This window comes from Tyto alba, unplaced genomic scaffold (genome assembly GCF_018691265.1).
Source record: "Tyto alba isolate M040663 unplaced genomic scaffold, T.alba_DEE_v4.0 Super-Scaffold_40, whole genome shotgun sequence".
NCBI classification, from domain to species: Eukaryota; Metazoa; Chordata; class Aves; order Strigiformes; family Tytonidae; genus Tyto; species Tyto alba.
In genome coordinates, this window is record NW_024881316.1 from 43,861,325 (window position 1) to 43,922,761 (window position 61,437).

At 38.6% G+C, this 61,437-nt stretch overlaps 1 protein-coding gene across 1 annotated transcript; it reads right to left on the reverse strand.

The window, feature by feature from the left end:
- Positions 1–10,737: 10,737 nt before the first annotated feature.
- On the reverse strand, positions 10,738–32,664 carry OPN5 (opsin 5). Its single transcript, XM_033005031.1, has 7 exons — positions 32,613–32,664; positions 28,033–28,185; positions 20,647–20,766; positions 17,831–18,001; positions 15,520–15,854; positions 12,229–12,473; positions 10,738–10,953 (listed from the first exon to the last, which is right to left on the reverse strand). The coding sequence occupies exons 2-7, from the start codon at positions 28,169–28,171 to the stop codon at positions 10,890–10,892; spliced, it is 1,074 nt and encodes a 357-aa protein (XP_032860922.1). The 5' UTR covers positions 28,172–28,185; positions 32,613–32,664; the 3' UTR covers positions 10,738–10,889.
- Positions 32,665–61,437: the final 28,773 nt, after the last annotated feature.

A 61,437-nucleotide genomic window follows, 5' to 3' on the forward strand; every position in this document is an offset into this window, starting at 1 on the left:
AGAAATTCTGAAAAGTTATGTATAGCCAGCATAGCTGGAATCAAAATTTATCCCTATTTATTAGCACAAAATCAAAATTAGAAGAGTCAAGTTATAAAAAATAAAATTCCAGAGGAATAAGATCAGTGAGCAACCAAACTTTGTCCAGTTGAATAATCTCCCCTTCTGAATTTTGTTATTGCTCTATTTAGCAGAAGTAAATAGAAGAAATTGGGGCAAACAATCTAAACCAAAATTTAAATTGTGGTGACCCTGAAATATCCTAAAAGAGGACTGACTTCTGCAATGTGAATATACCTCTTTTTTAAACATTAGATACATAAAAGATGACTTGCTTTCACCACTACACCATCCGTTCTACCTACTGATCTCCTGGAGAAATGTCAGTAAAACTAAAGATGGGTTCACACAAACCTGCTTTCTTGTTACACAGCAATTTTATGAGCCCATTTCTGACCTGACCAGATTCCCAGGTACTGCAGCCCTGCATCCTCAGGGACTGCAACTACTGCCAAGCAGGAAGAGTTCACCCATGGAGAGGGTTTCAAAAACTCAGGGTTGGCCCAAAACACCAACTCTGTGAGATCTAGGGTTGCTCCAGCATCGCATCATAGAAGTCTTCATGGCTCACAGTATTTTATTCATGAAAATCAAACTCAGATAAAGAGCAAGTCTTAGCTTAATACAACTATGAAACCAATATTTTATATTGAGACCTAAACTTCTGTTTGATTGTTAGCTGCAAACGCCGGTTGTTTTAACATCCACACCTAAGTTTTACATGCACCAGAACCTCTTCTTTTCTGAAATCCTGATTAAATTCTTCTTTTATTTTCAGCTCCCACTGCAGAAAAAAGCTTACCATGAGCAGAAAGCTCCTCATTAATCTCCAAATCTCCATGGAGAGTGCATCTGTTATGGTGTTCTCTCTGATCTAAAAATAACTTTTTTGCTCTTATGTTTTTTTTTACAAAACGTGGTTTCTTTTTCAGTATATCAGAGTAACAGCTATGAAATAAAGACCAAAAAAAAAAAAAAAAAAAAAAAAAAACCCAAACTGTTCTTTTATTCTGGCTCTGAAGAAAGGTAATAGAAATAACCTCTGATTCACTCAGAGAACTATTTTTATGCCATTTATAAGCATGACCTTCAAAGAAAAACACCTTCTTCAATACTTTGAAATACCTGTCTTAGGATCTAAGCTTGCATCAATGAAATCAAAGTGCAATGTTCTGTTTCAGTAGACCCATACAATGTAGGGAGAAGCAGCCCACCCCAGAACCATTAATGCAAGTCTGTACAAACATCCTTGAATGCTTTGTCAGGTAACATGTTTTATGTTACTTCTGTGGGACCAGACCCTGCCAGGAAGAGTTCCTGTGGCTCCTACAGAAAATTCACTTTATACTTTTGCCTTTGTATGATCATGGAGTGCCTCTGTGCATTTGGCCGGTGGCCCAAATTCTGCTGCAGGATGAGTACCCCCGCCACTTAATGATGTGCTGCCAGGACAATGCATGACCTTTCCTTTGCCACAAGCCTGCTGTTTTACATTGGGATATTTCATTTGGTGTCTTCCAACTTCTGTCTCATGGAAAAAATTGTAAATCTGTTCTTTTCACCCTTTCTGTGCTGTTATCCATGCTATACACCATCAGACTTCCCCTTCTCCCAAGGTGAAGTCATTTAACCTGTCATTGTACAGAAACTGTTCCATGTCTTGTAAGTGGGCTTCGTTGTCCTTCCCCAGATTTTTCCATCTTCCACCATTTCCTCTGAGACTGGGCACTGGATCTGCACATGTTCAATGCAGACATGGCATGCCAGGAGTGCAGGCAGCAGCTTGGCATTATTTTCCAGCTCAATCCCTATGCTTACAGTTCATCCTGTTGTGTTTTTTACTGTAGTTGAGCTCATTGTGAGGGCAGAGCAAAATGAAACTAAAACATTTCCATGTCCAGTCAATACCACCTGGCATTCAGCTTTGTGCTGGTGTAATTTCCTGCAGTTCCTGAGTCTTGGCTGGCTGTATTTATGGACAGATTACTGCTGAAGGGGAGAGGATGAGTCTGGGAGGAAAATCTCCTGAGTTTTATGCAGCCACCACCTGCCCATATCACTTTACCTGCTGCCAGCAGCGCCTGGCAAGGTCTTCCACTGTGCACCTCTTGTCAGATGAACAGAAAAAGGAAGATGACTCCCTCACCCCAGTTTTCAACTCTCCTCAGTCATCTCAAAAAATAAAGGGTCAAAACTACTAGTAAGGAGAGCATCTCACTTTCACATCCCCTGCAGATCATATTAAAAACCTGCCCAGGAAACACTCCACTGGACCAGGATGCCCAAACCATGGTACCTCCTGAATCTTGGTTGGTAGGATCCCTTGGTCAGAGCTGTCAGTTGTCTTTTGGGGTCATGGAGACAGAGGAGAAAAGAGGTGGAGAAAATATTTTGGGGTTTGTGTAGACAATTAATCAGGGTGGCAGACAGATCACTTTTTAACCTCAGGCTTTGTGTGCTTCTCATTCCACTGAAATGGATCCAACCCTTTTCCTGAAGCCACTCAATTCATGGGAAAGAATTTGGCTACAGACACATGCAGGTTACAGCTTGCACTGAAGTGTCACCAAAAGCAGCCTTGATGTGGAAATATACAACTTTGTAATCAAAACCCAGAGACAAAACAAGTAACAACATTGATCCATTCTCTTGCTTTATTTGAAAGCACATTCAGATAACAGAGTGTGGAAAATAAAGTCTGCCCATGATGCCATCAGTCTGCCTGTATGTTTAAAGGAATAAAAAAAGACAGAGAGAAATTAAAATAACCAAACTGTTGTACCAATACAGTGACAGCAAAATGTCCACTGGTATTAAATGCAGCCAGTATGTTAGGTTCTTTACTGCTTCATAACACAGTGTTATATATTAACAATATATTAACTCAGCAACACCACTTGAGAATTTACACAGTTATTTACAGGTTCACTCCATAAATTTTCTCCTACATTGTTGATTGCAGTTCCAGGACATTACACTGACACACAACACGTTGGAAACATTTATGGACACTAACAATTGAATTTCGTACTGTGAGTTACAAGGCTGTAGCAGTTTATGAACTTTTCCCTTGCTCTGGCTTCTGAGACTCATTAATAACCATGCTCAGATCATCCATGACACTTTGAGCTCCAGTACAGTGAAAAAATGCAGTAATAAGTATTCTAGACAGTCCCGTATTCATTTCTTACAGTTGTATACAGCTTTGAATGTTGCTTGCAACACCAACATGCTATTACCGACACTTCAGTTGTGTAGTCCAGCAGGCCATTGGGAAGGCTAAGTGCATTTTAGAAATAACGTAATGAAGCAGAATATGGAGGAAGCTGAAATCATTCAGCAACCAAAACAATGTGGCCTTCAGCCTTTCTCACCGTTATGCAACTGGCCAAGTTAAATCCTTACTGCAGTCAGTACATCTTCCCAGTGAGAGGCACCCTCTTACCTCAGGGTCTAGTTATCCAAGTCAGAGCTGGAGAATTGACCTCTAGAAAGTGGTCAATATGTCTGGCATTTCTTGGGTCCAGCATGTTCCCATAAAGCTGAAAAGACACTTTCTCCTCTTATTTCAGTCGCAGTTTCAAAGCATGACTAGTCTCCTGATTTCAGTGGGGTCGCTCCTGGTTTGTCTCATCTTTAATTGAGAGAGAAATGGAGCCCCTGCCTGCTTTCTGTCCTCCCTATGGCCTCAGACCCTCTTTTGTAGGTGTTGTAAACCAGGTGCAACTCCAGTGAGGCTGATAAGGCTGCTGTGGTCAAAAACATGCAAGATAAATAGGAAATGCAAAATCCTTTTTTTACATTAGAAACTGGACATAGATATAGACCATGGACTTATAAGGAGATATATACCTATTTTCAGCAGGAAGGAATCTGATCCCCTAAACAGAGGAAGTTAGTTAAAATGTGCCTGTGATTTCTTGCTCTACAATACTAAGCATAGATCAATATCAGGACATTAAATATGAATACAATTCTACTGGTAAAAAACTGAAACAATAAATATAACAGATACACTAAAAACTATACTTGAAATAATTTCTTAATAGGACACACCTTCAGTAGTAAGAATGTCTTTCTATATAGTGAATATACCTAAGCTTTGAGATGACAATCATATTTCAGTTATTTTGGGTCACTATCACTAAAAGTCTATTGATATCTTTGTAAATTTAACTCTATTAGAAATACAGTTCCTAGGAATGAAGATGCAGATCACAAACTACTAACAAATGTTTTCTGAAGGTAAATTTCTCATGTAAATTCCCTGAGGTTATTTGGTATATTTTAATTTAATTGCTTTGAGATTCCAGATTTATTATCATATTCTCAAAAGCTCAATGGCATAACTGAAAATATTTTATTCTAAGAAATTGTCTATGGCAGAAATTACAGCACTTTATTTCAGCTTGAACTGCAAGTGTTGCAAAATAATACCTCTCTGAAAAGCTCATCTAATAACAGAAAACAAAGCTACTTATTTCATAACAAAGTTTAACTTGGCATCTATACATGCCACTGCATTGCACCAGCTTTGGATTTTGAAACTACTTCATTAGAAGTGGAGTTTCACTCTATGACAGGATTTCTGAAGCTGGTTTCAGTGCATACATTCTAGTCATCAGCACAATGAGGTCAACATTCATTTCCCCAGCAATGTATATAGGTCCTAAGTTGAGATACTACCCACATTTAAATTTGGAAATTTTTCAGAAAATCAGATTTCATGACTAAGAATGACCAGATAAAAGTATTTCCAGTTAGAAATTATTTCTACTAGTGGATTAGCTAGTCTGTTCTTGACTATCTAATAAATCATGCCCTAACTTCTTCCCTTGAGATCTCTTCCAAAGCCTGATTGTTCCTCTAGTTCAGAAAGTCTCATCTCAGCTTTTAGTCCTTTAACTTCCAGCTTTGATTTTCCATTCTATCACCTTCTGAGACTGAATAATTCCCTTCCTTCATTTACATTATTATTGCCTTAAAACTATTTATAGAGTGATATAATTTACTATCAGACCTTTCCTCTTCTAGGCTACTTAATTTAACCCTGTCATCCTCTCCTCCTAGCTTCCATTTCTTATATATTACTACTTTTTTCTCCCTGTTACACTTTCCCTTAGTTTCTCTAAAGCTTTCCTTAGCTTTAAGGTCCAGAACTCTCTGCAGGCAGGCAGGTTCTCCACACACTGATCAATCTAATATCGTGATTTGTGATTCCAGATAAAGGATGTTCAGGTGCTTCAGAGGAACACTTTCAGGTGTTGCAAATTGACTCCATGAATGCAAAACCCTACAGTAAAATCCCCCTTCTTGATATGTTTTGCAAAATTGGTGCTGAAAGTGCAAGACTCTCACACCAGCCTCTGCTTTGAGGATGCTAATCTTCTGCGTGGCACCTTTTACAGATTGAAAAGACCTTCATGTTCTATTTTCATATCTGTTTTCTACACATACCTGTTTTCTAGATGTTTAATATTTTAACTGATGTAGAATTAAGCTTGATATAATGTGAACACTGTTCATCCTTTAAAATGTGTGGTATATCACATGTTTTGTCCACTGTCTATGACTAAAATATGTTCTGCGCAACCATCAGGTTTTGGTCAGTGCAATGTTTACTTGATATTTCACAAATTTCTTTGCCATCTTTACACAAAGATCAAGAAATCTACTCCCAAAATTCCCTTTAGGTGCTAGGTTGAAAATACAGACCAATAGTCTGTCTTACTAACTCAGAGAACCTACTAAACCTTTACTATTTATTACTATCTCTCATCCAGATGTTACAGTTACCTGATCTGATACTGAATGTCTCTCTTAGAACAGATCTCTAACAAACTGGGTGGCAATTTTCTAGGGTTTTCTTCTCTACCCACTTGAGACACAAAACCACAGTCAGTGACTGATGAAGGCTCATTATACATAATTAGTGAAGAATCCTTTAAGTTCAGAAATAATGAAAGCATGAAACCCTGGAACTAAGCCTTGTATTCCAAAAGATTTTGTTCTGACCTATAGGTCCAAGACCTGATCCACCAGCTACAAAGTGAAATAGAGACATAGCTGGGGAAGTGAAGATCATGTTGGGCAGTTACCAAAACAACCCTATCACTGTATGCACTGTGTGGCAAGTAGAGGGGAATATTAATCATCCTGAAAACCAAGGCGTGTAAGAGAAAGGTCAGTATGGGATGCATAATGGCTCAAGAACATATGTAAACATGGTCATGATAATAAAGGCTTCTTCCTTTCATTGCTCAGTGACAGCTCTGCAGAATTTCTAGTTTCAGGTGGCTAAATGTTTTTCCTTGGGGCTGGAGAACTACAAGAACTTGTGAAACTTGAAAAGATGCAGATGTGGAGAACACCAAACAAACATCCATCTGTCTTGGGAGAAAGGAAGGAGAGAAATGGGTGTTGTGATGAACATTATTTGTTAAGAATTTTTTACCCAGGGCAAGACTCATCTAGGAACATCCTGAGCTGGGAAATGTAACTACAAAGATGTCAAAGCAGCTTTCCTGAGGGATGCAGACTGATGTGTCTGAAAGTTCCCTGGTGGGAAGAAGAGGTAGAAACACAATCATAAAATGAATAATATAGAATTACAGAATAATTAAGTGCCTGGCCAGTTAAGAGAAATTCAGATTTATTCTCATGACCAAGATCGCCCTACACACTGGAAGCGGGACATCCTCCAGAAGACATTGTTCATACACAGTCAGACAAAAGAAAAGTTCCACCAAACAATGTGATTCACTAGTGCTGTGCCTGTCAATTCATTAATCATACTCTCTTCATATGAAGATGCATCAATTTCTCTTTCTCTTTGCATGCCACAAAGCCAAAAATTTTCTGCTGGCTGCAATCTTGCACAGTAGGCCATAAATATTTTTAACAAACCACTTGCTGGGTTAGGGTTTTTTTATTATTTTACAGGTGTAGAAATAAATTTTGCTACAACTGCATTCAGCCGCATGGACAAACGCTCCCTACTCTCTTCCAAAAACTCACAATCATAACTTTTGTTTTTAATGCTTTACTTTTTTCAACTTTTTCTGTCATAAAAGTTTTGTTTAATCTCCTATTTCAAGTGTCTATTCAAACACTCTAAATCTTATTAGTTCCACATTGTCAACAGATTTCCATGTCTGTAGAAGGTTTATAGGCATTCTTTGTCTATGACTGAAAATGACCAAATTAAAAGTCTCCATACCCAAGTGTTTTGTATAATTTTACCATTTATAACCTTGAAATACAGTGTAGAGCCTTACTGACACTGGGACACAATCTTACTGTCTGGTTCAGCTCATTATTTAAATGGAGTCTTGACCTGTGTCAATGATTTCCCTCAAGCCTCTAACAGTGAATTCAGATACTATTTTGCTTCTTGGCAGCTCAGTCTGAATGTACACATAGGATATATAACAAAAGATTCTCATTTATAGCTATTATTCTTGATGACACTATTTTCATTGAAAAACATTTGGTTTAATGCTAATACATAAAACAAGGAACTTTCTTAATGTAACAAGAAGGCTGACATATTGAAAATGTAATAAAGAGATTTTCCTTCAGAGTCGTATTCCTTATTCATCATACTGAGTAGGTTTCACTTTGTTTGTGCTTTACCTAAGCTCATATCACAGAACAACATAAGTTTGAATCTTGCAAAACATTTAGATTCCTTGAACAGAAAATGAGAGATTCACTGTCTTTTGATGACCTCATTTAATCACCAATTACCAGCCTCAGCAGATGGACAGGACAAAACTCTGTCCTAAGCATTAATGGCAAATGATTACCTTTTGATCTAGCAGGCTACAGCCTTCAAATAATTTCAAAGTTGACTTTAAAAATTCAAATCTATAATAAGGCCCCTTATTCCTCTACCACTGTGACGCCAAACAGAGCACAAACTAATTGTTCTGATCTGCTTTATACAGGTGGACAAAGAAGGTGCTCCAATTCTCTTTTATCATTGAATTGAATGAGGTCCATGAGCTTTTATGTTCATATTCTGCACTTCAATTATAGTACTGCATGCTTGAATGTTTATGCCTTGCTTGATTCAGGAAAACATCTTTCACTTGAGTACATGCTCAGTATAAATATATCTCTAACTCCTGCTCAAATTGGAGTCTCAGTGTTTCTTACAGAGCAAGACATTATTCAGTAGTGGTAAAACTGTGTCTTCAAACAAATATAATTATGGTAATGAATAAAAAATAAATATCTTTAAATAAATCACATGAAACATGCTTATTAAGATTCTGGAAGTTTGTATTTAGAGTTTACTAAATGTCTGAACTATTTAGATAGCACATGTTACATACCTGTACTAGACATACATTCCCTACAGTAGAATGCAAAAATATTTTACAATCTTTAAGAATGTAAAATTTAGCCCTACCTCAAGTATGTATCCATTTCTGGGATGACCCAGCAGCAATTCCAAAGAGAGTACATAATTCTAAAAAATAAAAAGAAAAGCTTCCCCAATTGAAACCACAAGAAAGGTTCATGAACAAACAGTGGATTGATCTACCCTGAAATCTGGCCAGACTGGTGGGTGCTGACTGACTTACCAGCAGCTCCATTCCAACTAATCTGTGTTTATAGGGCCACATGATGTCTGCCTTACATCAGACCTTAGTTACAATAAACATCTATAGATACCAACCAAAATTTGCCTTGATGAAGAAAAAAAGCTGCAGGAAAATGGTGGGAAGATTGTTAATGGCTTCATAACCAAATCTAGAAATAGGAAAAAAGATGCCTTATGCTCTGGATCAATACTTGGGCAGAATTTACAACCGTAGTCAAGAAATAAATTTGCCTTATACTGAAAGGTCTGTAAAGAGAAAACACTCAACTTCTTGGGAAAAATTAGCATAAAACATTGTATAGGCAAAAGACTGTACCTCTTGTACCTCTGTGAGTTCTCCTAGTATTTATTCAAACTTCTTTTGCTAAAATATTTCAGAAGAGGAAACAATACTTTCTTCTACTCAGTTTAAGAAATTCAACAAAATTCATCTTCTGCTATATTGTCTGAATATCATTTGAGAAAACAGCAACTGTTTGCACTGCAGAATGGGAGTGCTGGGACATGCCAACAAACATCAGATTACTTTAAACCTTTATGATATTATTGTATAAAACAAGATTAACATCACAACAGATCAGCTACAAAAGAAGTTTAGTTCAGTATGGCAGGGAATACATGTTAAACACAATTGTGAAATAGTAGTATGATAAAAAGCACCATTAAATGTTAAAGAGGAAAATAATTGAAACTCTTTCATAAATGCTTTCTTTCCTTAAATGAACAATTCAGAAGAAAACTTCAACCCTTGTGACTTTTTTTTTAACAGTCAACAGAAATTTATGTGGGAGACACTGATTTGAAACTGACTTATTTTTTATAGTATCGTATTCTTCCCAAAGAAATGACATACAAACATCAAAATCATTGTTTTAAGCATTAAAAACCTGCTTATACTGGACTGTTAATTTTTGGTGTGTAGCAGTGCCTCTACTTTAAGGTAAATCCCAAAAAGAAAAAAAAAGAGAATGGGAATAATTATGGCTCAGATCCAGTGCAATGGTTCTGGCTGTCTCACTCTTCAGGTTTTTTTCAAGGCACATTGTTTTTCTACTGAGTGTATTAGGAACCTACAAGCTTTATTTTATTAGGACTGTCATTCTCCTAAATTGTTCCTAATCCTCATCCTTCCAGGGTTTAGTGTTTAAAAATTTGATACAACTGCACTTGAGAAAGACTTCTCTGTTACCTATGCTGTAACTTTTCTCATGAATTCACTAGTTTTGAGTCTAGTTTCATGCTTAGGATTGAAGAAGGATTTGTCATTTTATATTAAATAGTGATCTCATAAAGAATGGTAAAAAATGCATTACAAGGTGAAAAAAGTCAGTTACCATTCAAGAAGTCAAACCTGTCTGTTTATTGACATCACATTGCATTGTAATTTTGGCCAGAGAATGGTAAAAGGATGTGCAAGCTATTGGTTTGCTCAATTTGGCTTGTATGGGACAGACTTCATTTAGGTTCTGCTTTTTTATACAAAGTCATTCGTGATTCCAAATTGTTTAAATGAAACTATCATTTGAGCAAGAGATCTTTCCCCTCTCATTCACAAATACTGACTGTCTGTGGTGTATGTGTGGCACTTCTGGTATTGCCTTGACTAAAACAAAAATATATCTGCAAATTGAAGGAGTGAAGTCAAAGCAGTTTTAAGACAGCTTGTAGCCACATGAGTTGGAGAAATATTCACAAGGGATAATCAGTGGGATAATGTTTCTCCACTGAGTGATTCAGATCCCTGATAAGTGAAGTTCTGACTCAGATTTTTCCTCTAAGAAATCCTTTCTCTCATGCTCCAGTTCTCCAGTGACTGCAGTAGGAATCTGGGGAGATTAGCTTTAGCAAACTAAAACTGGCATTTGTGAATACTTTCCTTTCTGTGATGGAAAATATCATCCAAACTATCACTTGTGTTGGTGATAAAAAAAATAATAATAATAATAAATTTAAAAAGTATTTTAAAGACTCTGAAGTGAATAAAAGGTTTTTTTTATACAAATGAATCCTCTATGTTTCTTTTTCCTCTGAGTACTTAAAATATTTGCCCAGCTCTAATAGCACTGTTTTGGTCAGGATAGAAAGAACTGCACTGTACATAGGACTAAGGAGTAAAATAAAACTGTCATCATGTTTTAATTTATTTACAGAAAGAGGAACTTGAGACAGTATGATTGTTTGTCATCAGGTTTTCATTTTCTGTATGTGAAATGAGCCTTCATACTTCCAGTTGGGTTTCGTTCATCGTTGCCGAGTCCCTGTGTGCAGATATGGTATACATCCTATGGGAAGGAGAAACCACAACAATCATTTTGCTCATACCAAGATGACAGTTAAATTCCTAATTCTGGGAAGTGATTTTTCCAGATAATTTTGTTCACTGCACAGGCCTAGGAAGACCAGCTTGCATTCATCGTGAGAGACTAGGTGAAACCTCCCTCCTTCAGAGTGACAACATGGAGTCTAAACACAAATCCAGTTGCCATGGATTCACTGGGCTACTTTAGATTTGTCTATCATTTGCCTAAAGCTGCAGAAGGGTATTTGGTAGGCTATAAATTCAGCACCTCAAACACTTAAAACATATAAACTATGTATGTTCTGCAGATGAGGTAAATCTGAGTGTAAGATTATAGAGTAATCTTTTAAGGGAACTTGTGGAAGTTTGAGATATTGATTCATTTTCTGAAGAACACATCAAAAATGCTGGAATTGGTAAGGGAATAATATGATTGATGAAAGGGGCCTTAATGCTTCTAATAAGTACATACTGAGGCATGTATGTTCTAGGCTGTTGACTCAAATTACTGGAATTCAATGGATTCACAGTCACTTCTATGTGGTAGGGCATTTGTGGCTTTTATATCAGTCTACACTGCAGAATAACATCCATCATTATCTCATTGTTGTTCAATCACAGAAGAAAGATACTTGTCTGACATTAAATAGAACTAGAAACATTTTTACTCCAAGTGCACAATTAGTTTGCAGGAGCAATACTGGTGGTTAGCACAGATTTTGCCAGAAAGTTGTAAACAAAAGAGAGGCCTTTTTGTGAAACCTTATTACGCTTTGAGTTGTTTGGTTTGAGGTTTTTTGGTGTGAGTGGTACCTACTGGGTGATTAAGGAACTATTGCCTCTCCCTGATAATTCTGTGGCTGAAAGGCATAGTATTATCAGGTTTATTATGTAAAGAATTAACAGAATTCTTTCCCATATACTTCACTGGCATTGGACATAATCAACACTTTCTGGAGGTAATCCATATGATGACACAAAAGAAAAGGAACGAGAAGACAGGACTGATCCCCAAAACACTAAAACCAATGGGATTTTTTTCAACTATTATCAATGGAGTTGCAGCTGGATCTCCTTGTTTCTCTTTTTACGCCTAGAGTCACTTCACAAATTTCCATGGCAAGAAAGACCCTGAATAGATCATGGTCACAATCAAGAAATATGATTCAAAGAGCTGTGACTCTTGGTAGATCTTAGTCTGGTACTTTTTGGAACATTGTATGCATAAAGATATCTTACTTATCAAAGAAGAAATTACCTTGATTTCTTCAAAGATCTTTTCTTCTGCAATGTCTTCAATCCTCCGGGCCGGCAACAGGCAAACTTACAATCAATGACCTGGTAAATAATTGGGTTGTACATGGCTGCTGACTTTGCAAGCAAAGTTGGTACCACTGAAAACTGAATGGGAACTGAATCTGGCTGTCCAAAGGCTGACCACACAGAGACCACAGCATAAGGGATCCAGGCAATGAGGAATCCTGCACAGATCAACATTGCCACCTTGTGAGAGGAAAATGGAAGAGAGAGAGAAAGAGGTTAATCTAGCTGTTAGACACTAGCAGCACAGCAGAGCTAGACAGAATGCAAGGGAACATGCCACAGAGTGGAAAAGAAAAATTATAACTTGCTTTGGATATATTTACAATCTGAACAAAAACTGTCATGCATTTCTCTTCTCTTTATCTAGTGTCTGTTTTTCTTTCACCTAACATAGAGCAGCTAATGAGTCAGTTATCACAGACCTTTAAAAATGCCTAAAGGTCTGGCTAAACATGAGGAAACTAAATGAGATCTCAGAAAATAATAATTTTTTTACAGTAAATTTAAATTATTTAAGGAGGAGCATCCTTTCAAAACATACAGACACTTTTTTAGGATCATACATAACATAGAGCTGTGAAAGTTTTTGGAAATCTTGGAAACATCTTTGAAATAAATGCATGTCAAACTGGAAACATTTTCTACAGGGTTTTTATTGTTGTTTTTTTTTTTTTTCTTTTTCTTGGTTATTTGAGGAGCCTCTTACTTCTACTGTCTCTTCCAACCAAATATTCCTCAGATTGTCAAAAAGAAACCCAGCCTCTTTTCCGTTCCAGAGTGAAAAAAACATGTATTTGGAAAAACAAAACCAAAAATATTATTAAGCACGTGTCTTACAAATTCTGGGTCCTCTGAAACCAGATTCCAAAGTTCATAAAATGAAAGTATTTGAAGAAGTTTCCAGGACTGAATTAGGTCCTGATAGTGTGTGGGAGTGGGGGACCTTGATTGCCTCTGTAGGTATGTTTGTTTAGGAGAGTATATTCCTGTCTATACATGCTATAGCTCCTTCTTCTGTATCACCCAGTACCAAACCATGAGGCAAAATCAAAGGAAATTAGCAACAGAAGAGATGAGTTTGCAACATCCTGATCTAAAGCAGGGCTTCTTCCTCTCCTGTAGTCTGTGCTGATGTCCCTCAGAGAAGGCGTCAAAACCCAGTGGGACCAATAACCTGCTGCAAGGATGACCACTGGTAACAGGAGGAAGGAGAAGAGTTTTGATAAACTAGGGGTATCTTATGCTTGCACCCAGGAGGGGGTCGATGGCCTATCTTCCACTCGAAAAATGCCAACCATTTGAAACTCTTTCAAGATAAATATGAAAAAAGTGAGCATAAAGTTATTGAATAAGGCATGAGATGTCAAGTCTCTGGGTATATCCACTCCAGGAGATAATAAATTACTGTATTTACCTGGGTAAGCTGGAATTGAAACTCAGAGTGAGAATGCTAGTACAATGTCTAGTTTTCTTTCTCCTAACACATAGCATGGTTTTTGTAACTCCATTAGATTCTGTAGATGCTTTAAAATGCAAATTTCTACCAAATATTTAGGTTGCATTCCTGGTAAATGAGAAAAGGACTTCCTTATAACAGGAGGAAAAGTAGCCATAGCAATGTTTAGTATAAATATTAGAGACAAATTGTTTGGCACTAAAATTCGTGATTTATATACTTTATCTGAGCCAACCTGTCTGCATTCAGTCACAGCCTGATATATCTTCAAACCACATCATGCAATAGTACATATTGAAGAACAGATGCCATTATACTGCTGCCATTGACAGGTGATTATTCTGCATCCAAACTGATAGCAGTACATGTGCACTTATTTGGAATGAGGCAATTCGCAGGATTACAACAAAAAATCATCAGAAAACTCGAGTTTTTTGGATGTTGCATAACTTTTTGTGGAGCCTTTGTTTCCACATCTTGATGGCAATAGTATTTTCAGGAAAACTTCAGTCTTTTATGCTTTTTTTGTTGTCTGCCACTGAAGAAAGTGCATCTGAGCCAAGGATCTCAAACATAGCCTGTTTGTTATTCATTGTGCTATGAAGTTAAATGGGTTATGGTGGAGAGTCATTTTCCATATTTATATATAACCCAACATTATGTTCTCCCCTGTACATCTGAGACAGAAGGGACAACTACTAATGTTTCAACTCAGATCATATTAAAGTTTTACATGATCCCTCTTATATGGAAAAAATAAATATGTAATCTCAAACCAAAAGTTTTCATCGTTCTTTAAAGGAAAGTCTCAGAATAATCACAAAACTGTTCCGTACAGAAGCAATCCTTTTTAAAGGCAAGTACAGTTTTACCAGCTGTATTGGCAGCACTGACCATACAGGTAGCTAGCTGAGATTCTCTGATATGTTTAGACATAATGTCACTTATTACTGCATATTATGTAACTTTCAATTCAACTCCCCAAAAATGCAATAAAATTTGATTAACCAAGCAAAGGATACTGCTTGTCTCCCTCTTGGCATGGCTTACCGAGGCTGGTGAATCATTTATAGCTAAAGAATCTGGTTTTATTCAGTACAAGTTTTTATTTTGAGATATTTCCTGGCACAATAACCAGTATCAGAAAGGATCATGGCTGTCACCATTGCCAAATAGAAAATAGTTTCAATCAGAAAGAGAAAATAGGATGTGGTCTGAGATGGAAAATTAATTTTATTACTTGAATGCATTTTTATCAGCAGCTCATGGCTGAACCTAAATGATAAATTATTTGCATAAAAAACAATTGCAATGTCACAGGAGTGACTTTGGTTTATATCTTCATTAACAGAGGATCGTAAGCTGTCTGAAAGTTTTATTTCCCTTCTACAATAACCTGCTTTTTATCTGGTTTTCTGTTATAATTCCTGGGCACCTTGAATGCCTTAAAATAATTCTTCGCAACTGCTTCTGAAAGCAAAGGGAGTTTTACGATGGGGAACAAGGCCACAGGGAAATGATGTGGCTTGTGTAAGGTCACACAGGAAGGCTTCAGACTGAATCACGATCTCGGGGATTCAGTTGCCCTAATCACAAAATTACGTTTCAATTCCTGTCTTTTCCCATCTTGACAGTAATAGAGGAAGAAGCTAGAAGAACCACCTTCAGAGCATTGTACCATCACTTGGCATAAGAGACTATATAGCTGAAGTTCTCCAAACCTGCTTTTAGGACCCGATTAAGCAAACTGAGTTAAATCTTCCTGCCTACCTTGGTCAGCTTCATTTCAAGTATGTGGCTGTTCTGAATCCTGGTATCATAGTGAGCAACCTCTTTGGTGGATGATTTGACCTTCAGAATGATTTTGACATAGGAAAACACAATCACCGCAGTTGGGAGCAGGAGGCAAAAGAAAAGAATACTCAGAATAAAAGCCTGTCCAGCCACTGAAGCCTGAGCCAGCCACCAGTCCAGAGTGCAGGAGGTCCCAAATGGCTCAGGGGCATAGCTCCCCACACCAGCAAAAGGCACCGTAGCCCAGAACGTAGCATAGGCCCAGATTATTGCCAGACATATAAATGCATGATGTCTCTTAAGCCAGGTACCTGCAAGATAATTGAAGAGTTATAACCTGAGGTCCATATGTATTTGGCACAATTGAATATGTCATTCTACACATGCGGTAAGAGTTTGTTTGGCTGGTTGACAACTACTGCTGTAGGGTTTATCTCGCCTCCTTCTAGCTATCTATAGCGACCCCTGAACTAGCCACCCCAGTTCGCATCATACCTTATGAGGGGAAATACTCATAGAGAAGACTCCACCTGACTTTATTTCAGATCTCTACTTTAGGCTGTGATGATTTACAACCTAGAAGAGTCTGTACAAAAACATCCAAAGAGCTAGCTCAGCAATGATCGTGGGAATCTTGACTAGTAATCTTGAAAATTGCTTTCTTGGTCTGTAAAGGCATATTCATAGTGTGTGGTCAGATGAGATGAAGGACTATTTAATTCAGCCTTTCATTGTTCAGTATGAAGACTCATTAGCTGAATCTCTATGATGCAACTTATGTTATTTCCTATTCTTTCTGTCACATATTAACCAGCTAAAGTTTGACCTTAGAAAACTTTTAACATAAATCATTAACCCAAGCAACTGAAAGATAAGGATTTACAGACGAAATAACATATCCAAGATTTATTTGTACCTTGTCATTCTCTTCCAGTACTGCAAATCATCATGTGCATACAGTCAGAAGTATTTGTAATTGGTGTTTTTATGTATCCTTGTCCATTTGTTTTATTAAATGCTAATGACATGCCTGGAGCGATGGAGTGGAGTATTGTCTCTCTGCCCATCTTGCATGCAACCCTATTCCAGCTAGAAAAAGCTTCAGTTTACAAGTTTTCCATCATCAGCTATGCTCAACATGTTAGATTCAGATAGGACTAATAAGTTAATGCCTATGATTTATGCAGAAACTCAGACTACAGTATTATAACAGCTCTTTCCATCTTGGAGGATCTGTTTTCACTCCTCATCCACTGACACTGAGGATCTTTCTTCAGGATTTTAGAATGACTTAAAACAAAAGTAAAGAAAAACAAATAATTCTAATTTGGATGCGACCAGTGCCCCTTCCCCAGCTGATATTACCCTTCCAGCTCACTGGAAGGAAGATGAACACTGACTGTCAAATGATGAATTCAAGCACAATGGCTGAGAGACAGGAAGGTGGTTTGTTGTGTTCAGGTGTGGAAATACTACAGTACTACAGCAACAATAACATGAGGACTAAAATTTCAGCACTATTTTCACAGCTATTGTGAAACCACATCAACCTGTTATATCAATCCATCCATCATTCAATAAATAAATCAGTTGTTGCTTTTGGAGCAAAATGAAGGTGTAGATATAATCAGGTGTTCCAGGTTCCTGATTGATTTAGTCCACAGGACTTATTATCAGAAACTGTTCAAACAGCTTCAACGTTGCACTTCTTGTGACAAGGAACAATGGAAAGAATGAAGCATATAATACTTCTTATTGAGGAGACACAAGATATTGATGGATATGGTGATAACACCTTTCATCGCTAAATTCATTGCATCCTCTCAGGTTCCTTCTCCATATTAGAGAGATGATATCACATCTATTATGACCTATTGCACATCCATATCTTTTAGACGTTTTAAATAGCTTGCCATATACCTTAAAGGATTTTAGGCATCTAATAAGTAACACTTTTGTGTGTCAGGACATAGAACCTGCAAGATATGCAATAGTTGAATCTGTTAATGACAGTAGGCCTTGATAGACACAAAGTGATTTATCTGTGAGTGATTACAAAAACTCATGGCTTAAGCAGACAGCAGAGAAAACAGTGACGGTGTTATGTCCAGCAATACAAATGTAGATGGGATTACTTGGGTCATACAAATATGTTCTTGTTATGTCTGTATTCCCCTCTATATTTAACAAAAACATTTTGAAGAGTTTAAGTATGATTTTGGTCCAGAAAACTGTATCACTTAATATAGTTTTTCTGTAGTCATTTAATACAGCTTTGATTTCTTACCGTAAGACAAGTGACAGATTTTTAGGTATCTATCCAGGCTGACAGCTGTCATGGTAATCAGGCTCCCACAGCCAAAAAAGAAGCCAGCCCATCCATACCAGCGGCAACCCATCCATCCAAACACCCAGCGGTGAGAAAAGAAGGAAATGATACTAAAGGGTTTTCCTACAACTTCAAAAGGAAAAAAGAATGTCAGCTGATGGCCAAAATCCATCACTGTTATAACCACTCTTTCCCAGAAAATCAAACCCTCTCCTTTGTCCAAAGATAATACCCATAAAGATGCTCTGCAGAGTGGAGAGAGGGCTCCAAGAACAACAGATGTGATGACCTGTGTGCTCTCCACTCACAGGACTAAGACTAAAACAGTTGTAGCTGGATCCCATAGCATCTGTGCTGTGGTAGGATGAGCCAAGACTGCAGAATGGCTGGAAACAGATACTTTATTGGAGACTACATGAACAAGAACTAAACACAGACTCTGGTACTGAGCATGTGCAAGCTCCTCCCATTTTGAAAACTTCACAGTATGTGTTAATTCCACATGCAAACACATGCCAGCATGTGTAAAATATGGGTTATGAGTGAGTCTGGGCTTGAAACAGGTACAGATAATAAATTAATATTAATACTAATTCAGATAATTACTATTAATATTTAGTAATTTATATTTACTAAATATAATTTATATTTTAATTTACTATTAATATTTAGTAATTTATATTTAGTAATTTAGGCTACATTCCTGTAATCAATTGAGTGTCTTCAAATGTGGGATAAAGAAATTTGCCTTCAAAGAGGGCTTCTACAAACCTACCAAGGATCAAGAATAGGATGCATGCTGTGGTAAAGTGTTAGATTAGAAAGTAAGATGGTGCTATGGCTGCATAGCCAAAAATCTATGGACTGAAGTATGGACCTGAGCTGCAGAAGTAGTTTCAGCTCCTGTCCATACCACACACTTCCTGGTGACTCTCAGCAAGTCACCTGACCACAGATATTAAAAAGTTTTCAACATTTGCAAACAGAAGGGAAATACCTAGCTATTTTGGAGACTCTCTACTAGTGGTACGTTAGTTCATTTCTCCAATTGTAAAAGTGGGTGTTGCATTATGGAAGAAGTGAAGTTAGGTCATACATTGTTCCATTCTCACCTTAAAACAGATTAACATTATTCATAGTCTTCGTAAGTATCATGAAAAAGAGAAAGTTCTGAAATTGCAATTTTCTAGTTGACTTCTTGAGTTCTTTCTTTTTTTTTTTTTTTTTGTCTCAAACAGGGCAAACAAAAAAATCATCTTTATTTGAACAGAAATCTCAAAACAAATCAGTCTAGAAATATCAGCATGTTTTCCAAATCCTTCATTTCTACTTACCAGACTGACCTGAAATGTTCCAAGGCCTGAACTGTTCAACTGCAATGTTCAAACAACATTAAATATTGAACTCCACCTTCCTGTGACTTCATTCCTTCCTGCACAGGAGTTGTCAGAGTACCTCAAGGAGCTGAAAACATCTCAGCTGCCATGGGAAAGTTTCCCCAGCTGAACCACACTGTAATGTCATGGCAGCTCAATGAATTGGTTCATAAAGAAAACAAAAATGGTCTTATAAACTGTATTTTCCACAAGGTAACTTAGTCATAGAAGTCAAAACAAAAGTCTCTATTTTGTTGAAGTAATCTGTAGAAAAATATTTTGGATTATTTCCCAAAATATTTAATTTCAGACCAAACTGATACAAAACTAAACATTCTATTTTCATTCTTAACAGAAAATTAAAACATTTCTACCAAAACAAAATCTTGCAGAAAATGGCTTTTGCTCCATCTTCTGTACTTAAAATATCATGATTGAAAACCCTTCAAAATTAGGCTTATATTTACACAAGGTATTTGGGGATTCTTTTCCCTTCGCTTAAGCCTGCAAGGAAAATTCTGCCTGAGCCTGAAGGTTGTGCTAAGGTCAATATATTATGTGCTTTTCTCTGAGAAGAATAAAAGTACTTTAATTTTTCAAGCAAAAGCTGACCCCAGCAATTAAGGTTTCAAGAAAAACATGCAATATGGCAAGGTCTAGGATATATGCTAAGAGTCAGCAATTTTACTCATGTATATCATTGCCAGTTCTAAAGGCCAACACAGTTATTTGCACAAAATCAAATTTCTCTTCAGCGGCACAGGACTCAGGGCATGGTATCAGTGCAAAATGAGCCTGATGCAGTTCTGAACAAGTGGCTGCTGCCACCCTGTGGAAATCTGCAGGAATCAAGGCCATGGCAGGACCCGTTTCTTGAACAAGGTGCCAAGTATGTGAAAAGTGACAATTTTGGAAAAAGTCCCATCTTTCCATCCAGCAGACAGAACACATCACATATCTCCAGTCAACATCTTCCATTAATAGAAAAAAAAAAAAAAAGAGCACACATGGTTTTGCCCATCAGATTTACAATTATTTTTAGTTACAAAACTTAAACACGCAGATAGTCTGAGATTCCCATGGAAGACAAGTTGACCAAGTGGTATGTTAGTGACAGACCTTAACAGAGAAACTAGCAGCTGTCATATTAAGAAGAGTCCCAAACATGTAGTTTGCACGGTTGTGACATACAACTTATATGATTGGGATATATCTGACTACATTCCAAAAATACACCTAGGGAAATTTTCCTGAAACAGTCCGTCTCATTGGGACGACTCTCACTGGAGAAGAAATATCAGCAGCAAAAGGCATTTTGGGATCCCATGACTGTCACTTGCTGTGGCCAGAAAGAATGGTGGGACAGTAAAAATGAGTGAAAATAAGACATGAAATTACCTGAAATGCCCAGATCACACACTGCTAAATTAACAGTCATTATCTCAGCAGGTCTCAACTTCTTTTTTCGCTTTGAGGACATAAAAATAACATACCCATTTCCCAGAGTTGAAAGAATCCCTATAATAATGAAAAAAAAAAAAATAAAAACAATCAAAATAGAATTCTCCTCAAAACCAGCAATATCCCATCTTTCTTGTGAAATTCTCTGATATTTTCAGCCTGAACCTGTGGTCTCAAGGCTAGACATTTTATGCTAAAACATGATCATCACATCCTCATTATGCAGCTCATAGAGACATATACTGCAGACATCTCCCTCCCACAACAAATGCAATTTTCAACTCTGCAGCAGGACATTGCCTTCACCACCTGAGTCTGTACAACTATTGACTGAATGTACATAATAGAAATCCCATAATTCCTCTGTTCTGATCAACCCTATTCTTCTCACAAACATTTATACATCCACAAGAATGAAATTCAGCTGTCTGTAATCACAAGGATCCTAATCACTGACCAGCCTTAATTTTATTAAATACTATAATCAGAGGTTAAGGGATAGATTTCTAAAATAATGTAAATTAAGATACTAATATCACAGATTAAATTTTACAGTACAGATTTATTTCTGTCATAAGAAAGAAAAATGATAAAATATATCTAATTTTAACTTCTTTGGGATTTCAGTGAATGAAGAGGGATACTGGTCATGTTGGCTGAGATCTTTTTTGCCATATCACCACCCAAGGATTCAGAGGGACCAATGCTGCAAGTGGTTAATCACCCATGGAGCTAATCACACTGGTACCAAAAATTGCAGGATTTCCAGTCCCCTTAAAGAAAACTTCCTTCACTAACTAATGTTTGAAAGAGTTTGAGCCCAGAGTGAGAGTTTTGCAGTGGAAACACAGGAGAACACACAGCACCCTTTTCAGTCACCCCCAAAGTTGAACACCCAAGAGGACCGTGGCCCACAGAGCCCTCATGTCAGAGCAGAGGAGACAAGTAAGACGGAAGGAGATGCAGAAGAAAAACGTGAAGAGCAAAGAGTGGCAGAGGCCCCAACCTCCTGTGCCACTGTTGCCTCACCAAAGGGACCTACAACAGCAAAGAAGGAGATGTTGGAGTGAAGTTCAGCCTCAGAACAGGGGAGGAAAGGTGTTTCCCTTAAGTATTTTATTTTTGTAATCTTTGTTTCTCATTACCCAAATCAGTAATTAAATATGAAGTTAAATGCCCCACAATGAGTCTGTTTTGCCCACGACAATAACTGGTGATCGATCTCCCTGTCTTTATGTTCACCCTGTCCTTATCTCCACTGGTTTTGCTCATCATATTTCCTCCCTGTCCCTCTGTGGAGGCTGTAAACAGGTGGCTGCCCTGGGTGCTTGGCTATTGGCCAAGGCCAACCCACCACACTACTATAAAAAAGTCATAAATAACTCAACTTTCTTGTAGATGAGGCAGCAAACCTACACATGGATTTGGTGCTGCAAACTCAGCCATAATCTGTATTTCAAAAATACTCCAGCAGCCTCCCAGTTACCCAACAACACCACCGTCCCCAAATATTGTATCTTCGAACACCACATAATTTACATCAGAGTGTTCTAGGAGGCCAGACCTCAGGAATTAAAGCTCAGGAATTAAATGGGTATTTAATTACTTACTCTGTCCCATCAATTGAACGATCCCCTTGCAAGGGTGGCATGTCCTCACAAAACCAAGAAACCCAACCTGGGAATATCCATGAAGCAGAGAGAAAAATGGTTCCCGGAGGCTAAAACCAGACTATTTCTCAAGAAATATGAGTAACTGTGGACCAAAATTTTGCCAAACTCAGGACAAAAATACTTTAAATTTTTGGAATTTTTCAGTAATGAATGCAATACTCGTCTAATTGGAAACAGCTCTTATTTTTATACTGACAGTATTGCTTTCTACATTATTTTTAAAAATAAACAGGACAGAAGCTGTCTTATCTTTGAATCTTAGGTTTTCTCAGCAAACTTGATTTATCCTTGGTGAATGAAATTTAAAGAACATCCTATTCTTATGGCTCTGAAAATTTAATCTGAATTATAAGTAGCTACAGGCATTCATATGAATTATTTTCTTCTTTGCAGCTAAGTAAATGACTTTTAGTATTGCTGAGCACTCTTCATAGATCTTAATCCTTTTCTCTCTTAATGCCATTTTCTCTCTTGATATTTAGGATATCTAGAGAGCCAGAATGCAGTTTGAAATATCTTTCAAAAGCACCTGACATTTTCCTGAATCTTTTTCAACTGACTGGTAGTCCAAAGTGATGTCTTCATCAGACAAGCATCTGAAGCAACTGCATATTATTCATAGCAATGTTTCAGAAAGCCCTAGTGCACTGACCTCCTAACCCTACTGCTGGAAGGGATCAAGTGATAATTTAAGTTGCCTTTTGTCTATACATCTGTCTGACAATTGCTTACCTGAATTCTTGTTTAACTTCTTGGTGATAGAAACTTTGCAATCTCCTTAGATGAACCATCTACTGACTCATTTTTCCCATTACTAAAAAGATTTTCTTAACAGCTAGCTGAAGTTCTCAGTGGTGCAGTCTCCCAGCTCTGGTAGGTGCTGGCAGGATGTGTGTCTGGGCAGAGCCCAGTGATGGAAACGGGAAAAAAGACTCTTCAGATATAAAATAAAGGCTATTTTCTAGGGGCAAACACAACTGTCCACAGCACAGTAACACTATTACATATATACAAAGAGCCAAGGATGCAATAACTAAAAAAGTGACACCCACAGAGAAATAGCGAGGCTTAGATACGCAATCTGCAGCGAAAGTTGAAAGTGTGTAAAAGTAGCAATCAGAGGCGGGGGGGGAAAGAAAAACAAAAGATAATCTGGAATTTTGTTTTCAATTAAGCGGTTTCATAACACGTTGAGGAAGCATGTAGCAACAGTTTACAAATCAATAGTTACTTTCCACGGGCTTTCAAAGGAGCTGACAACCAGTGGGTCACCACTCAGTAGTTAGTCACCCTACCCAACTGTGCAGAAAATCAATCAAGTCAGTGATGAAAAAGCTAGCAGGGGAAGTAACAAATTAAAACGAATCGGATTCTTATAACCACGTGTACTATTTGATTATTTTTTTTCCAGACATTTAAAAAAATACACATGGAAATTAACTGATTAGGACAAAAGATCACACATTCACAGAAAATTTTAACAGATTGGCCAAGACCCCTCATTTTCTCCAAAGACAAAAAAAAAATGTATTTTAATACTTTCAAACTGCAATACTTCAGTTGTACAACCAGCCTGACCCTAAAATCTTCGCTGAGTTTCCAGACAGGATCCCAGCCTTGTTTGCTCACTATGCAGCTTCTTTGCCCTTTTCAAATCAATTTTAAACACACTTGCACCTTACATGCCTCAAGCACAAAAAAATGTCCTATGGCAGTTCCCACCTCCTGGCTTCCCACCTTTCCACATCTAGTCCCTCTCTCTGCTATCAGGATGTCCACACAGGACATCCTCAAGAAGGGTCACCATTTCTTGGAAGGGCTCTGCAGAAGAATAGGGGACACAGTTCAGTGGCAGAAGGTGACGATGAGCAGGTTCAGTCTGAACCATGAGTTATAATAAAAAAAAAAAATATACATAAGTAATTAAATTAAATTAAAACATTATGTTCTCCAAAGAAGTATTAGAAAGCTAGCATAGTATTTACAAACCATATACTCTTGTTGAGCCTCCAGCTTGTTCAGAAGGACTTTTCTGCTCTAATTCTTTTGATTTGCTTTGGTGAGTCAAGCAGTTGTGTGACTTAATGAGTGTTCCTATAGACACATACACACAAAGACTTTGGATCACGTGTGAGTTAAGACACTGAGGTTTTGTGAAACAAGAGTAAGGTTGATATGGAAGTGTTCTGTCTTGTCTCTTGAAATACTGAACATAAAGCTTCATGTTTTGCAGTAATGGTTAATAGTTGCCATGTCCTCATTTCCTATTTTGGAAAGCTCAGTTTCCTCTCCAGATTTTCCTTAGATACAAGGAAGAAATTCTTCCCTGTGAGGGTGGTGGGACACTGGTACAGGTTTCCCAGAGAAGCTGTGGCTGCCCCCTCCCTGGAAGTGTTCAAGGCCAGGTTGGATGGGGCTGGGAGCACCCTGGGCTGGGGGAAGGGGGCCCTGCCCGGGGCAGGGGGGTTGGGACTAGATGATCTTTAAGGTCCTTTCCAACCCAAACCAGTCTGTGATTCTATGATTTTATACCCTCGCTGGGTACAGGAGCTGAAAGTTCCAGCTTGGTTTCCCATCTTCTGCAGATTACACATTTTACAAGGTAAATCTTCAATAGTGCAGAGTTACCCCAAGACACAACTATGCCCAAGATCCATTTGAGCACATAGTTTTTGTTCATTGTTTTGGATACCTGGGAGCTGTGATTACCTATAAATCTGCCAATTAAATCAAATTTACAGCTTTAGCAAGTCTGTGGTGTGGAATTTGATGTTACTGAATAGTTACACAGAACTAGGCTTTCCTCTCCACCACCTTAAGATCCATTATCTAGCACTGAAAATCTCTACATGGCAGTGCTTATTGTCTCAGCAGAAATGTGGATGTTTTGAACTGTCAGAAAACAGCTTAATGGGAAAGGAAATTTAGGATTATTTTTGTTTGCAGAAAATAAAAAAAGCCACTCGGAGACTTACCTGGGAACAAAAAGATGAATTTCCTTCTAAGTTCTCATACTCTTACAAGCCCAAGATATTATTGAAATGTTGCTATCCACCTAAACATGAATGTTTAATAAAATACAGATCTGCACATCAGCAGGATCTAATGGTGACATCCCCAATGCACTAAGCTTAACCAGTCTTGTAAGGTACAACTCACATCAGAAGCATTAACCCAAACAAAGCCTTAATTTTTTTTTGGCAAGAGACATGTATTTAAAGACTACTTTACCCCTTCTATTCACAAGCACAGAAGAAGACCTGACATTGCTCCTTCCATCAGTTTTATTTAATTCACTCTCTCAGTGGTTGAGCTCTGAGGTGTAATTTTGCTTTACTGATAAAAAGTATAATACCCTTCTTCTTCACACAAACCCCTATAAAAGGGGGGGTTTATGTACATCTCTTGGCCTCTGGAAGATTAATATGCATTTCTGTATTATGCACAGTGGCTAAAACACTGCTGTGCTGGGTCTAGAAAATATGAAACCAGTTGATGTTGCTAAAATGGCTGAGGGCACAACTGACCAGCAGGTAAGCAATGACTGCTTAAAAACATTGCAAGGTTTGCTAAAAGGGATTAAAAGTATCTGTGCAGGGTACCAGCGGTATCTTATGCTATAGATGCAAGTTCAAGGAAGATGCAAATACAACATTTACATGTGTATGTGAAAAGCATACTTGGCTCTAATGAAAGATGCTACTGGAGTGTGTAATGACCATAAGGGTAAAGTGACTAACCAAGTAAAATGTAATGAAAAACAAACACATGAAAAAATAATTAAAAACCAGAGCAAAATTTAGCAAATTATATTTAGAGCTACACATGTATATAGCAGAGCTGTCTTGAGCTTTCATGGCTTGGGCCACTGGGTGCAATGAGTCCGAGACAGGCTGTTTGATGTCCAGTCTACAACATTGGGAAGCTGAGAATCTTACAGGTAAATCCCATACCAAAATGACAATAGGCCCTTTTAAAACTATAATTTCAGTCTCCTCACACTGCTCATGTAAATCTGTGTCTTCATGGTTAGCTTTTGTTTTTTCACGGGAAATTTCTTTCTGTTCCTTGTCTTAACTTGATTATGTTTTTTAAGACTTTTCTGACACCTGGAAGTTGTATTTCTTTGAAACTGGATAAATCTACACTAAATAGAGCCAATATAACAAGGCAACACAGTGTACACTGAAAGAATTCATTTCAGATGATCAGACATATTTCCTAGGATTAAAGCTAAATTTGCTTAACTGAATGAAAAAGCCCCGAGGAGGGGGCAGGGTGTTTTGGACAGTTCAGTGAAGACACCTGTCTACATAGCAGCACAAAAAAATATTTATATGAAAAGCTGGGATACGTACAAAGCAGTGCATGAATACTGAGAACAGCACAGTGATACAGCTTCACTTGCCATCTCTGCTGCTCTGAATTCCTTTTTCAATAAAGACATAAGCAGAAGACAAATGAGAAATAAGCATTATTCAAGTCCTTGTGAGACCTCCACTGCAGAAAAGATTAGATTACTTAGATCAGTTGAGGGAAAGGAAGTAAGTGAGAGTAACAAGCAGAGATGTAAAATAGTGAATGAGGAACATGAAGGTAGGACTGAAAGATCTTTGTATTGTGTGCAGAACTGATAGAACAAGAGAATGGATCAAAACCAAAATAAATGTCAAGGAATACACTGTACACACTGCATTCAGCCTGATATTCAATTGTCTGACACCCAGACCCCAGTTTGGTGTAGTAAAATCACATGGCCTTGGCTCAGCTTTACTAAGAAAATAGCTGCTGAGCTGTGAGAAACGGCATAAACTAAAGCCATAAAACATAAGGAAATCTAAACTATAGAAAGAAGTGTAAGTGTTGAGGCAACAGTTAGAAGCTCACGTAATTGAGAGCAAAAATATTGACACAAAAAGATATAACCTTGCCCCCATCCCCAAAGCAAAGATAGCAAATCATCAAGAACAAGGACCGCTTTATTCCTAGAAGAAATGGAGACTGATATTTCCCAGATGAATGACAACTCCTCGGCATACGAACAATTAACGTAGAAATCAGTCCCAGCTATCATCTATTTGTATTAACCAATAAAATAATTACATTTGTTCTGCTTGCAAAGCAACTTTATACGTGGTAGCAGGCTCCAAAACTAAAGGGAGGGCAGGGTGTTAGGCAGAAAATACTGTTCAATATAATATGTAACAGAGGGCAGCTGATGCCAGGAGCTGAGCAAGATTCAAATGTGCGCTTCTGAGGATGTTCTTTTTGCTGTATAGGTACGTGAGAGAGGCTTTGAAAACAGGTCATAAAACCCACATGGCATAAATGCAAAAGCCAGTTCTAGTCAGGAATGATTAAACCGCAAGCTAGTAACATATCAGTGGAAAAAAAAATGAGTATTTCTTCACTTTTTGCTGGAAGGTCTACTGTTAGTCAGTTTTGGCTGATTGGATCAGCACTGTCTGTTGACACTAACTGTTGACACCACATTTTTAACACCTTCTCTCCTATTCCTTCTAGATTTTTCTTTCTAGTATGAAGAAATACATAATTACACATTTAATGCACAGCAGCTTCTGTCTTCTTCATGAGTGCTGCAAGGATGCAGTGACTTAGTCATATTTCAAAGAGGAATTAAAATCATTACCAATTACAGTCAAATAAAACCCAGCTACAATGTCAGCTTCTCTAGAAAGCTTTGATGCAAAAGGGTCTTCCTTCTGGAGATAGTGTGGGAGGTATTCTTCTTGGGAGGAAGTGTTGTGATCTGATGCCATCCCATTCATGTCCAGTTCAGCGTCTGAAAAACAAAAGTACAGACTTTGAAATAGATCATGTCTGACACCAGGCAATGAAAAGATATTTTTGTTTATAAACAAGATGAACCCTCTTGCCTTCATTTCTGCTCTACCAGCTTCCAGGGCATTTCAGGATCCAATTCAAAATTGCATAAAGTATCCTACCACGATTTATTTCATGACTTACTTTATCCAAGAATGTCATTATTCATATGGCACTCATCACAGTAATCCATGTGAGCAGTATCAAGGTACCAGTGTGCTGCAACATTCCAGCCAGGGCCTCTGATGTGACTTCCTTAAATATTCTAAGAAGGTTCGTGTTTCCAGCTGGGTGTAAGAGTGACCTGACCCAGGACTGAGAATATGGAAAAACCAAGCAGGGCAATTGTTTATGTCTGAATAGCTTCATTGCTCAATGTGTTTAATGCATACTGAACTTGTCTTTATCTATACACACTGTTCTTGTAATCCCAAGAAACTGGGAATTATCAGTAAGACAGTCCCAGCAATTTCTTCACAACCTAAAGGGCACTATGTCTACAGATGACAGCTCTGCAAATTTTACAGTTAAATGATAAGTTACATACATAAATTCTCCTTAGAGTTATTTAGATGGTGGGTTCTAATGTAAATAACTTCACATGGTTATGGTTATAAACAGTAATTGTCTATTATAATTACGAAGAAGCAGCAGGAATATTAAATAATAGGGCCATCCGAGCAAGCTTGTTAAGCTTTCTTTTAATTTTCTTTTGTGTGGAAATGGACTATTGAGGTCAAATGTGCTAAGATCAGTAAAGTGAACCCTGATATGAGAAAACCAGAATCTGGCAGACAGCCATGGTCACCCCTTCAGGACAACTGAAGTGAAGAACTCTAGTATAAAATGAAAACATTTCTGCAGTGTTTAAAACCACCCAGTCGAAAGTTATTTGGGACATTCAGTCTTTCCATTTCTTCTTGCCAGTGCTTGGTGGAGCAGGAGTGTCATGCAAGAATTTAGCACTTGAGCTGCAGGGCTTCCATCCTTTTTGTTTTGTGGGACCTGGGACAAGTTGTAAAGCTCTGAATTTAACCCCTTAAAGGTCCAAACTTACATGGAGACTAAATCAAGAGAGAAAATGTTTAGTTCTTTTACCCATTTGCTATCCCTTCTGCATCTTGAAGGCAATCTTCTCAATAACAGCCCTGTATGGCCAGAAATGTAGCAGATCAGAAAAGGATGTAATTAACAAGGCAGAATAATTATTCCTCTCACAATTCCAAGTCAAGAAAAGCCATAATCCTGATCAACATCTAGTGCCTAAATGGTGGGTAGAAAAATATGGAGAGGGATAACTTTTAAACTATTAGGTAAAGCCTTGTAAGTGTAGGGGATGTGCGTTTTCCTGGATGGATTATTTCAGGAACCAAGATTTGAACCGCTAACTGTTAGTTTTGTTTATACATGTACTTTTTAAGATACCACAGTATGAAATGCCTAATAAAAGTCGTAAAGGTTCTGATCCACAGTCCCTAAAAGTTAATGAGTCAGGGGCAGGGACTATAAAATATTATTTTAATATAAATTTCAGTGATCCATGCTTGTACCACTCTTCATTGCTTGCAAGTTCCTGTGAACTCCTAGATCAAGTTGGGAGGCTATGAACAAGGGAGATGTACTAATACAGATTCAAATTATGCCTTCTTCCATGTGGCTCTACAAATACTTGCAGATACTGGCAAAATCTGAAGTCCTTAATCTAAATTAGTAAGAAAACAATCATTATACTTATGTTAGCTTGCCAAAATTTTATGCCAAACTGGTATGAAGTGGGGAAAGTATTTTTGTAATTTTACAGGCAAATGAAGTAAATATTGATACTAACTGTTTAAAAACAAAACAAAACAAAAAAGCATGTTGTAGCTCAGAGACAAAAGTTACTTAGTATGAGAAAGAGCTCTATGTAGTATACATGTTCCATAGGAGTTGCAGAATCTGAGCTAAAATTGGATGCTGCAAAGATTCCTCTGTGAAAGTCATTGTAGCAGCAATGCTTTAATGTGCTTGACAAGAGAGCTCAAGGGATGAAATATCATATTCAAAGTCACGCACCACATGTAAGTATAGTAATTATTTGTAGAAACAGATGAATTTACCAAGGGATAAATGGTATAGAAAAATAGAAGACGGCTGTGGACCCAGTGCTACCTCACAGAAAGAATTAGTAGAGCTCATTTTGAAAGAATCAACAGAGCTAGAGTGATAACATTATCAGTTGTGTTAATTAAGAAAATAACTTTCTGCCCTCTAATGATAAATTAAAAGCAAGAAAACCATGTATAATTTTATCTGAGTCAGTAAAAGACAAAAGCTAAAAGGATATATTGGTATCTTTTTTACATAGAGATTATTGTTATCTTTTAAGAGGGAAAAAAGGAATTATCTTTTTCTTTAATTTGTCCAATGATATCTATTTCTCAGAGTCTTCACAGCAAATTTAGTCAGCTCTCAGTGTCTGCTGGATCCCAATTCATACCATCAAGTGTAATTTTTATTCTAAACTTCCCTTGTGTATTTTGTGGAGCCCGTCTCGCAAGCATGGGCTGTGGAAGGCCTAGGCAAATGTCCCCAGTGGGCATGGCCTTGTCCTCCTACCCATCTTGGCTGCTACACCGATAACACAGACTAGAGTCCAACACGCCCAGTGATAAACACTGCTTCACCCTTTAAATACCTGCTTCTCAGTACTCATTTTTCCCCAGTTCAATGTTGACTGTCAAAACGTTTCTGTGGCACACATCCTTAGCCAAGTATTTCCCAACAGTCCAACTAGCTGCTGCATTTAAAAATGTAAATAACAGGAACCAGAAAACTTGGCTCAAAATAACCACGGAGTACCATACTTTTCTTTCATTTTTTTTGATCTCCTAATGTAGTAGAAGAGATTCCCTTAGGAAAGAAGGTCTTGGTTTAATCTCAGTTTAGAGCTAAAGTCTGAAGACTCAAGCTATGGACTGGGAATCTGTCTTTTCTCCTGTTATTGGCTGTTGGTTATTCTAGGGTAGAATCTCTCATACCTGTTTTAGAGGAATCATCACTTTTAATTCACAAAGTTAAAAGTTTAAACTAACATTTCCTATATTTCACATGCACACTGTGCTTTATCATATCAAGCTGCTGCTTTTGTGCTAATAACAACAGAAATCAGTAAAATTGCAATGTCTCACGTTTCTCCTATAAGAGAGAATCAGAGAGCTTTTGGAATATCAAATTTTTGATGTTGATTCTAGGAAAACACTTTATTCCTACAGAAGATCTGCCCAACCAACCTAATACGACACCACATAGCAACACTGGAAGGACATGGCTAGAGAAAAGCTACACTCAGATGTATGTGGCCCCCATCCCAGGCTAAGTACCCTGCTGAGAGGTAAAACTTAAATTTTCCATTAAAGCCCTGGTTAGGTGCTTCTATTTTCTTTCCGTCTTAAAAGTATGCAGTAACACTTATTACTGAGTTTTGAAACAATGCAATAATTATAAAAATAGGACAATAATAAATTCACAAGTTTTTATGTGAGTTTATGTCTGCAACAGCTTTTAGGTTAGTAGGCAGTACAGACCTACAGGTGGATCTGTAGAGCAAAACAGTTACTTTTGAGGACCTTCATTTTTCCAAGTTTATACACTTTTTGAGCACTAGTACTCAAGGAAAAAAAAAAAAAAAAAGTAAAAAAGGCAAATATATGAAAATATCAAAATAGCAAATGGTAAGACAAGCCTTGCTTAAATTGAGTTCTCGATTCTGATTAATAAGCACAGATTAAAACCCAAGCTCTCAAAAGATGTTTTGCAACATAGGTACTTCATCTAGAATGGTAGACACACTTGGACAAGTACTGGAAAATAAATCATTTGTCAAGGACTGGTATTTTCTTGCTCCCTTGTAAGACCAAAGGATTCTACTTTACAGTAGGTCTCTAATGACCAAAGTGTGGGAACAGAGAGCACACCACAACCTACCATCTAGCTCATCTACAGATCACCTTTCCAGCAGAGCCCCTGCTGAAAGGCTCCCAATGACTGTAAAAACAGATTTAAAACCATAACAAAAGAAACTAATCTGCTGCTTCCTACTAGAAATGGACTCGTGCTTATTCTTGTGCTGCAGACATTCATATTTAATTAATACAAACAATTCCACTTTTAAATAATATATTCTTTGAAATGGAACTGTTCCACTATAGCCAACCTCAGGAGATCCAGAATCCTGACTCAGACACTATAAAATGGAAATATCAAGCCTGAAAACTGAGATTAAAAAAAAAAAAAAAAGCAATCTGAGGTTTGAGGATTTTTATTTGGCTTAATCAATGCACTTTTGTCAGCCCTACATCAGTTTTGCTCCCTGCTCTCTCCTCATCTCCTGCTGGGGTGTCTTACCATGTCCTTTGTGGCTTGGCCAGGCTCTTCTTACCCTGAGGAAGGCAAGGACATGCCATCCCCACCTCTTTCAGGAAAAAGCAGACAGCAGAAGAGCAGCAACCTTCCTGATCCCATCTTTCTATAGAGAGGGCACTGAAGGAAAGGGGAAAAAAATCTCAGTTGTTCCAGCAGAGCAATGACCACCTGCAGTTTTTCCTAAGGTTTGGACAAATCCAGGGAATTTACACCTGGGCCTGCCAAAAGCAGGACATTTTACAGGCGGTGAGTGGCAGCCACCAGAATGGACCTGACTGTTATCTGCCATTTATTGGGCACTGACATTTGATTTCATGGTTTTGTAAACCCCTCAGTGGCTGGCACACTGCAGACACAGCATGAGACTTGCTGTGCCCCAAGCAAACACTGGCCTGTGACTGTAAGGTCACATCTGCCTTTACAACATCATCTGGAGAAGGCAAGAGCTTCATGGAAACAGCTATCTCAGCAGCTGCAAACCACCGACACAATCTGGCCAGACTGTGTTTTTGTCTATTTGTATTTCACCACACACCATGACTTTGTCACTGTCCATCTTTTCCACCCTAGTCCACCTATTTTCCTATCTTCTGAAGAAGATTCTTACAGTCCCCTACCCTCCTGAGGGAGCAGAAAAGTCTGGAGGACCAAGCACAGTGCAAACCCCTAGGTCCTGTGGAGTCCTATCCCTTCTTCTACTTAATGAGCAATTTTCAGCAAATTGCTAAACCTCTTCCCCCAAAAGGAAAACAGAGTGAATTTGTATCCACAGTAGAGGTGGGCCAATGGGTTACTGTGTGCTGGTGTAATGGCTCTCAAGTCAGTGATATGAGCAAGAATGGGTTCTGCTGTTTTGGAAAATTATAAACCACAAGCTGTCCTAAGAGATGTAGAGGCACGCAATGCTTTTATGAAGTAAGAATGAACTTATTAGCTCCTGTAACAATAGACTATGATTTTACAGGTGATGTCATACTTGGAGACTTGAAGCTGTGTTTTTCACCAGGATAGCATCTTTGGAAGACAACTGATTTATTTGCAATAAGAGGATCAAAACTGAAATTTCAGATTCATCTCAGCAGCTTGTTATGTTTTCAATATTTTATGTGAAAAATCACAAACATTATGTTTTCAAAGTGCTGTATTTATACAGTTAGTCCTCAATATCCAAAGGGCACATAACAACATCCACAAGCCTGAAGTCATCTGAATTTTACAATTTATTTGTGGATTTGTTTTCCAGTAGATCAACAGAACAACAAATAATGCTCTCTGTGGTGTAATGTCTACTAATATCCCTGTCGGCAGCCAGATATATGTTTGTGTCCACGAGCAGAATCTGATGGTGCTGGGGCATGCAAATAGTGGAAAATTTCCTTCTTCCGAAAACAGCAGTATATTTGAGCAAGATGGGTAGAGAAGCAGCCTTCACAGCAGCCACCTCTGATTAGGAAGGTAAATCTCTTAACTGTTCACTCAAGCTGCTAATAAAATCCCCTTCATTTGGTTTCCAAGAGTCTAGAACCGCAATGCTCGATAACAATTTTGGAAAACTGAGTGTTATTTCCAAGAGAGCCAATTTGGTGGTGACTGAGGCTTTACATCCTGCAGAAGGCAGACACAGAGAAACGAAATTGTGGCATACGATCATTACAACCTTTATGACTAAAAAACAGACTGGAGAGGACATCAAGCAAACACATACTCCTTATCTGATTTCATAGCAGGATAAATTCTGGTTATGTTGTTACAGATGATTGTCCTAACTGTTCTTAACAATGGAAATTTCACAGCCTCCCGAGGTAATTTTTTCCTGAGGTTAATCAAAGTTTTTTAAGAGGGAAACTTGAGACCATCCACTTCTTAAAAACTCACCCTGTTAGATCAGAGACACCCATTTTCCCCTCAAATGCTTAATATCTGATATAGATAGATCCTTTTGGGGAGAACTAATATTAGGGATTGATTTCAGTATTTTAAGAGTGTAATTAGTGTAGATTCAATAATCTACAGAGTCCAGCCTTGACAAAAGACTTGTTAATTGAAAATGTATTGTAAGCAGGGTTGTTCACATGGAAGGACAATTCAAGTGCCTTGAACAGGTAACACACATATGGAGAAGTGCACTTGTACATTGACTTTGGTAAGAATTGGGCATCAACAGTGTTTTTTAGAGACTCTAAAAAACTTGAAAGTCATCATGATATTATACCACAATATATAAATGAATTGCAAGAGACCTAGATGAAGGAAGCTGAGAAGAAAACTAAGAGAAATTCAGAAGAACCTGAATTCAAACTCAAGCGTTATTTTATCTGGAGAATAGATGGTGTTTAAGAAGCACTGAGAGAAACTCAATTTGGGAAGAAAAATTAAAATGAATATCCATGTAAATGTTTGATAAACAATACAGATTTCCTTCTGCTTGGGATTTAGTCCATAAAATCAGCCTAACTACAGAGCATCGTACACACCAACACTGCAACAACACCCTACGCAGCACCTTGCACCTGAGCCAGTGTCTACAGCAGAGGACATTTGCAGTGCCCTCACTGAGGACCACGGGAAGGTAGCACCCAAAACACATTCACATCTTGCCCCCAAGAAGAACACATACCTATACCAGGGGTCCTCCTCAGACTAAAAATTTCATCTTCAAATTCAAGCCCTCATTGCCAAGTTCCTCAACTTCAAAAGCCAGCATATGAGGAGGAAATGATCTGTGTTCCCACTGTATCCCCAGAGAGCCCTCTGGCACACCAGAATTTCTTCACATCCATGTTTGAGTTCACCCTGCTTATGAATTTCAGGGCATGCATCCCTGCTTTTGTCTGGGGCAGATAGGACTATAGTTTCTTGCAGTAGTTTTCCTGGGAGTCCTGGTAATGAGCAGGTCTTCAGCTGTGTGAACCTGCTGCAGCAAAGCATGACTGACTTCTATGTGCCAAATATCTGGCTTTAGCCCTCTCCTAATCTTGCAGAGGGAATTTGGATGTCTCTATAGACCTGAGCAAAACAAACCAAAAGAAACATTTCACAGGATCTGAAGGGGCTGTAAAGGTTTTGTTGAATATTTCTATGGTATCTGCAACACAGCAGCGATAAAGCAGGTTTCACACTCTTGCTTTCCTGAGGCTGACTTGTGAAAAATGTGCGTGCCATTCAAATATGGAAGCTACATAATCAGCAGATACTGTCTAAAAGAAAATAAAAATTAGTCACAGTCAAGGCATGGTTCAGAGAACCAAAATGGGTCTAAGTAACTCAGAAAGTACAATTTTAACCAAGAAAACAGTACCCCAATAGTAGCACCACAGGAGAACAAGCAATAAGGAAAAGCTACAAATATAAAACCATCTAAAGAAGAACAGAAAGCCAATCCCAGATTACAAGATACAGCGCCTGCAATTTTGGTTTTGGCTCCTGGAATGCTTTTAGGTGGAAGTTTCTTATTGCAGAGGAAATCCTATCCCTCCACTTCGAGATCACTCTCCATTTGTCCATTAAACAAGTGTCCTGGAGAAACACAAAAGCCTGATCCTGTCCCATGGAGAAGCAAGTAGCTTCCTGGCAGACAAGCATATGAAGTCTTATCTGTTCCATTCTTGTGTAAAACAATAAGGCCTGGAGTAAATACATGCATAACTATTTTCCAGCTCGTAAACTTAATTAGAGCGGCTTAGTGATTTACATGCAGTCATATAGTGAGTCAGAGGCTGGGAATGTAACTGGGAAATGCTGTCTCCTTTTCCCTTACTCTCTCTGCTGGATCTCTCTCCTCCTATTACAGGTTAAGACTGATATTAAAACGGTCCTTTTGCTGCCTGTTTAGTACTGAAGCAGTAGTTCAGCACTACAAACTTGGGTGCAGCTGGACATACAGAGAGGGTGTCTGCATCCAGCTCAGTAAAGAAACACTCTCCAACTGCATGCAAACACGAGGATTTGGTGATGCCTGACTCTTAGATGAGTACGTCAGTGCTAATTTGCAATTAAATTCAGTTTAGAGTTCTGCTAAATACAAAGAGCTGTTTTTTCTTTAGTGTAAAGTGTCATCATGACACCTCCAGGCAACAGTCTTCTCTCTATGAACAAGCAAAGATGTGAGAAAGGGACATGAACAGTTTCTGCAAATACTTTATCTCTTGCAATGGAGTGGTTTGGGACAATCTTTTTAATTTCTTACTTTGAAATTGACCAATAACTACTATCAAATCAATACCAATTGGATAATCAGTATCAAGTCAAATCAATCAATATTTTAGGCTCTAAAGACACAAATAATCAGTTATTTTCTGAATTCATTCTGTAATAAAGGTAATGCCAAATTTCTATAGACCTCCAAAAAGACTAAAGGAGACACCAGTCCAAAAAGGACAATATTTATCAAAATGTCACTACACTGCCCAGGCATGTTACATCATGAAACTATCCCTGGTTATATCACACATATCTAGAGACCCTCATGCCATCAGAAGGGGTGTAGGAGGGAAAGAAATAAAGGACACTGTGCAGACATTAAATATCAAAACTTTCAGAAATTTTTTTTGGACTTTCACAGATACATTTCAGAAAGCTATACCCTAAAACCTTTATTCTTACAACAAAACGTTTTATTCCACAGGAAGAAGAAAAGTAAAATGTCAATCAAGTATTAGTGAAGCTAATATGAAGATGGAGCTAAATTAAGAATGCAGTGAAAATACATAGTGTAAACACCTAGATGTGCACATATGCATGCAATCTTGCACCTGCATTTTTTGCATGTACACACCTAGACTTTCAGCACCTTACAAGAACAGGAGAAACAGGACATACCTTATTCATGAACTCTGTACAGAGCATCCCCCCTAGAGCTCCACAGCTGCTTTTATTTCAACGTCCGGACCGGCGTGATCTGTAAAAGCCTAAATCCACAGTGCTTTTGGAGTTTCAAGTTTTAGAATTCAAGAGGGAGGGGGGAAACCCCACACTGTTCCTCAGAAAAAGGCGCGTTCTCTCTCTCCTTCCTCCCCTTTCCCAGCCTCTAGAAGCTGCGCTGTTCCTCCCTCCCTCACTCTTCCCAGCAGTGCTGCTGTCTATCAGCCACCGCACCCCATGAAAATCACTGTCCAGAGCATCCTGCCTGTGTCCGTGCCTATTAGTTTTCCAAAGAAGCAGTGACACCTTAGAGAGAGACACTGGGAACGTACCACGGGCAGAGGAAGGGGCGTAAGCCAGACCCAGCCGAATTCTGTCAAACCACATGTCACATACTGCTGGATCCCTCCTGCCAGCACAGCTGTAATCCTGTTTATCGCCCACAACACAAAACAGAGAATGTTTTTAAATTTCAAGGTTTACGTGTTTTTTCTCATCAAGTGATTCTTACTTTCTAGTAAAAGAGGAAAAAAAATCTGCAGTCTTACAAGGTGCCTTTCACAGAGTTAATAAGAGCATCTTGTGGTATTTTATCTCACTCATCTTCACCAGCACCATCAGTCATTTACAAAACTGGGTTGAATAGTAAGAAGGCATGTATGTAGATCTTCATGACTATACTGAACTCAGTAAATTTTTACATGCACTAATTGAAGACCTGGCTTTCACTCTCCATTGCAGTAAAATAAAATGTAAAGCCTGCGAAAGAATTTTACAAAGGTAAAATACACGAATCAATCCCTGATTTTTCCTCACCAGGGCAGATTTCTGAGTGTGTGCAGCTCTGCCCACAGAATGAGTTTGCTTTCATCAGCTGCCCAGTCAAGAAGCACTTTACTGGGTAACACAGCCAAATGAATCTGCTCCTGGATATGGAAAGAATATTGCAGGGAACATTTGTAGTTGCTTTGTAACCAGAGACTAATCCTGTCACCTTTCTGCCAGGGGTGAGGAATTAAGAGGCTGCAGAACTCACTGAAAGATTTTTATAAATAGTAACTTCATGTGACATTTTAACACCAAAGATCAATACAGACTATGACACTTTTTTTGCTTCATTTAAAAAAAAATATCATAATGAATTTTTTCAGTGTCTTTCTATGCTTGCCAAGAGGTGAAAGGATTGTGTTCTACAAGTAAAAGAGAAAAAATGATTCTATCCTTCAATGATTAAAGAATATAAGAGAAAGCAAATGATTTTCATATATATGGAGATTCTTCTGAGCCAGGGCAGAGCCTTACAGTAAGTCTGCATATCACTCTCTGATGGTTATATTAAAAAAAAAAAAAAAAAAAAAAAAAAAAAGCAGCATAGTTTCTCCTTTCCTAATCAAATGATTGGGAGAAGCTCAATTTACGATTACAGACTGGCCCCTGTTTGTTCACCTAGACTGCAGCCTTACTCAGCACACACACACAGACCCTTCAGCCTGTAAGCACAGCATATAAAAACAAGAATCACGAAACTCGAGAGAGCAACTTTCTAACTGACCCAAAATCCAGGCTACACCATCAAAAACCTTGCATGGCAAGTGACTTCAGGACAGATCACTACAGAATTAACAGGAACACAGTGCTTTTGTGCTCAATTGACTTGAAGTTCTTTTGCAGAAAATGTGCATCGTTAATGTCGTGTTTTATTTACAAGGTGAAGAATTGGGGCAGAGAAAGGTGAAAAGCCTGAGGTTCTCCAAATAGAAAATTCACTCCAGGTGAGATTTTCAGTCTTCCAAGCTGTCAGTGTGTGCCAAAACAGTTGTAGACATCAGGGAAGCTCTTGAGATGTGAAGCTCCAGAAGCTCCAGCCACTCCAAAATCACTTCTGCACTGCTACCCTACAAGCCTCAAAAGAAGGAGATTAAGGTAAATGGCTGCTCTACAGACAGATGCCAAACAGATACTAGATGGTGTCCCCTCTTTCCTCACCTCCATTTTTTTCACATCAACATGGAGAACAGTGGTAAACAGCAGCACTTAATGAGGGTTAAAGAGAGTGGTGTAACATAAGAGGGTCAGGACTTGGAAAGGGCAAAGAAGAATGGATTAAAAGGAGGAAAAGGAAAAGATGGGTGTAATTTATAGAATAATTGAAACCCTTTGGCACTAGGAGACAACAAGGGCATGGTTCTCCTCCAAAGAAAGTGATTTTCAGGTCTCCCACTGGTACTTCTGACCTATAACATAATTTTTTAAGGAAGATTTTGATATTTTCTATGGGGTCAAACACCAGTAGATGTGAAGTATAAATTGAAGTCCTGCTGGGGAATGTCACTTATCTCCAGGAAAGAGTTTGCTTTCTCTAGTTGCAGAAATCATGGCAAACAACTTATGAAAAGCAGCAGTGGAAGAAAATTGAGTTTATTCCTCAATTTGTTGCAGGTGGTGTTGGTCTGTAACTAACAATGACATCATATCACCACTGACTTCAAGTCCTCCTCTTAGTCTTCATCCTAAATGTCTTGACTTGTTTTGCTCTAGCAGCAGTCAGGTGGCTAAGCTCTTAACAGCAAAAGAAAATGGGTATTTTTTTAACCATAGTCCTTGTTCAGTGGCTTTAAAAGTTGGACTTGTCCATATTTAGCAAGCTTTAGTCATATCGCATATGGCAAAAGTCCAGCAAAGAACCACGTGTGAGTCAAAATCCTAGCACAGTATAGGATCATAAATCACTGGAAAAGAAGCTCACTAACAACCAACAGTATAAAAATATCCCCAGGCAAACCATAAAACTGAAGAATATCAGAAGAATAAACTATTGCCATCAATAGTGATGCTGGAAACTTGGGGCACTGTCATCTTGCCATGACAGCCCTCAGCCAGCACCCACGGGAAACCACAGGCAACCTCAAGGGTGAGAACGTAGCTTGAAGAAGAAGGATAGCAAGAGGACAGTGCAGCCAGGATATTGCTATTCATTACATTAGTAATTTCGCACCTTTTATTTTAATGAAACTATTTGAATTATTGATGCATGGGTGCAATATTAATTGGACAAGTAGCAGCTTTTTCTTTATTTTAATTTGGTTAGCAATGAATTCTTGTATGTGTGCACAAGGTCCATAACAAGATTTTGACTGCACCAGGACAGGCTTTAGATGTGGTACCATTGAAAATGCTGTGAACTCTTTAATGAACTAGTTCAGGCATGTGGGGCTTTAAGTCTCAAGATGTGAGACTTAAAAGATTCAAGTAATGGAACATTTTTTTCAGGAACTTTGGGGGAAAAAAGCCATAGTTTGGAAAATGAGGAATCAGATTGTTCCAGTGGCTGAAGAGGATCAAGAAGCTTCTGGCCTTCACAAGTTTGGACAAATTCTGGTGGTATGTATCTTTCATGTCAAGATTGTCATAAATAGAGAAATGAAAACCAGTAGTGAACTTTCTTGCAATAACACAAAAAGTAATATTTAACTGGGTTTTTTTTAAGGAAAAAAAAAAAAAAAAGTACAGAAATAAAAAAAAAAATATGGGAGGCATAGAATTCTTTGACCTACCAGTTCATTCATAGTTTTTTTCTATTTCTAAAGCAGCCTTTTAACAAATTATTGACTTAATACAAAAGAAGATAAAAATGTCTGCGCTTCAGTTACTGGTACACCACAGCACTGTAACATATTTTTCAACAAAAAATATGAAGCACAATAAAGCTCCATGTTACCTGCATCATCTACACCACTATGCAATATTCTTGGTGCAGAACGTAGAACGTCAGCCCAAAGTAAACATGGTCATGGACCAACTGCAGGTTTTCTTAAATGTTCAGCATGCTCATTCACATGGTTATAAAAAAAAATTCATGACTTGATGCTTGATGTCACACTGATCAACTGAGATAAAACTTAAGTAACTCTCTGCTTTGCTTATGCAGTTTCAGCTTGGCTACACTCAATGGTTTAAAAAAGGGAAATTTGAGTGCAGGAGCCTCATCTATCAGGATGTGTCCACCCAAATTACTTCTATGGCACTCACACTCTCATTAAGAAATAGATGCCAGGACTCATTAGAAGGTAAGGTTGTGCAAAACTCTAAGTCATACATCATGATACGTGACAGAACAAATTAATACAATGCCAGTGCAAAGGTTAAGCCACAGAAGAGCTCAGTGGTGGTAGGTGCCATGCTTTCTTGGGGCCTCATCTTCTAGCTATCAAAACATGTTAACTGAGTCATTGACTATGCTAAATCTCCTAGCACCATTTTGGATTATATTTTAAATATTAATGCTGGGACAGGATTTACAAAGTGGAGCAACTGTGTACATGCCCAGGTCTTCCCTGCTGGCATGTTATGAATTAGTCACTGGCAAGTTCTTGAGAAATTACAAGGCAACGGGAAGGTTGAAAACTCCAGCATGTTTTGGTCATCAAAACACAGCTCTCTCCCTCTATACATTGTAGTTAGATGCTTGCAGTACCATTCCTTTTGGACAGATAACTTGAATCATGTAGGAAGGTAAAATACTTCCTTTTTCTTCTGCCCCCTCAAGAAAAAAACTCATTCTTCTTAGTTTATAATCCTCAATAGGAAAGGAATTCTTGTATGGGTGTATTGGGTTTGTGTGGCAAGGCTTTGGTAGTGGGGGTGCTACAGGGGTGGCTTCTGTGAGAAGCTGCCAGAAGCTTCCCCTGTGTCTGATAGTCAACTCCACCCAGCTCCAAGACAGACCCGCCGCTGGTCAAGGCTGAGCCCATCAGCAACAGTGGTAGCGCCTCTGGGGTAATGTATTTAAGAAGGGGAAAAAGTTACTGACTTATAGCTATTGCAGCTGAAGAGAGGAGTGAGAGAAACAACTGAGAAGACACCAAGGTCAGTGAAGAAGGAGGGGAGGAGGTACTCCAAGTGCTGGAGCAGAGATTTCCCTGCAGCCTGTGGTGAAGCCCATGGTGAGTCAGGCTGTGCCCCTGCAGCCCATGGAGGTCCATGGTGGAGCAGATCTCCACCTGCAGCTCATGGAGGACCCCACGCCAGAGCAGGGGGATGTGCCCAAAGGAGGCTGTGACCCCATTGGAAGCCCAAACTGGAGCAGGGTCCTGGCAGGACCTGTGGTGCATTGAAAGAGCGGAGCCCACACTGGAGCAGGTTTTCTGGTAGAACTTGTGACCCCACGGAGGACCCATGCTGGAGTAGTCTGTTCCTGAAGGACTGCACCTCCTGAAAGGGACCCATGATGAAGCAGTTCATGAAGAGCCTGTGGGAAGGACTCACATTGGAAAAGTTTGTGGAGAACTGTTGTTGTGGTTTAGGCCTGGTTGGCAGCCAACCACAATGCAGCAGCTCTCTCTCCCTTCCCCTCCGGCAATGAGAAGGGACAGAGAGCCAGGCTTGGGGTTCAAGATAGGACCGGGATGAGGGAAAATCCCCCTTTTATGATCATGAGCAAAAGGCAGACTCATTAGGGGAAGAAAAAAAAGAACATACATTTATTACAGACACTAACAACACATAACAGAGTAGGACAGTGAGAAGCATTGCCACATCTTGAGAACACCTTCCCCCCACCCCTCCCTTCTTCCCGGGCTCAGCTCTGCTCCCGATATCTCTACCTCCTCCCCCAGTGGTGCAGGGGCAGGGAATGCGGGGTTCAGTCAGTGCTGCCACTTCCTTCATCTTCGGTGAGGGGAGTGTCCAAAACTTGTTACCCCCTGCTCCATCGTGGTCCCCCTCTCACAGGAGACAGTCCTCCACAAACTTTCTCCGACTTGAATTCCTCCCATGGGCCGCAGCGTTCCCCACACTGCTCCGTCATGGATCACTAACTTCCTCCGACTGGATTCCCTCCCACGGCTGCAGCCCTTCCCGAGCTGCTCCGGCGTGGGACTCCCCCGCATGCTGCAATCCTCCCAGCACTGAATTACAGCAGCAGGGCTACCTTTTTCCATGAGACCCCGGCCTTCTTCGGGCACATAACCTTGATCAGCCGAGCAGGAACAACAGGCTGTAAATCAATGTCTGCTCCACCGTAGATCTTCATGGGTGGCAGGGCGGGGCCGCCCTGCCATCTCACCACAGGATACAGGGGGGTCTCTGCTCCGGCACACCTCCCCCCTCCTTTCTTCCTCTGTTCCTCCACTGACCTTGGTGTTCATGCAGCTGCAGCAACTCCTCCTCACAAGTCCCACTGCCCGTCACCACGTCCCTTCTTAAATACGTTATCGCAGAGGCGCAGCCGATTGGCTCAATTTCCCAAACAGAAGTGGAGCTGACGTGGAGCTGGGGGAGCTTTGAGAAGCTTCTCACAGGGGGCTGCCCCGATAGCCCCCTCCCCTGTCACCAAAAAACTCCACCACTCACTCAACCCAGGACAACTGTTTCCCTTGGGAGGGACCCCATGCTGGAGTAGGGGAAGAGTGTGAGGAGTCCTTCCCCTGAGGAGGAAGGAGCAGCAGAGACAACGTGATAAACTGACTGCAACCCCGATTCCCTGCCCCCTTGTGCCACTGGCAGGTAGGAAGTAGAGAAATCAGGAGTGAAATTGAGCCTGGGAAGAAGGGGAGGGGGGGGAGAGGGCAGGAGGAAGGTATTTTAAGATTTAGTTTTATTTCTCATTATCCTACTCTGATTTGAGTGATAATAAATTAATTTCCCCAAATCAAGTCCGGTTTGCCTGTGACAGTAATTGGTTAGTGATCTCTCCCTGTCTTTATCTTGCTCCACGAGCCTTTTGTTGTTTTTTGTCTCCAACAACAGGATCTTCAGGTCCACATGTTCCACCATATCTAGCTACAGAGAAATCCTCAAGGCTCCTCTTTTCTTTTTTCTGCTTGTCTTTGTCCTCATCCTGCTACAAATAACTCTCTTCAACATTTTCTCCTGCTCTAAATCCTTCCTGACTCCTTGACTCCCAGTTCCTTTCTTCCTTGCACCTAGAACAACATTTCTCAGATATGCTGTTCAAAAATCTCTCAGCCACCCTGAAACACCATGGGATAGGATACATCTACATGAAGCTCATATCAGTTACTGCAGAGAAATAGATAGTCTGGGTCTCGTTGTTGCCAGAGGCCATTTCACCTTGCTATAAAATGCATAGCTGAGAGTAGTCAAGTGAACTACTCTCTAAAAATGCCAGCTTTTCTAAGACTAAAGAACTAGGTCTAAAATTAGTCCTAATTCTAACTTGCCTTATGTACATCCCTCCAAAACAACTTGTAACAACCTCCACTGGAAATGTAAGCAATGTCTCCATTAACATGCATGCATGTAGGAATACTTTTCTCTTGCTAAGACATACAAAAACTGTGATCAATCAAGCCACTAATTCTGTCCTCTGGGTCTGCACAACTTGCCAAAGACAAACTTAAACTAGGCCACCTGATGACAGTTCACTCAGGCCATCTGGCTACGTCTCACTTCAAAAAAGTCTTGTCTCAGGAAATGAGAACACCTTGGGATCTTCCAGTTTCAGCTAGTGGTCCTCAGTCTCACAAAAGGAGGAACATGAAAGGTACAGAGCAATGAGCCAGCCAATTAAAGTGCCACAGCCCATCATGTACAGGTGAGCAGACTTCTAGACTTAATTCCATGAACTATGAAGGTAATTATACATGCAGGCTAAGATTCATCTCACCTAACATTAGTTGACGAAATATTAAACATCAAATTTGAAATATTTATAAGCTTTTTATCTTTAAACATGAGAAAAATAAACAGAAAACAACACTTTCATCATGGAATCATTCAAAACAGTGAATAGGTTACATAAAGAAAAATGGAAAAATGTAATTTTTGTAAAAATTTGAAATTAAAATTTCTGAAGTTAAATATTTTCTAAATAATTACTTTATCCATTAAAATACACATTAATTTTTGAAAACTGAATGAAAATTAAGCAGTTGACTTGCTTCTCAATTTCCTAAGGAAATGAAGACTACATAATCACACTGCCCAAGGTTTCCCCAATATCTTTTGAACCTACTAATTCCCTTCAAAACAGAAATTAGTAGAAATCTCTAATTATCTTTATTTTAATGTTTTGAAAAACCAGTAAAAACATGGATAAAAGAGATGCAGAACCATAACCCTCAGGGAAGAAAAAAGACAGAACCATGACCTGTGCCATTGATAGAAGCTAGTGAGGGCATCAACCTTTGTTTAGTGCCTCATCAAACAACAGAAACACCAATATTTCTGTGTACAATATTTCTCTTTCAACATCTCTTAGGGTTAAGAGTCATGGAAAGAATTTAGCATGATTGTTTTAGAGGGAAAAGGGAGGATATGCATTAATGGATAAAGAATAAAAAAATCAAGCTTCATCAATTCCACTGGTCATGATAAAACTGGTTATTTCTTTGTATTTATTTGAAACTAAAAAGCTCACCAATTTGAGAAGATGTACATATCACCTATTTGGGTTGTCAAGCCAATAAGTATGGGTAGACTCCATATTTAAAGTGAGAAATGCATCCACATAAGAGTCTAGAGAAAAGGCAATAGAATAAGCAGAACTGCAGAAAACAAACAAACAAAACAAAACAAAACAAAACAAAAAAAAACACAAGAAAATATATATTGAAAAAAAAAAAAAAGTGGTTTAATCTGAAATCGAAACTATTCAAGAGAGACCTCTGAACAGTGTAAAGGTGTTTAGAAGAATGAATAATCATGCTTCCTACCTACATTAGAAAGGACAAGAAGGGAACAGGGCTAATATTTCACCAAGAGCTTCACATGAGACATTAGAAAAGAAAACAATAATCTTGGACTGACATCAAGTAGAAATTGTTTCAGAAGACTTAGGAGAAGAGATATGGACTATATAACTTCTCAGATTCCCTACTCCTCTTTTTTTGAGTCTATATAATGTCACTCTATCCATGTATGGAAACAACCCATATATCAAGTAAACATTGATGTAACCTGGACAGAAAAAGACCTTATGTATAAAAATCAGGTAACAGATACTAAAATGCATCAAACAGCGAAGTTCAAAAAGGTATGAAACAGTACTTGATTGATCTGTGCCTACTTGCATTGTACATTTCTCTACTTCATACTGTCAGTTCAAGAAAGAAATCAAACACATCTATTGACAGAGATTAACCTTCTGACCCAAAGGCTGGGTTTGAAACAAGGAACTGCCTGTTTGAATCTTGACTGCTTGAATAGTTCGTGCTTCATTTGGACTCTCTACTTTGCAAAAATCAAAGTAAAATAGCCCCTTTGAATGTTTAATTTCATGAAGGGATTTCTTCTGAATTTGAAACCAAACACCCTCCAGCAATTTCAACAGGTTTTGTCTTTCCTTTGCTAGAAATTGTAGCAACTTCTTTCTATATTTCATTTACCTAGATATAAAAAAATTAGTCCAAACACCTAATTCTGCCTACGTTTAATTATTTAACACATTGGTGGCACTCTGAGGAACAGGAAAATGACACATCACCTCAAGTCCATCCTTTCTCCACATAGACTCTCACTATCTTAATTGCAAATGAAAAAAGGACAAAAGGCACCTGTTTTTTTTTTTTTTTATTTTCCAGTATATTAGACAACTTCAGCTTCTCGATTTCCCTTCATTTAAAGGAGATGATAAAAAATAGTTTTAAATATTACCTCAATAACACTGAATATTTATTGTATTACTGAAACATCTTAGGCAATTCTGAAATAACATTATAAACTCAAGCATTGATTTTTAGAATAATATTAGAAGAACTAATATTTGCTTGAGATGGTCAGAGTCTTTCTAAGGGCAATAATATAGCTTGCTAGTTAAAAGAAATTAGGATGCTTTGACTTACGCAGTCATGGACCAGTTTGATATTTGTGGAAAAGAAACAATCTCTTCTATGGAGAGCTCAGACTAGGACTAAAGACCAAAACCAATTTTTCCCCATAAAGAATATTTTGCTACCATTTTGTTGTGGATGTATTGTCTCAGTAGGTATTTTTTGATCCATTCTAGAATAGCTCAGCTGATCCAACACTGATCAGTTCACAATCATATTAAGCACAGAAGGATACTTCTGCTCCTGTTTGCTTGTGCATGTGCACACGCATACAATTCCTTTCTCTGAGGTCCTTCATGAGGGCATGACTTAGCATGGCTCATAATGGGGCATAGTTCTGCTAATCACTGTGCTCTAAAAGTGACATAGATCAATTAATCCGTTGAAAAAATATTATCAGCAACTGTTTGACCTCCTTTCCCAAGAGCAGTGCTCTATAGCAGAGAAGCTGATAGTCCGGCATGTCTTGAACAACCTTTTAAACAGAAGGAACTTATGTTTACACACAGAAGGAACACACAGTAGGAACTGTGTTTACACACAGTAGGAACTTACTTCCTACACACACAGAATAAAACAAGATAGAGAATAAGGTCCTTATTGTCAGCTCCCAAACTTTTTACCAGCTACCATGACAAAAATCCTCTCCCTGCCTTTTCTCCAAATCACTCAGTGTCTCCCCATCAAAGGGAACCTCCAAATTTCCAGTTTGGAGCAGCTCCCTTTTGTGACAGCAAATCACTCTTCTGTGCATCTTTAGCTGGAGATATGTACTTGGATTTGTACCTGCCATTATTTCAGCTACAAACTTCCCTATTATTTGTGTAAGTTTTGTTAAACCAATCTAACTTATGCCAGTGGTGTTAGTAAGTGGTTTTGGTAAGATTCCACCCAACACATTTCTCCTAATTGTAGTTGGGAGAAATAAGTCTCTGCTTGTGCAGTTACCACTTCTCCAACACCATCTTTTAGAGATAACACTTTTTCTTATTTCATATTCTGTTTGTTTAGTTTTTGAACATATTGGCAGCCTGCCGGTTGGTATACATTTGCCTACATATACAGCTACATTCTTTTGAGTCAATAACTAGAGAAGGAAAGATGAGAAGCTGAAGTTATTGATGGAGCCCCATATCATTCAAACAATGCTATTGTGTCTTCACGTATGGGTCCAGGATTTCCTCAGGTCCATGCTTCTGGGAGAAAGAGGCGAAAGAGGCAGAGGGAGTATTTTTTTATCCAACTCAGTTGATTTATCCATTATTATACAGCCCTATAAGCAGCTGCATGACACAGATGAGAGAACAGAGGAAGAATAAGTATTAGTCAAACTTAGCATTGATGCCAAAACAAGGTATCTACAGCTGTATCCTGACACAAGGGCTCATGTATAAGCAGTTTCGTGCATCCACAGAAAGGGGACTATCGGTTATGCACTTGATTCCCAGGATCTCACACAAGTCTTCACTGGAGTCACTGGTTTATTCACCACAGTGAAAGGATCTTGACTGTGTAGCCTGCACGACCTCCAACAAGGTGTAGTGATCAAGGAACTCTACAGTCAGATAAGGCAGAATAGTATAAGGAAAACTCAGCTGAACTGTATAATGGCAACTATATCCGTAAGTTGTATTTTCAAATCTTTCTTTTCTCTGGGTGCTCTTTGGGCACATCAAACAAGAAAAAACATGAATGCTCTCCTATAAAGCAAAATCTCTTAAAGAGAACAGAAGGAGCAAATGCAAAAGAGAGGAAGAGGAAAGGACATTAAGAATGAGAAGAAACAGCAGTAGAAGGCAGGCAAAAAAGAAAGGTATTCAAAAGAGTAAAAGCAAGAAAGAGAAGTCTTGAAGTAAAATGGGCAGGAAGATGAAAGAGGCTCAAAGGAAAAAAAAAAAAAAAAAAAGAAAGAGGAAGAGTTTTTGAAAATATGTTGTCATTCATTTAGACTACCTCTTCTATGGTTCACCAATCTCCAAAATCCCCTTTAATGTTTAAGGATAGGGACATCCTCCTTTTCACCTCCCTGTGCAATTCCCATACTCAGCCTCCCACTCAACCTTGTTTGTCACTTGCCTTTTTTTCCTCTCTTCCCACTCCTTTTCCAGGCACTGTTGCTTCCCTGTGCATGTCACACATTTTAGTCCTTGGACCACTATCTCCTTACCTCCCCAGTCCCACAAGTATCAGGCTGGAGTCTATTTGCTATGCTCTATTTACTTCCAGAGAAAGAAAAACAGGTAACCATGAGGTGTTTCAGAGACTGTTGTGCCTGGTCTGGAATATGCTCATCGTGGCCTGCCAACATGGGTGGTACCAACTCTACAAGAGCAAGTGTGGTAGCAGGAAAGCCTCTGTAAGCAGCAGAGTGCTAAGCAGACTCTACCATCAAATTAAGACTTTTATACAACCAAAAAAGCACCCCTGAACAGTGTTGCCTTTAACACAACAGGAGGTGGCAGCAAAGAAAAACCATAAGTTTCTCAAGTAACCCAGAAGGTAATAAAACGACAGAATTAGTGCTTGGAGATGTGAAATATTAGCTTGTTGAGCTTTTGTCATTGATTCATTTCTGGAGGATTAATTAAAAATGAAAGGCATATTAAAAAAAACAAAAACAAAAACAAAACAGTCACAGCTGAAAATGCTTGAACAAATTAATTCTTTTTTTTTTTTTTTTTTTTTTCAGAAAATAAAAATTGTACTAAAGGAACATTCTATTTTGTCCATTTGAATGTGTTTGTGATAGAGGCACATTTAACATTGAAACTTTCATGGTATCTTCACAAACTTTAAATACAGATGGGCACACCACACTTGATATTTTAAACAAGTATCCAAAACCTTAACCACTGTTTATTTTTGTATCAATACACCAGTAGATTTTGCATCACTTGAGACAAGATACAAACAAAACAACACAAAACAGGAAAACTTTCCCAGCTGAGAGAAGACACCTAAGAAATACCTTAAGGATTAGGCAGTTATACAGAAAACTGGAGTTAACAATTACTGAATTGAAGACCACAGGAGAATAGAAAAGGACAAAGAACAAACTAATAACACTTGCAAACAGTTGAGTGAAAGAGGCAACAAAATTTGAGTCTCATGTGACTCATTTTTCACTCTCTTCAGTTTCTGAGACCAACAGGCAGCTGTGTCTGCATCTAATTAACACACCTTTGGAAGATGAACATAAATCTTCATTTAATGGGGCTACAATATCGACTTCTGTTTTCTTTTATGCTGATGAATATTGTGACTTTCTTGTAGGTGGTTAAATGCAAATGCAAATTACCGTGTGTTTGTGCATAAGAATGGATCTTAGAGGTCTCTTTGTGTGTGTGGTTCAGCACAGACAGCAGGCTGGAAACACCTTCTTCAAAAATAAACCCACTTTTTCTCTTATTGTTTTGCACCTCTGCAAAATGTGTTACATGCGGTGGCAAGAGTGGCTCGCTGAGGTGATCCCACTTCAGTGACACGTCTGACATGGTGACTGTCTCCAGGGTGCCAGGACTTTCTGACTGGCTCTGCAGCTACAAGTGGTGCCAGTAAGTGTATAAAATAGGATTCCGCCCTATAGACAAGCATGTTGCCCCGAACTCCTGACAACATCTGCCATGTCTAGGCATGCCACAGGAGAGAAATAGGTGAGGACAACATTGTCAGCTTTGCCAGATGACTGTCCAAGAGATGTCATCACCAGCAACAAGCGTGAAACAGAGGTCCATCCTGACAATGGCATTTCTGTACCTGTGCATCAACCAATGCAAAACCACACAGCAGAAGATACCAGCAAAGACATTTCTGCTATTCTACCTGTATTTTTGTTTACAGAAAAAAACAGTGCTACTGTACAAAACCAGCTCAAGAATGTAAATTAGTTGGGTTTACCATAGGCCTATTCCTGACTTTCATTCAGTGATGATTAGAAATCTTTCTTTAATGTCCAGCCTGAACATATATGTTATTACATTGAAACTCTCCTGTAGCCCTGATAACTCTTTCCCTGTTCCAGCATTTATTTCCCCAGTGTATTACAGAAACCAATATAATTTCAGCCTTCATTTTGCCATCCAAATAAATGAAGTACCTTTAGTTTCTTCATGAAGAGAGACTCCCTATTTCTCATAGTTAGTCACTCTCAGGATCTGACTTAGTTTATTCAACTTTAATCAGTGTGAGACACTACATCATCTATGAGGTTTTATATATATCACATACTTGGGGGATTCATTTTCTATGCATTTGAAAAACTTGTATGATACAATTTAGGAGACCACCCAGGTTTTTGACAGCAGTGGAATAAGAGTCTGTGTTGAGCCCACGACAGGGTAGTCTTTCATGTCAGGATAAGCTGAGCTCAAGAAACAACATAAGAGCAGTTCCTGCCACTATTTCTTAAGGGCATATCTTGTACTTGGTACATATCCATCTCACCCCATTTCCACTGATTTCAGACTTCAGGGTGACTGTTTTCATTGGCCATGTTACCATGGGGAAATTATTCCCTGGCACTGAATCTCAGTCACCTACACTTAAGCTGAATGTTTGGCCACATTTTTGGCCAAGAAAAAACAGCAGCCCTACCAACAAATCCCAACCATGGACGAGGAACCATTCCCAAAAGGTGGTTTGGATGGGGCCACAGCATTTTGGAGGCCAAAAGAGCTTCTTAGCACTGAAATACTGGCTGGTGTCAGGGCCCAAGAGCCAGCTGTGATCCTGCTAATGTTCCTAGAGTCAATGCACCCAGTGTGTCCTGTTTTAATCTTCTGATTAAGCATGATGGTTGAGGATAGGTATAAACCTGGCTTATTGCCAATGGCTTAAATCAGTCAAGAGCAGTATATTTGCCTTTGGACTAAAGATGATTTTTACCTCTGTAACAGTTAGATGAGAATATAAAGAACTATAATTATAGTTGTCCATTAGTTTCTGAGAAAATATTGACATTTTAATTTCCCAATCTATGGGGTTTATGAGGTACACTTAATGCTAGATGACTGAATACAAGGTATTGTAGCATGGCACTGTAGAAGATCATTAGTGATTTTTATTTACATTGAGAAGCTAGTCATCACATCTAGCTACAAATAACTACAGCAGTGAAATTGTAAGACTGTCACAGTATTCCAGAAATAGTATGTAAATGACTTTTGAAAGAATAAAGCTTGCAGAATGGACACCATATAGCATTAGTAAAAATGAGAACTTTGTTCTTATAAATACAAAAGCCTACAAGAGATTTGACATTTTTCTTTTCCCTTTTTTTATTTCTTTAATTGTTTTCTTTAAGATACCAATTAAAATAATGTCATCACATAATCTTGAGTGGCATTTTTGTGTCACCTCAAATATTACATAAGATGCTGAAGGTAGTAAGAGGAATCAACTCCTGCAAATAAAATCTCATTCTTTGACTAGTCATCATGATATCAATGCATTTCTAATAAGAGAGTTACTTCCTTACCAAGGGAAGCAGCATCAGGAACTTTTTCAGTCTAAAAAAAAGCAGTCTAAGTGTTCTGAATAAGCACAAAGTGGATTTTAACAACTTTTTTATCATTAACTTAATAGGAAGCAAATTTACATCTGCTCCTGTAGAAGATCTGTCCCAATGACAATAGAAAAAAATGTTGCCTAATTCTTGAAAGAGCTGTTGTATTTTGTACTTGTTCTTCACAAACAAAAGGATTACCTTTTAATAACTAATTCTTGTTCATACTATACCAAGTATTGCAAAGATAATGTTATTGTCCTCAAACTTTGAGGACATTAAATCCAAAAAGCTTTTATATAACTCAAACTATGGCTTAGGGTGGGGATTTAATTACTTCAACATACATAGAAGCAGAGAATCTACTTTCTGACATTGTAATATATCTAAGATATTAAGTATATACTTAGTATAATTATTTTACTATAATACATACATTTTAAACAAGATGATTGAAGTTCTGACTCCAAAGTAAATCAATTGGGAAATGATAAAATGAACAGAGTAAGAATTACAGGATGAATAAAATCAAATAAGGCACTGCAACTATTTAAGACACAGTATATTCACTAAGAGACATAGGCCAAAGAAGAGGTAGAGCACTGAGTAACCACAGCATTGAGAGGTGAAAATGTAATCAGAACTCATGGCCATGGTATTCAGCTAAGCCCAGTTCAGTCTTGTAAAAGTCAATGAGAACAGACCCAATTTTCTTTTTTCTAAGCCCTTCTTTTATAATGTTTTAACTTCAGTATAAATCATACTACTAGAGGGATGGAGAAAACTGCTGCATAAATAAGAGAGCCTTCTACACTCAGTGTATTAATTTTACAGTCCTCACACTATGATAGTTGCTATGTGGGACATTAGACTGAGTAAAGTTCCAGTAAAAATGTGTAACTTGAAGTGTTATCCTCTAAAAATATTTTCTTCCTAAAGGAATAAAGGATTTGAAAACATGCAAACCCATGATGGTGCATAAGTCTTAACCTTAACCATTCCAAGTGTTCAGAAGAGGTCTATTTATTTATTTTAAATCCCTTGCTGTTCACAGTCTCTAAATGGTGACACATGAATGTTATGATCTCTACTGGGGTACTGGGAGCTCCCAGTCAGAGCACTGGACCTTATAACTCAAATTGGAACTTGAAAATAAAGTCTATCCAAGAAGCAGAAAATGCTTTAACAAATAACTTCTTTGTAATAGTAAACACATCATTTCAACATAATGTTCTCTGGAAGGCACAGAAGAAAGAATTATAATTCCTGGAACACTAGCTGGAATTTTCACAAGTTTGACAGCAATCCCTTGAGGACTGATAAATGGCTAACATCATCTTCTTGAACTAAAGAGATTTGAAAAGAGACTCAGGCATAACATGACAGGGAATCATACACTAACCAGCCACTGCTGAACTTGCTTAGATTATGTTAAAGGCATCAACATGAATTACATATACACTGCACATCTGTACATAAATATGCTGGTAGGAGCTGGTGCAGTGCATATTTCCAAGGTCACTGAGCTATTCTCTATGAAAAAGTGTTTTGTCATTCATGTTTGAAGTGAAAAAGAACGAAACCATAAGTAAATTCCCTCATTATTTCAAACCCACCAAAAATGGGAAATGCAGAACAAACTGACTGGAATGGCACATTGGCAATTTCTTTTAGCAACAAGAACATAAAAGTTTTCCACTTTTATCCAGCAAGATTTTTTTTCTCCTGAGTACTTATAGAAAAAGCAAAGTATAGAGCCACTATGGAAAGCAGCTCTGGAAAAGGAGGCACAAATACAGGTGTGAGTGAAGCATTCAGGAGACAGAGTATTTTCCTTCACTCCTGAGAAGCAGAGATGGAGAATATGAACTCAACTTTGTGGTTGAGAGGAGGGATATGAAGCAATGTGGCCAAGGAAAAAGCTAAGCAGTGAACATATCCCACGCAAAACATAATAGCAGGACCATGTGTTCATGCCATACTGATGCAAGGGAGGAGAAAGAGATATTTAGATGTCCTTTGGGAAAGCCAGGGTCTTCCATATCTTGAATTCACTGGAAGCATTAATACATTTTAGCCTTTGGGGAATTTAAATGCCATATGTTGGAAAACAGAAGAAATGGCCATTGCCTTGTAAAGAAAATAATAATTTCCTCTGCACATCTCCTTGGCCCTCAGCCTGAGCTGCCATCTTTGGGTTGGGCACTGTGATGACCAGCCTCATGCAAGAGCAGTCAAACACAACTCATGGGGAGGGACATCTGACTCTACCTCTGTGTACTAGCACATGCCCTAGTACACAAAAAGGGCAAGGAAGTGGGATCAGTTTCCCTTAAACATAAGGCAACCAGTCCAGGGTAGTTCATTAGCTCCATGGACAAAGGTGACACATGGATACCTCCAGACTGAGGTTCAATCTCAATTTAATATGGAAACACAGAGATATCCCAGAGAGGGGTTTTCGTCCAAGAATATTAAAGTTCATGAATGAGGTACTATTACAGAGGGGACTTCTGGACAAAGTTGCAAGGAATTCAAGCCATCCAAAATATGGGAATATTTTGCTCTTGTCACACAAATGTAATTCCTGCCTCACAAACTCATTATCTAGGAGGCAGGCATTCATACAAGAATGAATATTTAATAGGTACTTCAGTGATTTATTCTTATCTCTGCTTGATGAGGTCCCTAGTCCTTCTAAGCCATGAAAAGAAAATAGATTTACTTTTTCACTGTCACAAACAAATATAGTTCAGCCATTAAACCATCCCTACCAGGGCAGACCATTTTACTCATTGCCTGGCAGTTACATGCCGACACTGAAAGCTGTAACCTCTAATGCATCACTGGAAACATGTCCATCTGCCTTCACATGCACAGTGGAGAAGATTTCTTATAATAATTTTATTTTGATCCATTAACACGTTATGGTCCTCTAAAGTACCAGTAAAATGAGGATCTGTTTAAGCTTGGAAAGGTTTTTTGGCTAAAATCCATAGGATGCCAAATACATGTGTTTGAGATGTGCAATAGAATTTGTTTCTGGATCACTTATAAGACACTGTAAGGCTTGTTTCTTACTTAATATTGTAAACCTAAAAAGACTACTCTTAAACTTGGTAAGTTTTTCTTTCTTGTTCTCAAATGTCATGAATTGAACCCAGAGGGCAACTAAGCACCACGCAGCCGTTCACCCATCCCTTCCCGTCTCAGGAATGGGGAGGAGAAGATTGAAGCAAAAGGCTCAGGAATTAACATAAGGATAGGGAGGGGTGGCTCATCCATTACGATCACAGGCAACAGACAGACTGTTTAGGGGAAGAAAAAGAACACCACTTTAATTCAAACACTAACAAAAGCAACACTTAACAGACAAAGTGGAACAGTGAGAAGAGCCACCACATCCAAAAACACCTTCCCTCACCTCTCTCTTTTTTCCGGGCTCAGCTCTGCTCCTGATCTACCTCCTCCCCCAGTGGTGCAGGGGAAGGGGGTAGGGGTTACAGTCAGCTTGCTGCTCCTTCCTTCTGGGGAGGTGGGGTGAATGCCACACATTCCTACCTGGAATTCCTCTCCCAGTGCACCATGCCCAGTGCCTCGGCAGGGGTCACCCCCACATGTTGCAGTTCTCCCAGCACTGAACCCCAACAGCGGAGGCTGCTTCTCCCCTCAGAGTCTTAGCTTCCTTTAAGTGCAGATGCTTGTCCCGGAGTGGGCTCTTCCCCAGGCTTCAGGTCTTCCATGGGTGGCAGGATGGGCAGCCCTGCCATCTCCCCACAGGATACAGGGGGGCTCTGCTCTGGCACATTTGCCCTTTCCCTTCCTTCTCCTTCCTTCCACTGACCTGGGTGTTTACATCAGTGTCCTCCTCATAACTCCTCGTCACAAGTCCCAACTGCCTCCCAGGTTTCTCTTCTTAAATACATTATCACAGAGGCACGGCCACTGTCACTAATTGGCTTGGCCCTGGACAGAGGTGGGTCTGACTTGGAGCCAGGAGAGCTTCGAGAAGCTTCTCATAGGGGCCACCATTGTAGCCCACTCAGCCAAAACACCCATCACACACAAACCCAACACATCAAACAACTGTACTATTTGATTAAAGGCTCGTAGATGTTGCACAGAAATCTTCTCTCCTTATACCCTATATTAATTTTAAAATTATTTAAGTAATAATTTTCTATGATACAATCCATTTAATTACAGGATGCCTCCTTCCCATTCAATCTCCTTGAGATTTTTATAGTCCTGAAATGTAGCTGTAATATTTCTAAATTTCCAAGGTTACTGTCCCCAAGTCATCACAGAGAATACTAAGAGATACTTGTCTATACCTTTGTGACTAGCTTTTCCACAGTTTCACTAAACATAATTAAGATTTGTTTAATTAAAAATTTTCCAGCAAAATTAGTACATTGCAGATTTATGTAAAAGTTCGAGATGATCAGTACATATGGGTGAATTTTCTGAGAAAAGTTCACAGTCAGAAGTACTGCCTCAAGAATGTTAATTTAATCAAGTCACACTGACATTTTCCCCGTAAGAGAAATTGGATAATAGGAAAAAGTCACTTCACCTCCTATTTCTAATGAAAACAAATAAACCATTTCTAATATATCTTAGTACAAGTGACATAGCTGTACAATACCAACAGCATAAAATATTTCACTGATGCAGCCATTTTACATGTGCAAAAGGGAAATCATGCATTAACTTGCTAAGACAAAAAGATGTTTCCATTATTATCCCTGAGGAATTTCTTTAAACATTTTTTCCCTAATACATGATTACATCTTATACCACAACAGACATCCCCAATGAAAGAGGATTTATTAAAATCTAGGAAAATAATTATCACAAGGTGATTTTCTGAGAGTATATTTAGTGCCAGAGGCAAATCAGCAAAATCATGTCTTGATACTATGAAAAAGAAAAGAATGTGTCAAGCATGGAGGGAAACAAGATTGTGGATTAATTAGAAAGCATGTGTTGGGTATTTTTTTTAGATTAGACATACTTTGACTAAATTTCAGTTAAACCATCAGTCAGACAGGTACAAAATTGCTATCAATTACTCCAAGTGGGAAGAGCCTGGAAAAAATACAGGTGTCAAGAAAAAAAAATGGAGCAAGGGAGGAGTAACTGGCCTAAAACATCTGCTGATAAATGCCCGTAACACAGGAAGCAGAACTGGAGGCGGCAATTGTTATTTATGTTACCTTTGCATCCTGTAGTAAAACTGTACTTGCTAAATTTACCAAATTGTCTCCAGGCATTTATCAGGAGCAGCTCAACTGACATCAGTGAGGAGCTCAGCAGAACCTAGGCACGAAAGTTGGGCTTTGGTATCAAGTACTGAAGAAAAAAGTGCTTTCATAGGAAGACTGCAGACTTATTGTTTTCATAAAGTGTGTATAAAATCGTTCACAAACCAAGAATCCCAACCTTTTCCACAAATGATTGGTGACATGAAATTCACAATAGTGTTCCAGTTTTATTCAAACTCTTTGTCCTGTCATTTTTTGAAATGTTAATCATCCGTCGTGTATACAGAAAGAAGACTCATTACTCATACTGATCAACATCCACAACAAAAATTAACAAATCCATACGTACTGGCCGTATAGCTTCTTGCGAAGATGATCCAGGACTTACTTCCTCTTCCTTCTCCCTGTCCCTCATCTGGCCCATACCTGTGGTACCAGCAGATAGACACAGTGCACACGACTGCCCATGGGATTAAAACATAGTTATATCCTGAAGCATTACCAGGCTTGTACCTGCTGTAGGACAAGACAGACATGCATTTTCTCCAGGCCAATTGCATTTTACTCTTAAAACACTGCACAACCAGTCCCACAGCTGAGGAAAGGACAGAAGGGCCTCTGACAAAAGCAGAGGAAGGCACTTATCTGCAAGTGCCCCCCCCCCCCCCCCTTCAAATGTCTCCATTTCCTCAAAATTTCCCTGTGAGAAAAGGCAATAACCTATATGTGAGAGTCCCAAGGAGAGGATGGCAAGGTGCAGGTTGAAGGCCAGGTGAATTTTTTTCCTGAGCTAGATGTGGCTTGGGGTCTTCACCGCAGCACCCTTGGTCTAAAACAGTTAGGTCAATACTTACAGAAAATAAAAAGCCAGCTGAGGATATCAGAGGTTACTGAAAGTTCCCAGTAAAAAGAGGTTAAATTTACAACATATTTCATACCAGCAGTACCAGGCTATATATGAAATTAAAAATTATCATCTGTACTGATATTTATGTAATCTCCATCATTTGATTTTAAAATGTCAAGTCTGTAAACTCTGCAAGATCCTCAGCTCAGCTGGACTTTGTTTCCTTTTTGTACAATGCAAATTCTCAGATAAACTTTGTGAAATAAATGCACCGTTTTGGTAAGTGCCTTAACATTGACAGGTTGCACCTTTTGGGTCAGCAAGGGAAGTTTTTTCTGCCCAATGGTAAAGGCAAGAAGAGCTGTAGATGACACTAAATAAATCCTACAAATCCTGAGCAAGAGGATGGTGTTTACTAGTGTTATTACTGGTATATTCATCTAGTGTAAGAGATGCTTAGCAGGAACATGGTTTATTACCTTGCATGCAGACACCAAGATGATGATAATAAATTATTGAAAATGGGCTATATTTAATAATCTCATGCATGCTTTCCACTATACTATCCCTGCGAAGATTTGGGCTCAGTGAGATAGACAATTGTTTTACTGGGGAGAATACACTTTGCCTGTATATTTCTTACAGGTTTACGTAGCTATATGACTGATGTGAATAATCTGGATAACATCTAAGACTCTGTCAGCCTCTATTACCTCTTTAGAACCGTTAATATCTGGAAAGAAGATTTAAGATCATGCCATTGTACCAGGGATGAAAAATCTGACATTTTGGTTTAGAATCTGGTCAATAAAGACTGCAAGTTTGGGTGCTCATGTTTATTACCCCTTCAAAAATGTTTTTTTGTGTTTTTTTAAAAAAAAAAAAAAAAATAGCTTTTGGATTTCCTTTGTGCAGATGACTCTGGTTGATAAATGAGGTGCTTCACCAGATGGAGAGCTCAGAGCTCACACTGCCAATTCCCGACGGGTCTGTACTAAAACCGATGAAAGAGGAGGAAAAAAATCTGTGTCACTGAAATGACAGATTCCATTATACTTGCACCTTCAGTGGCTGTCTGATCAGGAAAATGAAAGTGTGAATGTGCTGAGCAAGATGACTTTGACTTCTAAAAACTGCTTTTATCAAGGTCACACAAGCAGCCTAAACTTTTAATTGGGTGCTGTTCCCTTACCATGGCGATGCTCACCATGCCCTTGGCTCATCTCTGGCTTTACATGGCATTAGCAAGGTGCTCTCAATATGATGGAGAGTCAGACTGGCCATTTCCAAAGGTGCTCAGCTCACAGCCCAGCAGCAGAAAAACATTTCAGAGATGGTTGCTAGTGCTGTATCAAGCACACGTGAATAAATAAGCCAAGAAATGAGAGAAGCTAAAACTACAGTCTACCTGAAAGTATATCACAGAGTTCCCACGGTGGCAAAAGCAGCAAGCAAAAGCATAAGAAAAGCCGTTACTGGGTTCACACTGCAGATAGGAAATATTGAACGAGGATTCAAAGTCAGATTTTCATCTCAAATTCAATGTTGTCAAAAGATACACAAGAATTGTTTTCACTAACTTACTGTCATAATGAAGTTGTTTTCAATTGTTTTGGTGGACCATTTCAGAGAGGGTGGAAGATCCTTCTGCTCCACCAAAAAATTGCTTTTTTTTGTTGTTAATAAAACATCAAGACTCTAAAACATTCAGTTTTTTAACCAAAAGTTAATATTTCTTTGTAAGCAAAATGTTTTGGCTTTTTCCCCCCCATATTGTTTCCATATTTTCATTCTTCCACATGGTTTCTATTTCCAAAATCCTTCAGTCAACCTTTAGGGAAAAATTCTTGCCTTCATCTAAGCCTCTCTGAGAAGCTGCTGTCTGTATCTTTGATGATAAAAAATTAGAACAAGGAAATTAATTTATGGTTTTCCTCATCTTTCTCTTAGATGAGTGCAGGTAACAAATAATCACATTACTCTGCAGCCCCAGCCATGCATGCTCTAACAGATATCACATCTTTGCTGCTGGCCACAAATTGGTAATTTTTAATCCTGTCAGAGGTATTTCACTTCATTTGTTCAGTGGTTTAATAGCTCTACATATCCAAAGCCCTATAAAGATGTTAACAAACAGTATGGAATAAATTCTACATGGCCTCTATTGATATTGCATGGACAGATTTATTTTTTCCTGCACAGAGAAAGGCTATGTAATGTATTTTGATACATGCACATATATATACACACACCTTTAAGTCTGGTGATAAAGCCAAAGAAATATCTTTCATCCACAAATAAATCTACCACTTCCTATCTTTACATCATCTTAGTAAAAAATTTACAAGTTAATGCACTGAGAAGTGAGTTGCTTGAGAAAATAAAATCATCAGCTTAATCCAAAAGATGCTATAGGAGTATGCAACCTGAGATGGCATTAAAAGTTTTGTATTTAGGGTTGCTCTTTGTGGGGAAAAAAAAAAAAAAAAAAACAAACCAAACCAAACCAAACAAACTTAAAAGGAACATTCTGAGTTTG

What these genes read in the sequence shown, in the direction of transcription:
- OPN5 (XM_033005031.1), bottom strand. Translation starts at nt 28,171, where the DNA reads ATGAATGGGATGGCATCAGATCACAACACTTCCTCCCAAGAAGAATAC. An exon ending in GTTTTATTTGACTGTAATTG is followed by an intron (nt 20,767 to 28,032) that starts GTAATGATTTTA and finishes TCATTATTATAG; the next exon opens with GGATTCTTTCAACTCTGGGA. An exon ending in TTGAAATGAAGCTGACCAAG is followed by an intron (nt 12,474 to 15,519) that starts GTAGGCAGGAAG and finishes TCCTCTCACAAG; the next exon opens with GTGGCAATGTTGATCTGTGC.